The following is a 72,089-nucleotide window of genomic DNA, read 5'->3' on the forward strand; positions in this document are numbered from 1 at the left end:
GAGAGAGAGAGAGGGGAGCGGGAGAGGGATAATGAGAGAGAAAAAGAGAAAGGGAGGGTGTGTGTGTGTGTGCGTGCGTGCCTGCATGCGCGCGCGCGCGTGTGTGTGTGTGTGTGTGTGTGAGAGAGAGAGAGAGAGAGAGAGAGAGAGAGAGAGAGAGAGAAGAAGAAGAAGAAGAAGAAGATGATGATGAAGACGAGGACGAGGAGGAAAGAGAGAGAGAGAGAGAGAGAGAGAGAGAGAGAGAGAGAGAGAGATGAAGGAGGAGCACGTGTGGCTAGGTTGAGCTGGGTTGGGTTGGGTTGGGATGAGGAAGGAGGAGGGGAGGAGGAGGGGGAGGCTAGGTCGATATGTGTTGGGTTGGGTTGGGAGGAGGGAAGAGGAGGGAAGAAGAGAGAAGACAAGGGTGATAAAGGGTGTAGAGATATATTGGTTGTCAAAAAAAGCTCACTCCATGCCCATCCCTCAAAGTGCACAAGCAAAGAACTCCTCATCAAACCATGTATGTGCAAGGACATGCTGAATGACTTGAGACAACATTCATTGTTGCATAGGACTATACACTTGAGATTTTAATTCCCATTCGGAAATTATGCTCTTAATATCATCGTAAGTCTAAACACCATGTTGGATAAGATTGGATGCCCTCACATATGATGTGTTTTAAGTGATGCCAATAAAGTACCGCCTAGAGGATAAAGGTCACCCCCCATGTACCATGCAAAATCAATGTCATCAAGAAAGATGAGATCACTATAAATAAACATAAAGTTGAGAAGCTTTGTATACATGTATACTTTAGAATTAAATACGTTCATCTCAAATCATCCTCACTCAAAGGATAGTCCCAACTAGATCAAAACTATATAAATCAACCAAAAATGATAGTCTATCATGATGATGGTTTATCATGATGATAGTTTATCCAAATGTACGGATCCAACATCATATAGTATGTTGCTAGATAGCAAAAATCCTTGATATACAGTTAGTTATCCAACCCTTGTAAGCAAAGTTCAACCATTGATTCATGCAAGTTCAGATCTAAAAGTTTCGAACTATCCATGTGCGAAGGAAGAGGAAGGATGCAATAATCAATGTTTGAACCTTTGTAAGAAAAGGTTCTACCATTGATTCTTGCAATTGCAAATCTAAAAGTTTTGCACTATCACATGTGGAGGAAGAGGAAAGATTTTGAGAGTCTCAGTTTCTTAGCTTGGAGCTTGAAGATTATCATTGAGCTCTTAACCTCATCTTGAGATTATTTCAATGATTGTATGAGTAGGGATTGAGTCTCATCAAAAGAGTCTTCACGGAAAGAAGAGAGATCTCCAAGGCATCTTTGCTATAGAAAGCAACTCTACCTTCATGATGGCTAGAATTTCTTCATCCTTTAACTTATGAGAGATGTTTTACTCCATCACCTTAGAAGATGACTCTTGAAGGAGGCATCCACCTCTTTTTCCTTGATGGAGGCATCCAACTCCATCACCTTAAAAGATGACTCTTGAGAGCTGGGTGGATAGTGTATGAATTCTCCCCTCAAATGATGACATGATGCTAGGATACAATGCCACTAAAAATGTTGAGAAACTATCCCCTCTATCAAAGTCTACACATTGTTCATAGCCTCAAAACTTAAGAATACATATCCTTTAAATGTAACCATTCTACATATCTAAGCAAAAAAAGAAAATTATAATTAAGTTCTACACATTGTTCATAGCCTCAAAACTTAAGGATACATATCCTTTAAATGTAACCATTCTATATATCTAAGCAAAAAAAGAAAATTATAATTAAGTTCTTAACCGAACTTGAAAACATTTTAAAGAAAGAAACTTACTTTTTTGCATGCACTATAGCCATGACACAAGTCTGTGGTTTCCATCCCAAATAATAAAATTCTACCTCACAAGGTGGGCCCACTTATGTGTTTCTTTGAGCTTCTCATCAAACATGTTCATTTATTGCGACCAAAACCCATTTAGAGTTTGAATAAAAGATGCTCATCTATAGTTTGAATGGTTGGATTACCACAAAGCCTATTCAATGGTGTAGGTGGAAGTCTCTCTTCATCCACAAAGTCTCTCGTCAATGGTGCAGGTGCAAGTCTCTCTTTATCCACAAAGTGTGATAAGAACCAGTCATGCAACATCTCAGTTTGCACTAGCCTCCCAAAACTTTCAAGTAACGAGGGCAAGTTCTCATCCTCTTTGTCCACCATAGATTGGCTTATAACCCTTTTTCAAAAGTTATGTGGGGTAGAGGAGCTTGCTACAATAGTTTCTTGGACCACATTTGACACAATCTCTCTTGGCCCTATATTTTCAATGCTCTTAGACATTATGGGTTGAGAAATGTTAATGACCTCAGGTTGGTGATGAGATTTTTGAGATCGGATCGATGAATACAACATTACAAATGAGTTGAAGAGAGAGAGAGAGAGAGAGAGAGAGAGAGAGAGAGAGAGAGAGAGAGTTTCAAATGTAATGACCGCAAACTAGATTTTGGATACCTTTAAAAATAAATATATTGTCAACTTCCTTTTGAAAGTCAAGGGGAGAGGTGTCAATTTGTTTTCATATGTTTTTAGAGAGAGAGTGTTTACGTGAGTGTGTTTGTGTTTGTGTATGTGTATGTGTATGTGTTTATGTGTATATAGGAGAGATGTTTTGAAAAAATGCAAGCTCATGTAAGCTTGGAGAGCTGACATGAGTGGATAAATAGGAATAGAATGCAAGCAACTGTGTGTGGGTTGAGTAGAGAAAGCAAGTGAGTGCATGTGTGTATGGATTAAGGAGACCAAGCAAGCATGTGCATGTGTGCTAAGGAGAGAATGGAAACACACATGTGTGTGTGTGCTAAGGAGAGAATGGAAGCAAGTGTGTGTGTGTGTGTGTGTGTTTTCGTTTTAAACATAATACAATACCCTACAGCTGAATACCAAATTCAAAAGACACTCTAGATATGAATAGAAACACGATATATTTCATCATTTGTATAATACATCATGTTTTTGGAGCACTCAGTCTCAAGTAAAACTTCAAGATGAAATTTAGATCTAGTGAGAGAGAACCAAACTTTAACTTTAACTCATTCATATTAATTTAGATCTAGTGAGAGAGAACCAAACTTTAACTTTAACTCATTCATATTAAAAATATTTAGATCTAGTGAGAGAGAACCAAACTTTAACTTTAACTCATTCATATTTAAAAAAATATTTTTTTGTAATCTGTCCAAAAAAGAGAACCAAACTCTAAAAAATAAAGGCTGAGTGAGCTTACACCATGTGTAAGCGTGTAAACATTTTCTGCATACATATGAAGAACCAGCTCAACAGAGCCAAGTAAGTGCCATTATGCTCTACACCAAGCTAGTTTCAATATTATAAAAGATGAGCACTATGCTATTTTATTCTATTTACCATCTGGAACAGGAGCACTTGGCTAGAAAAGATGAGTTCCAATCCAAGTCAAAACCATTTGCAGAGAAACAGAATTCTCCAGTAAAATCAGCCAGCCAGCATAATCAAGTTACCATACTTAGGAGTCATACTAGCTACCCGCCCCCAAAAAAAGCAATGCCCAAAAAACAGCAAAAGTTAGAGGCAGTATTTACCCTATTCTAAAAGTACACAATCTGTAAGAAAAAATTGTTTGTAAGTATGAGCCTGCAAATCAGAAAAAGCCATGCTACAACTTCAAATCTGACCTTCATCAGCCATAGTAAGAAACTGCATTATTATTAGCATAGCATTATTTGGAGACATGTTCTAAACATGTTCTAAACCAAAGATAAAAAACCAACAAAAGATATTAATAGGCATAGGGCAAATGGTCTCCCAAATTTTGGGGAAACCCATAACCCACCTTAGTGAGTTATGCTAAAGATTATTCCCTAAAATTGAAATTGGGCCATCCAAATGAGTGTTTATAGCTGTTCAAATATAAACAGTTCAGACCAATGCCCATGTGAGCAGAAACATACCATCTACTTATGATTACTATCAAAAGGAAACATGTATTTAAACTATTTTGACCAGAAAACCCTGTGACACTCGAATTAACTAGCAACTGACACAGAACGTACCACCCCTTTGGGCATTTTTAAATTTATGGCGATTTTTCTGGGTTTTAGGTATTTTTTTCTCATTTTTTTAAGGGACTTAATTCTCTGTCAAAATATGCATAATCTGATGCCGAATGACGTGTGATTCATTTACTTATTTGAGTTCAGACTGAGGAATCGACAAGTCTATTTCATGTGTACCCACAACCATTTCCCTCCATGATTGGATAAGGATAACATTTAGTTATGTGTCAAGATTGTATCATGTGAAGGGGCTCTAAGAATCACTTGTGATTCTTATCAGAGCTAATGTGTCATTCCTCTATGGGGAACACATGATTCGACACTAGGAAAATGCAATTCGACTAGAGATTGGACTTGTTCCCTTAAATTTTTATTGATTTTTTGGTTTAGGTACAAAAAGGAAACATGGTTTATGTATTATGGTGCAACCGAGTTTTATATTAATAGCTTCAAAAAAATCATACCGATCAAGTATTATCTAGCATCCCTCTTAGTGCCAACATATGATTTGTCAAATCCTTTCATCAAGTTGCAAGTTATGATAATATTGTTAGAAAGGCTTGTGGTTTTGCATTAAGGATCAAGTACCTCGTGTCCTATGATCCTAATTACTTGTAGAAGTCATTCCATGTAAACAAATTCTAACTTCAAATGTTATCAATCATTGATGTCTCATTAAATGTATCTAAAGCAATCAGATCAATAGCAATGGGCAACTCAACAAGTAAAAATATGCTTGCTTCCGATAGTCTAAAAAATTTGATAGTGCAAAGATACTTAACCATGTATAGCACCATTCCTTTACTTAGAAATTATTATTAGCATCCTTAATAAGCATAGTGTGCAGACTCACCCTACATAGAAAAATTCCAACTTCAAATGTTATCAATCATTGATGTCTCATTAATTGTATCTAAAGCAATTGGAGTAGACTTGAATACTTGACAACCCATTGATATGTTGGGATAGAAACACATTTCTATGTAGCAATACGAAAGAGCTATTGGCAACAACTAAAGATGTGCTTGCTTTCAATAGTCTCAAAAATTTGATAGTGTAAATATACTTAACTAGCAGCTGGTGTCTAAAACTAGGAGTCAATGTCCTTTTCGCAAAGACTATTATTAGATTATGCCTTCATTGAACACGATCTTGAAATTATGTGACTACATAGTCCCAAAGTGCTAAAAGTGAAAGTGTCTCATCATGTATATCTCTTTGTAATTGAAAACTTGCAAATTATTTAATGGTAACATGATTAAGTTTGCATTCTGCTATTCTTCAACCCAATTCAACACCAATAAGATTCACCCCCCCTCTTTGCTGGAGAAGACGTCTTTGAGCTCCATTGCCTATGCATTCTTGTTATTTTTTTTCATGCAAATCTTGGAGAGAAAAAAGTTGTTGATGACTTCCATGCTAATGAATGAGGCTTAAGAGAAGAGCCACATTCTCACAATGGTGTGGATGTGTGAGAAAGTGGTTGGTGCCTAACAAGGGATGGGAGACAAAAACTATCGAGGAATTGCATGATCAACACTATAGCTTTCTCGTTGCCTAATATAAATAAAATAAACAAAGCAATAAATTTTTATAATATACCACCAATAACTGCAACTACCCTTTGATGCAATTTGTTATGTGAATTGCTAAACAAAAGTGATTAGAGATGTAAGAGTAGGGATATGATGACTGCTGGTGTCAGTTTGATGTAAAAAGCTTCTTTTTGCTGATTTATATATATATAATTACTAGTCCCCCCAAAAAAAAACTTCAACTATTGTAATGAAGCAACACCTTTAGTTTAGGTCTAGGACCTTGGTCATGGGCTCAAGTATATAAGGGGGACTGATGGACTATCATTGTACCCTTTATACCTTTTTACATCTTTTGATACCTTGGTCATGGACTCATGTATAAAAGGGGGACTCATGGACTATCATTGTACCCTTTATACCTTTTTACATCTTTTGATACCTTTTGACATTAGTCATCTCATGACTCTTGGAGCCTCATGGCTTTCAACCTAGGCCTGTGGAAGGCTGTTTCCATCCTCTTGGTGGGAGGTTAACTCACTTAGGCATCATGGCCATTGCATGAGATTACTCTTAATCTTGTATTAATCCATGATGATTTCTCCCTAATCTGAGCTTTATGATTCACTCCATTCCAATTGGTATGAGATGCCACTGACACATATGCACATGCTGATGATGTATGTGATAGTGATAGTGAGAGTGATGTGTGTGAGCTAGATCATATGAGCATGATCTTCATGGGAGGGATAGCAGACAGCGAGCATTTTGAGCATTGTGATTGTTGATACACCTATGTCTACCTACCTTCTAGTGGATCATAGTGATGCATTAAACTATCATGGGGATCAACTCTTGACCAGTGATGCATCCATTGCAGTATGTGAGATTTGGGATGATGATACTTCACATGTTGATGAGTACATGAGGAGCATATACCCGAGGTTCTAGTATTAGATGTCTTGGGCTATTCCTCTAGAGTTGTCACATGTGGAGAGATTTCGGATACGACCACTACTCCTAGTTTTCATAGCATTCTTGGTAGCATTCGTGTGGATCAAGTTGTTGTGATTGAGTAGTTAGGGATAGCGCATGAGAGTAGTGATGAGTTTGTGGAGGTGAGACATCGTAGGAGTATATATATTGATCATATTTTTAGCATATCCTATGACATTGACCTCAAGAGATTTACATTTGATCTAGGTATTTCCTTAGATCCAGTGTTATTGGAGATTGATTTATCATGGGATTTAGGTCATATAGGGGCACCAGTGATAGAGTTTGTCTATACCTTTGGGGATGACCTTAGTGGCCTTTGGAGATTCCATTGATGAGTCGGTTGATACCACTTATCTCTCTTGTGTAGACACTTTGTTAGTGCTTAGTGATGGAGATCTTTATGATGATCCAGCTTTTATCTTAGAGGGATACACACATATAGAGTGTCTTGCACATGGAAATATTGTGCATGGGTCGGATCATACTCATACATACATTGATATGGAGGATCATGCCTTCGACTTTTTGAGTGGTGCTACATGTGACAGTGGCATGAGTTCACATTTGACTCTACACGAGGCCAACCTTGAGATATGTTTTTTTGGCTCCTACGGATGTCGACACAATTCTATTTTTTTGGGGCTAGGGCATTTACTTTTGGATGCAGTATATGTCATTTGGGATTCATGGTATCTGATTATATGGTGCATTATGTGGATTTACATGCATCACATCTAGATTCTCACCTGAGTAGTTATTTGGACTATGGATTTGATGATATTTCTAGTGGTCATTTCACTTTGGACGAGGAGCTTGGATACTTCCTTTTTGATCCACGTGGTCACTTTTATTCCATGGTTAGATGGTCTACACTTTGGATATCCATTTGACCTAGGCGGTAGCAAGCTACGTTATCGACATGGGTGTCTATCCATTTGATCTAGGAGGATTAGTCGGCCACGACACCGACATTGGCTCTTTACAGTAGTGTCCATTCGATCTAGGTGGTTCGAGAGTCATTCCTTTGGAGCCTATATGGTTTGGATTTACATTCCATATATGTGGTCACACTTGTGTGGATTACCTCATCTTCAGGGCGATACTAGTATCTTTTCCATTTGATCCTAGAGGATACTCGACTAGCTTCATCAGTGACGACAGTGGTTCCTTATCCTTTCCACTTGCACCAGATTATCAAGGGACCATTGCCCTGGATTTTGTATGCCTCGGATTTCCTTTCCATCCAAGTGGTTGCATAGATAGCCTCATCATTGACGACGGGAGCTCTTCATCCTTTCCATTTGACCCTGGGTGTAAGATTCCTCCCCAGCCTCTCAAGATGACCAACATCTTTCCGTGTAATTAAATTCCTCTTCAGAAATATAAAAGATCTTGTTTCTAACCGTTTTAACTTAGAGAGAGAAAATATTCTAGAGAGAGAATATTCAGATTTTAACTATTTTTAGATAAAAAATTTTCTCATATTATTAAAATGAATTCCCCTGAAACAGAAATTCAAAAAGAACTTTCCAATGTGCAATTGGAATTTATTGGAAATGGGTATAAAGGACCTTAGCCTAAGGGTTTAGATTTTCAGAAATTTTTGGATTATGGTCCAATTAAGGTTCCTATGGGCCAATAGCATCAATCCATGTGTAGGGAGGAGATAAATCCAATTTTGTAAAAGAAGATACCCAAAAATGAGTAAATGCTCACATAAGGTGAAGAGTTGAATATGTACAAGGTTTATTAATAAGAAACTATGAGTAATTTTAATAATGTGAGATATTTTGGGTATAATGATTTCATTTCGACACATATGTAAGAAAGGGGAGTCCCTTCAATACTCACATAAGATGAAGAGTTGACTATGTACAAAGTTTATTAGTAAAAAACTAGGAGCAATGTTAAAAATATGAGATATTTTGGGTATCCAAAAATGAGTAAATGCTCACATAAGATGAAGAGTTGAAAATGTACAAGGTTTATTAGTAAAAATTATGAGCAATATTAAAAATATGAGATATTTTGGGTATCCAAAAATAAGTAAATGCTCACACAAGATGAAGAGTTGAAAATGTACAAGGTTTATTAGTAAAAAACTATGAGCAATATTAAAAATATGAGATATTTTGGGTATAATGATTCCATTTTGACACATATGTAAGGAAGGGGAGTTCTTTAAAGGAGGTGCATATTTCACATGCTTGAATGAGTTTTAAACTAAAAAATAATGTGATATTTTTATCTCTCCTCTCTCTTGAACCAAACTAAATCAAAATGGAACCAAACCAAATCAAAAAAGTAACCAAACTAGGTCCAAATCTAGTCCAAATTCAACCAAACTGAATTTAGAAAATTCTAGAATTCAGTTAGCCTTGGCTAGAGCTTCCCTCTCCTATAAATAGAACATGAGTCCTTTGAAAAAAATATAGAAGAATTTTACTATACTAGAGTTATGCTGAAATAATGCTAATTTCTACTATTCTCTAAAATTCTCTCCAAATTGAAGAAATTGGAGCTTCCCTCTTTCTTCAATCCCCATTGGTGGCTCCATCAACATACTTAACCAATTGATTGGTTGGGGGCCTCTACCGTGAACAAAGAATCAAGTAAATTGTAAGGTAAATGGTGAATTTTGATCTTTTCTATAATTTCTCAATGCTTCTCTCTTCTCAACCCCTCTCAAACTTGAGAAGCTTAATTAGAATGGTTTTTGAATGCTATTGAAGTTAATTGATGAATGGTAGTGAAGAGTTACATAATTTGATGAATACTATTGAAGTTAATTGATTAATGATAGTTAAGAATTACATAAATTTCCATTTATGCTTAATTCAAATGGTTTTTATGTAAATTCTCTCTCTCACTCAAGAAATGGTCATACTCATGATCCATTCTCAATCCAAATGAAGCTTTTCATAAAGCTTTTCCTTAATCCAAGATTAATCTATGCTTGAGGCCAAATTAATGGCTTTTTTCTATACTTTTAGTTTATGTATATTGATGATTCAACCCATTATGGATTAATGATCCAATTAGGGATCATTCTAATTATTTTCTTAATGATAAGCTTTATCCCTTAGAAAAATTGAGATTTATCAGTCATAGCAGCGAAGCTATGGTAACATTTTTATAAAAATTACGCATGAAATAAAGCATGAAAAGAGGACTTCCTACCATATTCTAGGAATTATCATCCTAGATTAATTGAAAGATATTCATTGTAATCCTAGAGAAATTGATTTTGATATTATCATAATTAGATTTCATGCATAGAGGTATGCATAAAAGATTATTATTTTAATGTAAAAGTGTTACTTTTATCATATTTGAATTTCATGCATAGAGATATGCATAAAAGATGATTATTTTATTATAAAAGTGTTACTTTTATCATAATTGAATTTCATGCATAGAGGTATGCATAAAAGATGATTATTTTATTATAAAAATGTTACTTTTATCATATTTGGATTTCATGCATAGAGGTATGCATAAAAGTTGATTATTTTATTATAAAAGTGTTACTTTTATCATAATTGAATTTCATGCATAGAGGTATGCATAAAAGCTGATTATTTTATTGTAAAAGTGTTACTTGTATCATATTGGATTTTATGCATAGAGGTATGCATAAAAGATATTCTTTTTATACTAAAAGTGTGATTTTTCATCATAAATGGATTTTATGCATAACTTAGATGCATAAGAGAAATTCTTTTATTCTAAAAGTGTAATTCCTACCAAATTGAATTTATGCATAAGAAGATGCATAAAGATTGATTTTTAATTCATAAGTATCATTCTCATCTAAATTGAATTTATGCATAGGAAAATGCATAAAAGATTGAAATTTAATTCAAAAGTGTCATTTTCATTTAAAATGAATTTATGCATAGGAAGATGCATAAAAGATTGATTTTTACTTCGAAAGTATTAATCTCCTTAAATAGAATTTATGCATAAATAAATGTGTAAAGAAATCTTATATCAAATATAAGAATTCTCTTGTATTCTATAAATAGATATGAGATGTGATAGGATGTGATAAGAGGTGTATAAGATGTGATAAGAGGTGATAAGATGCTTATGAAATAAGTTAGGAGCGCTAGGTCACCTGCGAAGGATCCTAGAGGGTGCTGACCATACGGTGCTCGGGTTCTGGGTCGCCCAGGATACCCACGCGTGCATCGAGGAAGATATTGGAACAAGGAGTAAGAGTTGTTTTGTGAAACCGGGCATGGATCTGGTTGATTGACCTTGCTGGTCTTCAATGGATGAGTCCATGGCTCTTTATATGGATCTGTTGGTTGATCTTGCTGATCTTCAACGAGAGTCCATCTTGATTTTTATAAGTGATTATACTGCCGAGTATTATGGGCTAGGAACTATTGAAAAGGCCCCTGTGTGGACAGATGGTGAGTGTTCTAGTTGCCAATGATGCCATAGATACTCTGATGAAGGAATGATGGGAAATTATGAATCAACCGGATTGGAAGATTGTGATCAGTGGTACTATGGTTTCATTAAAGGATTGTTGTAAAGTTAGCTGATGCTAAGAAAAAGGCAATTTCATATTGGGTGTGTAAGTGGTGTGGCTAGTTTTATGTTTGCATGAACTTCCGGCTAGGGGGCCTTGGAACTCTTTTCCTTGGTACCCGGGACAAAACCTAACCAAATTCCAAATTGGATCCCATCACTACAGTGGTTGGGCGGTTGGCTAACCCATGGGATCGGATGGGGTTAGGCTGGACTGATGGATTCATAAATCGAGACTCAATTTCTGTTACTACGATAGATAAAGTAAATCCCGGATAGTAATTGTTCTATGGATAGGAATCAACGGCTATGCCTCTTGATGGGGAAAAAAGCGTTGATCCCAATGATCCAAGTGCAAGTTTCTTCCTTGATCTGACCGAGTATCTTTATAGGTGCAGTCGGATCAGTTTGATCACTAATGGTCTTGACTACGTTAGAGTAAAAAGTTATCCTGGAGGAATCGCCCGTGCTTTCCGGATAAGGGAAGTTTTTCCGGGTTCGGTTTGGAAAAATCGACGGATTAGTCTTTTGTCCGGATATCCGTGGACGAGGCCCCGAGTGTGGGACCCTGCCTCGCGCATGAAGTGCTACTTCCGCTGCTAGTACCCCGAATCCGTTGCGCGGTGGGAACAGGGATCTCACACTGGGGGTCATATGATTCATGTATGGGTCTTCTGTTACATAGACATTCCACCATGGATGTGATTTTTGGCTTTTGTACATAGCCACTTGTATATGTCTTTTCTTTGGGCATGACCACCCTTTGATTTCGAGAGGACGAAATCATTATAGGAGGGGATGGTTTGTAATGAAGCAACACCTTTTGTTTAGGTCTAGGACCTTGGTCATGGGCTCAAGTATAAAAGGGGGCTCATGGACTATCATTGTACCCTTTATACCTTTTTACATCTTTTGATACCTTTTGACATTAGTTATCTCATCAACTTCTTTCTTTCTCTCTCTCTCTCTCTCTCTCTCTCTCACACACACACACACACACACACACACTTGGAGTCTCATGGCTTTCAACCTAGGCCTATGGAAGGATGTTTCCATCCTCTTGGTGGTGGGAGGTTAACTCACTTAGGCATCATGGCCATTGTATGAGATTAATCTTAATCTGAGCTTTATGATTCACTCCATTCCAACTACCCTTCATGGCCATTGTATGAGATTAATCTTAATCTGAGCTTTATGATTCACTCCATTCCAACTACCCTTTATGGCCTAACCTTTAGGTGGGAGTAATGAGAAGCCATCACACATCTTAACTGAGTCTGCATCTTTCTAGGTTTCCGTAGTTTCAGCCTATACATTCATAAAACGATACTATGCATGCTTTGGGACGTTCCCAAGATATGTTTTCAAATACCGCTATTCAGTTACAACCCATATTTGCTCAGTGGGTGCAAAATACTCATGCTTCTGCTCCCGGTTCAACCGCACCTAATGCAGTGGTAGATACTAGCTTAACCTGGTGGGGTAGCGACTTAGTAGTAGTAGGTGGCAAAGTTGCTTTACCACCAATCCCATTAGGTATTACAGATTTCTTGGTACACCATATTCATGCATTTACAATTCATGTTACTATATTAATATCACTGAAGGGTGTTCTGTTTGCACGCAGCTCCTACCTAATACCCGATAAAGCAAATCTTGGTTTTCGCTTTCCTTGCGAGACGGGCCCGGTAGAGGAGATACCTGCCAGGTATTTGCTTGGGCTCACGTTTTCTTAGGGTTGTTCTGGATGCACAATTCCATCTCAGTAGTTATATTTCACTTCAGTTGGAAGATGCAATCCGATGTACGGGGTAGTATAAGTGAACAGGGAGCAGTCCAAATCTATGACAAATAACCTTTGCAACTCAAAGGTTTTTTGTATAAAAAGCCCAAATCTATGACAAATAACCTTTGGAGCCCACAAGCGTGTAGACGAGTTGGTAGAACAGTTGGATCCCATTGCGAGGACCCAGGTTCGATGCCATCAGGCTGTGCGACGTGGGTATGGGTTGTGAGCCGATATATATTTTTATATCTTCCCCAAACACAAATAACCTTTGTGATTTAGATTTAAACCATTTGATCGTTGACCATAAATCAAAGAAACTGCAAGATTATATTGAATGGGATAAAAGATATTTACATTTTTTTTTTCAAGTTCGGTCATGTTCAGAAACCTACACAACGTTTACAGCGTCCTTCCCCAAGCTTTGAAAAGAGGAAAGCGGGCGGCTCGAGCAATCCCAAAAAATGGCCGTAGCTGCGGCTGGTGAGTGCATCGAATGCATACTCTCTGCTTTTGCTGATCCGAAGACTGTGTGTGTGTTGTTGGGAGAAGGGGGGGGGGGCGGCGATGGTGCAAACCCTTGTACAATACTCACATGTATAAAGTGAACAGTCTCAGATCTGCTCTTTTTGTATTTTCATTTCAGTTTCTGAGTGTAACCTAATGCACCAATGTGAGTCAAAATATATTCTCCTGCATCAAGGACTACACATATGCCCCTGAGACACATAATGACTTCACATTCTTGATGACTATGGCTGGGGTTAGAAGCGTCCAACGCGCAAGAGAGAGAGGTGTGCTTGAGACACATGCATTCTTGATGACTGCATGGCTGTGGTCAGATGAGTCTGACTCTTGTATGGTGATTGTGTGTGTGAGAGAGAGAGGTGCCATGTACCCGAAGCAAATATTGCAAACAGCTTCCTGCTTCATGAGGCTGGACCTGATTCAAAAGGGGTGGACATCTTCATGCTTGACAGGGATTGAAGTTTCGAACCCCTCCCATGGCCTGAGAGGCTGCAACCTGGTAGGTTCTTGGAGTGCTCTGCAGCAATTCTTCTTGCATGACAACAAAACGTGATCTGATTAATGCTAAGCAAACTTGAGATTAACGCTAATCAACTCGTGAAAACATACAATAGAGAAGACGAGAGAGATCTAGACTAGCGTATATTCCAAAACATTAATATCTATAATGAGTTCATTTTAGATCTTGTAACATCCTAACTATGGAGAAGCGTAAGCAATGATGATTAACGCTGAGCTACATAGATTAACACTAATCACATGCACAATGACGGCAAAGTAGTAGAGAGAAGTTGAAGAGAGATGGCCTTTACCTAATCTACTCCTATTGTAAATTACTAAAATGTGATGTATATACAATGATTGTTGGGATCTGAAATAGATATGGACACTTGAATGCTGTGCATTAATTTCTATGCTTGCCCATATACAACATGTAAACTTACTCTTTAGGTGGCTACATGGAATCATTGCGACTAGGTGGCACCAAATTAAAGTGTGCACGTGGCATCCCCTCTTGCTAAACTTGGAGTATTGGGGAAAACCATGCACTTTTGCTCTATTGGTCCATCCTTAGGCTCATCTCTCTTCTCGTTGGTCGTGCCTCTTGCCACTGTTGTCTCCACTAGAGCTATTGGTTCTTCTTTTGGCATCCTTTGCCAGTGGATGCTTTCAAGACATGGGAAACTCCACTATTGCATTGAGATCTTCTGTAGCTGTTGTCTCATCCTCCTCTGTACTGGATTCGGAGAAACATACTTGAAATGTAGGTGCTTCCACTGAAGACCGTTCTCGTAGAACACTCGTGTCTATGGGCTAGGGTTTGAACACACAACACACATGAGTCCTAAAACTAATGTTGTGTATTATGCACAAGATGAAAGTATTACAACTAAAATTCAAGTACAAGTAATGGCCGAGAATGAAGACATAAGTTCTCAGTCCACGCGTTGTTGTAAATCTCTTGGATGAACTTGTAGTGTGGAGAGATGCTTTGTAGGCTCTAATCGTTGTAATCAAGATGCAAGCGAAATTTGCCAACATCAAGACTCTCTATTGGAACTGGGTCGAACAGATTTTGCTAATATTGAAATTAGGAGGTTTCTCAGATAGATTTATTATCCCGAGAAGATTCAACTTGTACGCCAAAAGAGATTGCGAGCAACCTTAGAAAATCTTTCGAAAGACTTGCACACTGAGGAGTGATGGATTGTAAGACGTATATGGGGTATGTTCTGGTGGTATGGGACGCTAGAAGTAATCACATGTGCGGGTTTATAGGGTTCCATCGAGATAAATATTTTAGCTTCTGATGGGATAGTTATCCAGAACTCAGGATTGCTGTGGAGTGAGTGCACTAGCCTCTGATATGGCAGATGTCCACTTCATTAGCCACACCTTTGATGTGGCAGATGTACAGTTTATAGGTTATGCCTCTGACAAGGCAAATCGTGAATTTGTATTTCTACAAAATATGTGTGTATGACGTCAAGATTCATTAGAACTGTCTCTGCGAAGCAAAGAAGCTTCACCTCACATCTGGCAAGCATAACCGCCTTACCCAAAACATATAGACACAATCATAGTTGCAAATACCAAGCAACAACATAACACTCTCCGATCATCTGCAATCCACCGTCTCATTCTTCCTCCTTCCTGGAATTGATTTCTCAAATTAGTCCAGAAATCCACCAAATAGGAATATAGATATATTTGGAAACCATACATGTAGTGGATCCTAGTGTTCTTTTCCACGTGGATACACTCCATACAAGACTCCCTTTAGACATAAGAAAGAATGATTAATTCCTTCCTAATCTTGCCTTGTCACAACCAGACTCCTTTACATCTCAGTGTTATGAGGTTTACTCTATTTGTTGGGTGGGATGATAGAGTACCTTCCAGGCAATGCCAATCCAGTGGCCGATGCCTTGAGCAAGAAAGGAACCGTGTCCCACATCCAATCCACATGGATGTATCTCGCTTATACAGAACTCGATGAAATGACGCACAAGTACGCGAACGTTACTGCTGAAGATGTTGCTAGGTTGTTTATCAGGCATTAGTATCCTATAGGTGGCATACTTAGGACCGTTATGTCAGATCGAGATATCGAGTTTACTAGTCATTTTTGGAGGGCATTATTTGATAACTTTGGAACTAAGTTGAATTTTTGCAGTGCATTCCATCCACAGTCAGATGGCCAAACGGAGATTTACAATCAATTGGCGTTCGACGTGCTCATAGTTGTTACAAGGCGTGCCTCTAACAGTTCGAGGCGTTCGAGGCGTACGACTATCCGATCGAGGCGTCCACATATATATATATATATATTTTGGCTGGTGTGAGTCTTTAGACAGGGACTTTAAGGGCCCAAGGCAGCCCCTCTCACACACACACTCTCTCCCTCATTCTCTCCCTCCCTCCCTTAAGCCTTTCTCAAGACCCAAAGTTCAAAGTTCAAAGTTCAAACACACTAGGATGATGATGTTTTTTATACCCACTTTTGGAGCTCTCTCTATACTCTACTGGTTCATTTCATTTTACTTTGTATCCTTGAATCTTGATGATGTATCCAGATGACGAGGATGGACTATTTTGGTCTCATAGGTCATTTTGGCCTTTTGCAGACGTTTAATACAACTTTCTTTCTTTCACACACACACTCTCTCTCCCTCTCTCATACACACCCTCCCTCAAGGCTCATACATACACACTCTAGTCTCTCTCTCTCTCTCTTTTGCAGACGTTTAATACAACTTTCTTTCTTTCACACACTCTCTCTCTCTCTCTCTCTCTCTCTCTCTCTCAACTTTCACTATATATATTATATCTATCTATCACTATATATATACATACATACATACATACATACATACACACACACACACACACATATATATATATATATATGTGTGTGTGTGTGTGTGTGTGTGTGTGTATAACAGATGCCTCTAACACGCCTCTAACGTCTCCAAAAAATACGAGTCTTTCGAGGCGCGTACCATACCCGCCTCGTACCAAACGCCTCTGACGCCTCTAACAACCTTGGACGTGCTGGAGTGTTATGTTTACGACCAACAAGGTAAGTGGGAATAGTTTTTGCCGTTAGTTCAAGTTCTGTTGAATGACTTGTTTTCTCCAGCAATTGGCAGTACTCCATATGAGGAAGCATTCGGAAGACTGTTCCAGTCTTTTTTGACTAAGATGTCGTTCTCAGTGCTTGAAGCTAACAGTTTGACGAAGTCTTACCAGGAGATTTTGGAGCCTGTGAAAGACAGGTTGGCTAAAGTGCAGGCAGCCTACACTCGATAGGCCAACGAGGACAGAAGAGATGTTATCTTCTCAGAAGGATATTGGGTATATCTTAGGATTATGAAGTAAAGGTTAACACAGGTGGTAAGTGATGACCAAAGTTATCGTTTAGGAGCTTTGGACCCTTTCCCGTTCTAAAGAAGATCAGTGAGGTTTCTATGAAGCTAAAGCTACTTCCCAGTTGGACCATGCATGATGTGTTCCATGTCAGTTGGTTGAAGCCTTATATTGGGCCTTCTCTCGCCGATATCCATGATAAACAGGAACGACGAAGCTGAAGTTGTGGTTCTGGAACAGATTCTCTTGCATTGTTTCAAGCATGGCTCCATTTGAAAAGAAAGACAGTTCCTCATGGAGTTTCAAGACCGAGGGACACATGAAGCACTCTGGCTTGACAAGAATTTCTTCGAAGATTATCTGGCATTATTGACGGACTATTTGGAGGCTTTGCAACTTCCATCAAGTTAAGTAGAAGGGGATGTCACGTGCATCCCGCACTTGGATGTACAATAGGTGCAGGACCTAGAGTGGTTATAGGTCCCTTGTGAGTCTCAGTCTGGGATGAACCAGCCAGGGTTTCACTCTAAGCGTCCAAGGTCAAGTGTACATGTCCCGTACATGGTCTTGGTCAAGTGCAAGTCCTACACATGGAACAATGCCAATCCATACTATGAGTCACCTTGTAGAATGGTGACATGTGTTCCGAGCATTGATGGGCTTGTAGCCAGATACAAGGCACCTAAGCATATAGCTTCATGTAGAACTGCAGAGAGTGCAGGGCCATTGGTTTACCCATGCTGCATATAAACAGGTTGTGGGATTAATAAACAGGCTGACAGCCTCTTGTAACCCACCGAGCAGCATAAAAGAGAACTATAAAAGCGTAGGCTTGTCAAGGGTTCTCATCATCTCATAGTTCACAAAGTGCTGAAGGTATCCAAGGGCCAGGACAGCCACGGAAGAACCCAAGCAAGGTGAACTTGAAGGTCAAGACTTGGGACACTACAGGCTGCAGATTTACAGCCAAGGTGTACTGATAGAAAATCAGTCTTTTTCTCATCATTCAATAAAGCAAATACAATAGTCCTTGGCAAGGGGCCTTCAAAGGATACTTGGGACCCAATTGGGTGTACCTTGTCTTTGTTGTTCTTCTCTCTCTCTCTCTCTCTCTCTCTCTCTCTCTCTCTCTCTCTCAGACTCTTATCTTTGCTACATTGTGCACTCTTATCTCTGCTACATTGTGCAATCGTGAGGAACCAAGGTGCTCAATATTTATTATCAAAGTATAATCATGTCTATAAGCTTCTGCATGTTACATGATGATGTCTAGATTTGAATTGAGGGAGTGTTTGTTAGGTTATAAAGTGTAATAGTGATATGTAACGGAGGTACTCAATGTGTGAAGCCAATTTGAATAAGATCGGGTCAGTTTGTTGGGGTGCTATGGCAGCTTATGCAGTCCAATGGCATGGCAAGATGTTTTGTGGCTATGTATTCTGCTTATTTTATTTTCACAGGCACTTAAAGCTACTTATGGATATATGGATATTTGGGACACGGTTGGCTCTTGTGCATGTGTCTCGTTAATGTCAGAGTTGTTCGACTTAGCTTATGGATTTATGGATATTTAGGACACAGTTGGCTCTTATGCCTATGCCTGGTTATTATCAGAGTTCTTGACTCGGAATATAAATAAAGTTTCTTTCTTGATACGACATGCACTTTGTGTCGATACTCAGAACATACACTTTGGAGAAGAGGTGGGCTCAAGTTCACTCTATCACGTGTACTTCGTGTGTGATATGTAGCGGAACTCTTTGTATCGGATGATCCTGTCACACAAATGCTCACACCGTCTTCTGTATCCTGAGTTTCGTGAGTTTAGCAATCCATTTCAATACTTCAAACTTTAAAGAGATGAGAGAGAGAGATATGATAACTGTACACCAAATTGGGTCCCGAATTACCCACTGAAGGGCCCCCTATCCCGATAACGAGATAGTATTTGCTTTATTTCTTTAGAGAGAATGACTGTGGACTGTAGATAAGCCAAACACAAGATCTCGGAGGATCGGAGAGTGGCTGATCTGTACACTGCTGTAGAAACACCTCGATGACCTGATCTCGAGCCTATGCACTCTTCCCAAGTTCTACACTATGTTAGAATGCTGAAAACACTTATGAATGCTGTGTTACCTTCACTAGATGACTGCTGCAAGTATGGATGATGCACAGAAGGCTGGACACTGCTGGAAACTGTGGATTCAAGGCTGGAAACTGCTGTGGACAGAAACGCAGGCATGTAGGGAAGCTGCTGAACTGAAACGCAGAGGTTCTGAGGCTGCTGGACAGAAACGCAGAGGGTGCTGCTGCTGCTGGACAGAAACGCAGAGGGTGCTGCTGCTGCTGGACAGAATCTGCAGGGGTACTGATGCTGCTGGACAGAAATGCGGGGTACTGATGTACGGCTGGACAGAATCTGCAGCGGCCAGGTACTACGCAGGAAAACGCAGACTTGTATGCTGAATTAGAGACTGTAGTGGACTGAATCAAGGCTGATTTGAGGCTGATAGCAGGCGCCTAGGGCTGATTGAAGCAAGGGGTTCTCAAGGGGCTGGAGAAGCAAGCTTATGAGCTCCAAGGGCTGGATTAGTCTAGGGCTGAAAGCAATGATGCTCCTAGGGCTGAGGAGGAGAGCTCTTAGCACAATGAAGACTGAATGATAAACTAAGCTCTATGCAAGCCTATTTATACTAACTGGAGGTTGGTCATTTAATAAAGTTTATATTTATAAATGCCCAATAATGCAAATAATGCTAAATAAATACTATTAAATATGAAAAAAATACCAGATAAATCCTAGTAAATTTCCTAAGACTTCTGGGATGTTCTAAATGATGCACAGGCATATGCATGCATATTATGCAGGATGCAGAGTGCTTTCTGATGCAAACCCTAAGGCTTCTACTGACTCTACATGCATGAATGATTCTCTCCAAGTGGGTTAAGGGACTTGACTGACTGACTGACCCGCTAAGGCTGAGGAATGATCTACGTAGCTCGTGCCTGACTTGTCTTGGACTGAGGATGTACAATGGGGTCACGGCGTACGACAAATATCATTCTATTGGGTTCTAAAACTGTACAACTGTTGCACTTCTGATGATGAGCCATCTTGTCACCATGCACTGAGTGCAGAGTGCATGTGACATTCCCTCTTGATTAGCTTGGTGGCAGGTTCATGGCTTCCAAGTAGTCGGCCAATAACTGGGGGGTACTCCTGGAAGAACTCCTCGTCGAGCCATACGGCTTCGTGGGTGCCTCGATCTCGGAATTTCGTATAGAACTGACGAATCCGTCGATCGGAACCATGCTTCCATCGATGAAGAAGGATCTGCTCAGGCTCAATAACTTGTGCCTCGTCTACCACGTCTGGCTGCTATTCATCTGAAACATCAAATACTTTTGGACCAACATATGGTTTTAGCCAAGAAACATGGAAAACATCATGCATTGTCCAATTGGCAGGCAACTTTAACTTCATGGAGACATCACTTAACTTTTTGACTATTGGAAAAGGGCCAAAACTACGGAATGAAAGCTTGGGACAATGTTTGCCCACCTGTTTCAATCTTTGTTTCATGATGCACTGAGAGACCCAATCCCCTTCCTTGAAGTGGATATCTCGTCTAAACTTACATGCGTGTCTGTGAACTGAATGATGGCCAGGCTCAAAATTGAGGGCCAAACTGGGTTGAGTACCAAACTCTATGGAATCGACATACTGATCTTCTAAGTCTTTTCCAGAGATGTTGAGAATGGTAGACTCCTGACTGGTCGGGATGCTGGTCTTTCTACTAAGAATATCTGCTATTGGGTTATGTTGACCAGGGATGTGCTTGATCATTCCTCCAACCTGGTGGAAGAGTTGACCCTCTCTAGTGTGTTGAGCACTCCACTGGGCACTTGGCATCGTCGGGAGCCACTCAAGTGCTTGGTGGTCTGTGGTGACTGGGAAAATGTGTCCATAAGGAACATGTTTCAAATGTTTGAGAACTGACTGCTGTTCTAGCTTGTCCTTGAAAGTCTTGGAAATACAAGAGGGAAACTTGCTAGGAGGTTCTGCTAACTGTGGGATACTGGGTAGGAGATCATCCTTAAAAATGTCTGAATGAGAAAGGAGATCTGCTAACTGAGGGACTGAAGATGACGAGACAGCGGTTATTGATGAGATAGAAGCTGTCTGAGCATAAATTAATGCTTCTTCTGCTCCCTTGCATATAGCTCGTCGGGCCTGGAGATGAGAAATCATAGGAATGCCAAGAATGCTCCTATCCCCCCCAATCATGACAGGCTCAGGAAAACCTTTAGAGATAATAAAGGTGTCCTGTCCCCAATTGGGAATAGGTTCATACTGACGAAACCACTGGATTCCTAAGATCATGTCACATCCCAAAAGAGGAGAGACAATGAAATCTCGCTGGAATGAGGCCTTTTGAACTTGAAAAGAAAATTGTTGTGCCTTCTGAGAGATGTGGGTGCAGAGACCAGGTGTAAACCCGTCTACCTCCAAATGATAGGGCACTAAGGTACAGCTCATGTTGGTAGCCAACTGGGGAGAGATGGCGTCCTCTGAACTGCCCATGTCAAAAAGGATTATGAACTGTCGGCCCTTGGCAGAGCCATAAGCTCGGATCAGGCTTGTCTGTGTGGTTGTTGCCTCACCCTCCTGCTTAGCATCAAGTACCACGGATGGCATGGAATGCATAGAAGGTAAGATCTGAACCGCATTGGTGGTACCAGACAGGTCTGGAGGAGCGGGGGATACTGCGGCAACTGTGGCAGAAGGCTCTTTGGAGGCTTGTTCTGCTTGTCTTTTTGGACAATCCTTCTTACCATGCCCAATGGTATGACAGAAAAAACATCTGTTTTTTGACTGATACTGTCTTTGCTCCTCTGGAGGAAGATAACCTCCAGTAATGCCTGCTTTAGTCTTTTCCTCAGGGGTCTTCTTAGGCTTGGATTCCTTACCCCGTGAACTAGAGCTAGGACTATTTTGAGCGAGAGTCAGAGCCCGGTCATATGTACTTGGTTCAAAGTTATGAACTGTGAACCGAATGTTAGAGTCCAATCCACGAATGAATTGCTCCATCTTAGCCTGCTCAGATAACCCTAACTGATATGCTTAAGTAATAACCTTACCGGAAAACTGAAGCACTGGGGATCCGTTCTGTCTGAGTACATAGAACTCGTCTTTCAGACCGGTCATGTACTGGGGCGAGAGAAATCTGGTCTTCAGGTCATGGACAAAGATGTCCCAGTCAAAGGCTGTGACACCTGTGGCCTGGTCTGTATGTACTATGAATACTAGACCAATGTTGCCATCAAGTGACTGCCTCACCAGTGAGATGGGGAGCCGCTAAGTGGACTTTGTCTTGTGGGTCTATGATCCTAGCTAATGGAAAATGAGCATTAAACTGATGAACAAATTGATTAACTGATGAATGATCACACTTACCATCATACTTACTGAAGTTTGGTTGACTGCGAATGATGGTGGTTGATGCTGCCGCGGACTGCTGGCTGGTGACACCTATGACTGGGGAGACTGAGGAGAGCTGCTGATACCTCAAGTGTATGGCCTCCTTTTCCCGTTGGTGTTTGAGTAACATACGTTCTCGATCAAGCTCACGTTGGTGTTCCCGAGCGGCGAGTTCAGCCTGACGCCGGTCTTCGTCGATCCTGCGTTGGGCTTCCTCATAGTCCCGTCTTTCTTCTTTTTCTCTTTTCCTTCGGGCCTCGTCCTCTCTCCTTTGTTGTTCCATTTGAAAGAAGAGGGAGATGTAGTCGGGTGCTGCTGGAGGTGTAGAAGGACGTGCTGCTACTGCCTCCAAGAGTTGGAGACGCTCCATGAGAAGCTGGTTCTGAGCTCGAAGAAGAGCTATGGTGTCTGCTGTAGGCGGAAGAACGAGGTCTCCTTCGGGGGAGACGTCTTCCGGTTGATGAGTACTCTCTCCTGTAGACATGATGCTGAAGTCGGTGGTTGTGCCGGAACGCAATCTAACCATCCAAGGATGCCCCCACGCTAGGATACGGTGTGTGTGGACAATCTGAATCTGATACCAATGTGAGATGCAGCGGAAGTCTTTATATTGGATGATCCTGTCACACAAATGCTCACACTGAAACCGATCCCGTCAAGTGGGAAAGACTCAATTGGACACCTACACGTTTAATAGCACAACTTTAAAACCACAAATATGAAATGGACAACTTAAAACAACTTGAAAAATAAATGAACAGAAATGGAAAGATGGACACCAGCACTGGGGCCGGAACGGGCCGACCCCCCCCTCAATATATGATATATTTATTGGGAGTATTTAAAGAATACAATGCTCCATGGGTTCTGAGAACCAGATAATGTCCATGTACATATGAAAACAGTACTAAACAAATAGCTCGAATTTCGATGTAGAAAAACTCGGAGCAGAACGACCACTAGTGTGGTCCAATCACTACGGTCCTGTGCTTTCACTGGACTCCGCGGAGAGCACCACACTGGTGTTCCGAGACCACGCACAGACAGGCGCTCTCGTACTAACGCCTGGCTCTCCCGATCTCAGCACCTTTGGACCGAGGTTCGCCCATATAGCTTGGACAACCCGGCACCGAACGGGTGTAGGCCGAGCGGGACGAATCTTTTACCAGATTTTAAACATTAAATGCTTTACTCAAATCTGAAAATCACTTACTTGTAGTTGGTTGATAAAAGACCAAGACTTGTGGAATGATGAAGTCTTCCAGGTGATGAAGAAGCAGTTGCCTCGTGGTGAACCACCAAGGCAGGTACCTCCGTAAAAGAAAACCAACACTTGTGGTATGATGAAGCCACCAACAGTAAGTGCTGCAGCCGTCAGGTAATAGTGCACAACCGCCTGACTATTAAGGTTTAGTTGCTGTACAAGGGAAAATAGCCGCCTGTTGGAGAGGAAAGAAAGGGCAGTTTGCTGGTGAAAACACGCAGCCTGCAAGACCAGGGGATTCGCCTGTAGAGGGCTGCGTATGCTGTATGGAGATGGCCGCCTGCAGCAAAGCTTGTGTGTGAAGCGCACCACAAGTCAATGCTAGCCGCCTGTAGAAGTGGAGGCGCAGTCAACAGCATAGGAAAACAGAGATGCGCCTGAAGTGGGGCAGCCGCCTGTGAGGAAGGGCACCAGGCTGAAGTGTGTGCAGTCGCCTGTTGTTGCAGCCCTTGGGAAGAGTAGCCGCCTGGTTGCTGTAGAAGCAGCCGAGTAGGAGGTGGCTGTAGAGGAAGCAGCCGCCTCAAAGAGGCATGCGCAGCCTGTGTGTGTAGCACACCTGCAATTCTGTGCTGACCGCCTGTAGAGAGTTAGGCGCAGGCAGCAGCAGCATAAGCACCCCCAGCAGCAAGCGTAGCAAGACTCCCGTCGTCAGGAAGCTTACGAGGGGTGACGCCAGGAAGAAGCGATGGCCTTTTTCGCTTGATGGAGAGATTTCTTTTAATAAATTAAGGTGGAGTTAACTGTTGATAATACCCACGCATGCATGAGGGTGGGGGAGTTTGGGTAGGTGCCTTTGCCCACCCCCACACTCACTTAAATGGGGCTCCCCACCTTGGCCCCAAAGTGGGTGCCCAAAGTGGTGCCCACATTTAAGTGAATGTGAACACTTCACCTTATAAATCAAAGGGTTAGTATTTAAAACATTTAACAACATGTACCATATACTTACCACCTGTTCACATGCACTGAAACTTGTCAGAATACAGGGCACACTTCACGACTCACTGGCAGGCGTCCCCGCTCAGTAAGTAACACGTCAGGCAGGCAAACACACGAATACATGTCATGCGAAAACAGTTTCAAGCAAAATATGTGTGCATGTGCAAAAGTAACATGGACATATCTCCCGTTCATGGAACATGTACAAAATATCTGTCGGCACAAAACTGGCACGACATAAAAACATAAAATCCTGGTCTTCCTATGGAGTGACAGTCCCATAGGTAAGACACAGTTCCAGGCACGAGTTTCCCTAGGTGTGACAGTCCCATAGGTAAAACACGGCACGAATACTGGCCCTTCCATGGCGTGACAGTCCCATGGATCGAACACAGTCCAGGTCATACACGGGTGGCACTGATCTGGCTCCCGTCCATACGACACCATCCTGCTAACACACGGGTGGCACCAGTCTGGCTCCCGTCCATGTCAGCAAAATACGGGCCTCTTCACATGAGACACCGGCCTGGCCTCAAGTGAACGAGACACAAAAATGTGGGAATGGACCAAATGGTCGGCCAATTGGTGACATCCCCCCGGGCTTCTAAAGAGTTGACCTCAACTTAAAAGCCTCAAGATATGCCTGCAACAATTGCGGATAATCTGCAAAATAATCCTCATTTACCCACTTGGCATCAATAGGCAAATAATTCTTAAACTTCACAAGGTATCTCCTGGAAAGCTTTCCTGCAGGTAGCTTTCTCTCCTTGTGAAAAACAATCTGTTCTGGCTGGAGGATCTCCTCAAGCTCTTCAATCTCTGGCGGATCTTCTGTGACAGGCTCATCAGGATCTGGCCCCACATATTTCCGAAATAGACTCACATGAAAAGCATTGTGAATCTTCCAATGACTAGGTAAAGCAAGCCTGTAGGACACTTCATTGATCTTGTGAATCACCTTGAAGGGTCCATAATAGCGAGGAGAAAGCTTAGGATATGATCCTTCTCGTCCTGGCCTCTTCCGAAGCCTAGCCTTCTCAAATTTCAGCAATACCCAATCACCTTCTTTGACTTCCATGTCCCTTCTATGCTTGTCAGCAGCCATTTTATGCTTATCCTGAGATCTTGCAATGGCTGTCCGCACTTGACCAAAGGCAACATCCAAGTCACGAACATATTCATCAGCTGCAAATATCTCATCCTTAGTACGAAGGATGGGTGGCAAGACCACTCTGCCATAAATAATCTCAAACGGAGCCTTTCCTGTGGAAGCATGGATCGTATTGTTGTAGGCAAACTCAACAAGTGGAAGATACTTCTCCCATGCACTCTTTTGATCTGCCACATAACACTTCAATAAATCCAACACGGCTGAATTTGCAGCTTCACTTTGGCCATCCGTTTGGGGATGATAAGCTGATGAAAACTCAAGCTTAGTACCCATATTATCAAACAAAGCCCTCCAAAATAGGCTTGTAGTCCTGGGATCTCTATCCCCAACAATGGATTTAGGCATACCATGATGCTTGAAAATATTAGCAAGAAAAAGCTTTACCATATGATCAGCTTTAATGGTTTTCTTGACGGGCAAGAAGTGAGCTTGCTTGCTAAACCTGTCCACAATAGTCCAAATAGCATCATTCCCATGCTGGGATCTAGGCAAATCCATAATAAAATCCATCGTAATACTTTCCCAAGGTTGCGAGGGAATAGGCAATGGCTGAAGCAAACCTGGAGGCTTTTGCCTATCAAATTTCACCTTTTGGCAAGTGATACATGCACGCACATAAGCCTCAATGTCTTTACGCATGCTTGGCCAAAAGAAATACCTCTGGATCATGCGAGTAGTAGGCATAATACCTCTATGACCAGCATAAGGTGGAGCATGACATTCGTCCATAACCTTTGGACGCAAATCCTTCACCACACATAGGCAATTATCCTTCCAAGTAGAGATGGGATCCTTGGTGATCTTTTCGGTGATCCACCAATGGGCAGCAGTGCCTTTCAGAAACATACTAGCATGGCGCACCTTCGACTTTTCTGTAAAGTCTTCATCGCTAAAAGCAATGTCGAACTGTGCCACAAACGCTAGCACCTTAGAAGCATCATGTTCACCATGAAAGACATCAAATTTGACAGACTTATCACCTGCTTTGAACTCCTTGAGCTTCCTAGCATGAGGCTCATGGTCCTCTCTTTTTCTTTTCCCCTTATCCAACGGGGTAGCCCTGTCTGCATGGGCTCCATGGGCCGTCATAGAAGCTTCATGGGGCACGGTGGCATGTGCTCCACGAACTCGAAGCTCAGATGCATGTGACTTACCTGCATATGGCATGGTCTCTCCATGAGACAACTCAGAAGGCAAAATTTTTCTGGAAGCAGACCTGTCACCATGAGATACATATCTTGCATGCATGTGACTTTCGTGCCCTCCATGAGCACTGGCATACATAAATCTGTCAGGCTTAGTGCCTTGGGGAGAGGATGCATGTCGGGAGGTGACAGTCACCTCTTCCTTTTGCATATAAGATTTCAGCCTCTGGGATGCAGGATCTCCATGCTTTAAACGAGGTGGATTTCTGAATTTTAGTTCTCCGTCATCCCCCTCTTTGATATCACCTTTGCGAAGGAGATAGGCAAGTGCCAACTCCCTTGGTTTCTTGCCCACTTCACGAGCCATAGATTCAAAGGTTACATCAACCATAGCATCTGCCTTCCTGGCTTCAATAGCACTTTGCAGATGAGGATCTTCATGCAAAAACTTCAATTCTTGCTCTTGAGCCTGCAAAAGTTTTCTCATATGTTCCATTTCAGCCCTCATAGCATCAGGGTCTTGTTCAAGCATAACTGTCTTTCCTGGAGACAGTTGACCTTTGGATTCACTATCCAGAACCCTTTCAAGAGGCTTGTGTCTACCTCGCAGGGCATCAGACCCACGAGAAGCACTAGAGGGACCCCTCGAATTTGGTACTTCCAAAGGGTTGCCTTGGCTGTCCATTGTGTTCAAAGTTTGCTAAAAGCGGGGATGTCCAATACACAGGTTCGTTTCCCCACTAGGAAGAGGGAAACAACCGTGCTCTGATACCAATGAAACCGATCCCGTCAAGTGGGAAAGACTCAATTGGACACCTACACGTTTAATAGCACAACTTTAAAACCACAAATATGAAATGGACAACTTAAAACAACTTGAAAAATAAATGAACAGAAATGGAAAGATGGACACCAGCACTGGGGCCGGAACGGGCCGACCCCCCCCTCAATATATGATATATTTATTGGGAGTATTTAAAGAATACAATGCTCCATGGGTTCTGAGAACCAGATAATGTCCATGTACATATGAAAACAGTACTAAACAAATAGCTCGAATTTCGATGTAGAAAAACTCGGAGCAGAACGACCACTAGTGTGGTCCAATCACTACGGTCCTGTGCTTTCACTGGACTCCGCGGAGAGCACCACACTGGTGTTCCGAGACCACGCACAGACAGGCGCTCTCGTACTAACGCCTGGCTCTCCCGATCTCAGCACCTTTGGACCGAGGTTCGCCCATATAGCTTGGACAACCCGGCACCGAACGGGTGTAGGCCGAGCGGGACGAATCTTTTACCAGATTTTAAACATTAAATGCTTTACTCAAATCTGAAAATCACTTCCTTGTAGTTGGTTGATAAAAGACCAAGACTTGTGGAATGATGAAGTCTTCCAGGTGATGAAGAAGCAATTGCCTCGTGGTGAACCACCAAGGCAGGTACCTCCGTAAAAGAAAACCAACACTTGTGGTATGATGAAGCCACCAACAGTAAGTGCTGCAGCCGTCAGGTAATAGTGCACAACCGCCTGACTATTAAGGTTTAGTTGCTGTACGAGGGAAAATAGCCGCCTGTTGGAGAGGAAAGAAAGGGCAGTTTGCTGGTGAAAACACGCAGCCTGCAAGACCAGGGGATTCGCCTGTAGAGGGCTGCGTATGCTGTATGGAGATGGCCGCCTGCAGCAAAGCTTATGTGTGAAGCGCACCACAAGTCAATGCTAGCCGCCTGTAGAAGTGGAGGCGCAGTCAACAGCATAGGAAAACAGAGATGCGCCTGAAGTGGGGCAGCCGCCTGTGAGGAAGGGCACCAGGCTGAAGTGTGTGCAGTCGCCTGTTGTTGCAGCCCTTGGGAAGAGTAGCCGCCTGGTTGCTGTAGAAGCAGCCGAGTAGGAGGTGGCTGTAGAGGAAGCAGCCGCCTCAAAGAGGCATGCGCAGCCTGTGTGTGTAGCACACCTGCAATTCTGTGCTGACCGCCTGTAGAGAGTTAGGCGCAGGCAGCAGCAGCATAAGCACCCCCAGCAGCAAGCGTAGCAAGACTCCCGTCGTCAGGAAGCTTACGAGGGGTGACGCCAGGAAGAAGCGATGGCCTTTTTCGCTTGATGGAGAGATTTCTTTTAATAAATTAAGGTGGAGTTAACTGTTGATAATACCCACGCATGCATGAGGGTGGGGGAGTTTGGGTAGGTGCCTTTGCCCACCCCCACACTCACTTAAATGGGGCTCCCCACCTTGGCCCCAAAGTGGGTGCCCAAAGTGGTGCCCACATTTAAGTGAATGTGAACACTTCACCTTATAAATCAAAGGGTTAGTATTTAAAACATTTAACAACATGTACCATATACTTACCACCTGTTCACATGCACTGAAACTTGTCAGAATACAGGGCACACTTCACGACTCACTGGCAGGCGTCCCCGCTCAGTAAGTAACACGTCAGGCAGGCAAACACACGAATACATGTCATGCGAAAACAGTTTCAAGCATGCAAAATATGTGTGCATGTGCAAAAGTAACATGGACATATCTCCCGTTCATGGAACATGTACAAAATATCTGTCGGCACAAAACTGGCACGACATAAAAACATAAAATCCTGGTCTTCCTATGGAGTGACAGTCCCATAGGTAAGACACAGTTCCAGGCACGAGTTTCCCTAGGTGTGACAGTCCCATAGGTAAAACACGGCACGAATACTGGCCCTTCCATGGCGTGACAGTCCCATGGATCGAACACAGTCCAGGTCATACACGGGTGGCACTGATCTGGCTCCCGTCCATACGACACCATCCTGCTAACACACGGGTGGCACCAGTCTGGCTCCCGTCCATGTCAGCAAAATACGGGCCTCTTCACATGAGACACCGGCCTGGCCTCAAGTGAACGAGACACAAAAATGTGGGAATGGACCAAATGGTCGGCCAATTGGTGACACACACCGTCTTCTGTATCCTGAGTTTCGTGAGTTTAGCAATCCATTTCAATACTTCAAACTTTAAAGAGATGAGAGAGAGAGATATGATAACTGTACACCAGATTGGGTCGCGAATTACCCACTGAAGGGCCCCCTATCCCGATAACGAGATAGTATTTGCTTTATTTCTTTAGAGAGAATGACTGTGGACTGTAGATAAGCCAAACACAAGATCTCGGAGGATCGGAGAGTGGCTGATCTGTACATTGCTGTAGAAACACCTCGATGACCTGATCTCGAGCCTATGCACTCTTCCCAAGGGCATGAGGAAGGGCTGCATACCTGAGGTTGAGAGAAGAAGAAGGTGGACTGTTCTACACTAGTTAGAATGCTGAAAACACTTATGAATGCTGTGTTACCTTCACCAGATGACTGCTGCAAGTATGGATGATGCACAGAAGGCTGGACACTGCTGCAAACTGTGGATTCAAGGCTGGAAACTGCTGTGGACAGAAACACAGAGGTTCTGAGGCTGCTGGACAGAAACGCAGAGGGTATTGCTACTGTTGGACAGAATCTGCAGGGGTACTGATGCTGCTGGACAGAAACGCAGAGTACTTCTGTACGGCTGGACAGAATCTGCAGGCGGCCAGGTACTATGCAGGAAAACGCAGACTTGTATGCTGAATTAGAGATTGTAGTGGACTGAATCAAGGCTGATTTGAGGCTGATAGCAGGCGCCTAGGGCTGACTGAAGCAAGGGGTTCTCAAGGGGCTGGAGAAGCAAGCTTATGAGCTCCAAGGGCTGGATTAGTCTAGGGCTGAAAGCAATGATGCTCCTAGGGCTGAGGAGGAGAGCTCTTAGCACAATGAAGACTGAATGATAAACTAAGCTCTATGCAAGCCTATTTATACTAACTGGAGGTTGGTCATTTAATAAAGTTTATATTTATAAATGCCCAATAATGCAAATAATGCTAAATAAATACTATTAAATATGAAAAAAATACCAGATAAATCCTAGTAAATTTCCTAAGACTTCTGGGATGTTCTAAATGATGCACAGGCATATGCATGCATATTATGCAGGATGCAGAGTGCTTTCTGATGCAAACCCTAAGGCTTCTACTGACTCTACATGCATGAATGATTCTCTCCAAGTGGGTTAAGGGACTTGACTGACTGACGGACCCGCTAAGGCTGAGGAATGACCTACGTAGCTCGTGCCTGACTTGTCTTGGACTGAGGATGTACAATGGGGTCACGGCGTACGACAAATATCATCCTATTGGGTTCTAAAACTGTACAACTGTTGCACTTCTGATGATGAGCCATCTAGTCACCATGCACTGAGTGCAGAGTGTATGTGACACCGTGTTGGTACTTTGATCACACACCTTGGAGGAGTGGTGGGCTCAAGTTCACTCTACCACATGCACTCCGTGGTGGTATTCTGATCACAGACCTGGAAGGAGAGGTGGGCTCAAGTGTAGAACATAAGATGAGAATGAGTCATAGGCATAAATATCTTGGTTCTCCATAAACATGTTTGCGACAAATAGTTTTACAAGCATTTCGACCTATAAAAGAAATCCATGAGGAAAATCCTCGATCCATGAGATATCCATAAATTCCAAAAATCCACTGCATCCCATAGAACAAGAAGCCAAAAACATACTTTATCTCAGTAAAGGAAGCCAAAGAGCTGTATATAAAGCCCAAGAATGACCGAGCCAAAGATAACCATATAGATGCGCCAAACCATCGTATATGTATAAATCCTCGAGCAAAGATATGCCAAAAACTTTGTCCATAGTCCTTGGACATATCCGTAAGAAAAACCATATAACCAGGCTTTTCAATCATAATGTTTACCTGAAACATTTCAAGGCAAACAAACAACACACAATTCTCCTTGTACAGACATACAAGGGTTAAGTGTCCAAAACACTTACAATAAATTGGCAAAAATTATCAACTTTATAAAACTCAAAGTATACTTAACTTGTTTTCCTTTGCCAGCTTCGTCATGAAGCCAAAAGAAATATCTCATCAACATACGCATAAGATATCTTGAGAGAGAGCTCCATATAGCTTGCTTGTTAGCTTGATGTATAATCCACAATAATCCTGAATAAAAGGGAGCCAAGAACATAGTCCAGCCCGATAAACATGGAACGAGAAACTTGATTGACACGAATAGAATTGTCAGATATACGCATAGTGACAAAAAGCATCATTAAAATCTAGTAAATCCTCATTGCTAATAGAAAAATGATTTCGTATCATATAGAATACCAAAACCATAAACTAGTTTAGTGGCTTTGCGGCCAAAAGAGAGAGATATCTGAATTGCTCAAAGTATCTATCCTGCAACAGATAACAATAGATAGAGGATTTTTCTTGCACAAACATGCAAGAGTTAAAGTGAAACTCGCGGCGGGTGCGCAGGGGACTAGGGCCTTTGACACACTTGTTGATACCATCAATGCATATTAAAACACTGAAACATGGCCACAGCCTTAACACATATCCATCATCACTTTGCATAAAACATAAAAGCCGGACAAAACATCCACAAATGTTGAAAATGGAGCTTGCACACGTGACACCGCATAGAGGCCGGAATGGGCCGACTCCCCCCTTGGAGTATTTTATTACCCAAGGAGAATAATATCATGTACAAGCTTTGAGGGCCTTACTCTCCCCACGGGAGATGCCGGATTATCCATATACAAATGCCATAACACAGTCCAACACGAGGCAACCAAGCCGGAACATAGGCTGTAGAAATGCCGAGCCAACAATATAATCCATATACCTCCGTGTGGGTACTGATTCTTCCCCAAAAACCACGGGTCTTCATGCAATAGAAAGGTTATGAATCAAGTAAAACTCTCCATTCAGCCGGTACAGTAGGTACAATGGCTGGTATAGTCGGTACATTGGCTGGTACAGCAGGTACAGTGGTTGGTACAGTCGGTACGGTGGCTAGTACAGCAGGTACAGCAAGTACAGATGTTGGTACAGCCGATACAATGGGTGGTACAGCAAGTACAGAAGTTGGTACAGCCAGTACAAGGGTTGGTACGGCAAGTATAGCAAGTACAAATGCTAGTACAACAAGTACAATGGCTAGAAATCATAATAAATGATTAAATACCCTTGCCTTCAGTATTTCTTCGCGATGGAAGCCTCCAAAAGAGTCCCCAACAGCCGGTATTCTTCATGGGCAGCCTTCAAGAGAGAGAAAGAGAGTAGCCATCATTAGGGCAACCTGTAACGGTGGTAGAGGCTAGTGTGCAGCAAGAGAGCCTCCATTAATGAAGAGAGAGGGCTCCAATTTATAGATTTGGACCTCCCATGAGCTAAAATGGCAAGAGAAGGCTACAATGACAAGTGGAGAGCCACACAATAGCTGAAGTGACAAGTGTGAGGCCACTTGTCTCACTTTGATCCACTTTCTAACAAGTGTCAGGCCACTTGTCTCACTTTGGTCCACTTTCTTGCCACATGTCCCAATCTAAGAGATGGGTCCTTCCATAATCTTTACCTCTAAAAATATCCCAACTTGTAGACATTCTGTCATAGGCACTTTGCCAACTCTTGGTATCTGCTCAATTCCAGATGTAATGACGCGAACAGAATTTCCATCGGAGTCGGGCCAAAAATAGCAACTCTCCTAAATTTTAGGAGTGTGGTCCTTTGTATTCTAGGATAATCCCCCATTCCCAAAGCTTGTACTTTCCAAATATTTAAACATCTTGGAGTCCACCAGACCCCTTTCAGACTCGGAAATGTCCAGGCTGGTGACATCCTCCCCAGCTTCTTAAAAGTTGTCCGCAACTTTAAGCTTCAAGCCATATATTCAAGATATAATCATGTCCCATCGATTGGGCGAGACGAGACAGTCTCAAAAATCCAATATAAGTGAAGAATCCATGTCCCAAAGAAATGGGCGAGACTAAATAAGTCTCCATAATACCAATATCAAAATCATGTCCCAAGATAAATGGGCGAGACAAAAACAGTCCCATAAGTCCAGATATAATAATCATGTCCCAAGATAAATGGGCGAGACAAATCAGTCCCATAAGTCGAGATATCATAATCCATGTCCCAAGTAAATGGGCGAGACAAAACAGTCCCATAAGTCCAGATATCATAATCCATGTCCCAAGTAAATGGGCGAGACAAAATAAGTCTCCTGCCAACAAGACATCGGTCCACATGACCCTTGGCATAGACATAAGTCCCGTCATGTCCACTTTACCACTTGCACTCCGTGTTGGTACTCTGACCACACACCTTGGATGAGAGGTGGGCTCAAGTAACAAGATAAAACAATCACTCGCAGGCATAGATAACCTGGAGTTCCATAAGCATTTCTGCTACTTGAAAATACTCCGCCTGCCATCATATAACACACCATGTGTGCATGGCCGGAATCCACACGGGCACCGTCCGAAAGTCCACAAATGTCCTGCCATGTCCTTGGACTCATATGCATCCACTCATATGATCCATACACATGCCCAGATATAATACATACATGCATCCGCATGTTTCTAGGCCTGACATGCATCCGCATGTCCCTAGAATATAGGGGTTTGTGACATCCCCCCCGGCTTCTAATCAGTTGACCGCAACTGAAAAGCCTCTAGATAGGCCTCATCCACTCTGTGCTAACCACACACCTTGGAGTAGAGGTGGACTTTATCCATAAAAGCATCATATCCATGAGATATCCAAAGATTTCTTCTCTATAAACTCTGACAGATTCGTCCATAGAAATTGCCTGTTAAGCCCAATATTTATATAAATCTCGTCCAAGAAAGAAATCTCCATAGATATAATCCATCCCAATAAAGAGAGCCATAAACAATGTTTCCCTGAAACCATCTCAAGGCAAACAGCACCAGCTTTCTCCTTGCATGGCTATACAAGGGTTAGTGAACATCAAAAACAATTCATAGCAAAAGCACTAACTTTGCAAACTCAAAGTATACTTAGCTTTTCTTTGCCAGGTTGGTCATGAAGCCAAAAGAAATATCTCCTCACCTTATCCTTAAGATATCCTGAGATATATCTCCATATAGCTTGCCTGTAAGCTTGATAATATAATCCACAATATCCGTATGGGAAGAGTGCTAAACGTGTGCACATAAAGCCAACTCCATACTTCCAAGATAAATTTTGTGAATTCATAAATCCTTAGACCAAGCTGTCTATTGCTCATGCTCTTGCCTCATAGGCTCTGAAGTGGTTGGCCATGCTTAATAGCAATGATGGTAAGTGTGGTCCCCACTTGAGATCTTTTCTCTTTCTTATTGATAGAAAGAAGCCTCTGCTTCCAAGAAAGCCTATGCTCTGATACCAATGTAACTCATGCACTCGCGGCCGCGAGTGCTCGGGGGACTAGGGCCTTTGACACACTTGTTGATACCATCAATGCATATTAAAACACTTAAACATGGCCACAGCCTTAACACATATCCATCATCACTTTGCATAAAACATAAAAGCTGGACAAAACATCCACAAATGCTGAAAATGGAGCTTGCACACGTGACACCGCATAGAGGCCGGAATGGGCCGACCCCCCCCTTGGAGTATTTTATTACCCAAGGAGAATAATATCATGTACAAGCTTTGAGGGCCTTACTCTCCCCACGGGAGATGCCGGATTATCCATATACAAATGCCATAACACAGCCCAACACGAGGCAACCAAGCCGGAACATAGGCTGTAGAAATGCCGAGCCAACAATATAATCCATATACCTCCGTGTGGGTACTGATTCTTCCCTAAAAACCACGGGTCTTCATGCAATAGAAAGGTTATGAATCAAGTAAAACTCTCCATTCAGCCGGTACAATAGGTACAATGGCTGGTATAGTCGGTACACTGGTTGGTACAGCAGGTACAGTGGTTGGTACAGCCGGTACGGTGGTTGGTACAGTAGGTACGGCAAGTACAGAAGCTGGTACAACCGATACAATGGGTGGTACAGCAAGTATAGAAGCTGGTACAGCTAGTACAAGGGTTGGTACGGCAAGTATAGCAAGTACAAATGCTAGTACAACAAGTACAATGGCTAGAAATCATAATAAATGATTAAATACCCTTGCCTTCAGTATTTCTTCGCGATGGAAGCCTCCAAAAGAGTCCCCAACAGCCGGTATTCTTCATGGGCAGCCTTCAAGAGAGAGAAAGAGAGTAGCCATCATTAGGGCAACCTGTAATGGTGGTAGAGGCTAGTGTGCAGCAAGAGAGCCTCCATTAATGAAGAGAGAGGGCTCCAATTTATAGATTTGGGCCTCCCATGAGCTAAAATGGCAAGAGAAGGCTACAATGACAAGTGGAGAGCCACACAATAGCTGAAGTGACAAGTGTGAGGCCACTTGTCTCACTTTGATCCACTTTCTAACAAGTGTCAGGCCACTTGTCTCACTTTGGTCCACTTTCTTGCCACATGTCCCAATCTAAGAGATGGGTCCTTCCATAATCTTTACCTCTAAAAATATCCCAACTGGTAGACATTCTGTCATAGGCACTTTGCCAACTCTTGGTATCTGCTCAATTCCAGATGTAATGACGCGAACAGAATTTCCATCGGAGTCGGGCCAAAAATAGCAACTCTCCTAAATTTTAGGAGTGTGGTCCTTTGTATTCTAGGATAATCCCCCATTCCCAAAGCTTGTACTTTCCAAATATTTAAACATCCTGGAGTCCACCAGACCCCTTTCAGACTGGGAAATGTCCAGGCTGGTGACAGAAAGTATATATATTCAACCAAAATTGAACATATAGTTATTTCTTGCATGTACAAAGCCAAAAATACGTAGTTGATAAAAAGGATATTGGCAAAAATACACCGCTGAAGTGTAAGAGAAACTAGCATCCTTGTATTAAAATTTTACACCTTGATGTGAGGTTGAGATTTGCTAATCTAAAATTCAAATGAAGCTTCAGCATTGTCATAATGCGTGATCTTTGGTTAGAGATAGAAGATTGTCATGTTACCTTCGGCTCTGCAATCAGTACATGTAGGCTGCCGTTTCACAGTAGCTCGGGGTTTCGTTCGACGTGCCCATCCTTCCTCATACTCAAGAGGTGCTGGGTGAGGATCTTCAGGCTTCTGCGTCTCCTCAGGAGACGTCACAGCAGGCAAGCGAGGTCTCTTCTTGTAGAGGCCAGAGGGTGTAGAGAAGAGTGTGTCGGTGAGAATGTGTGAGGGTTCGAGCAGGTTTGAACACCACACAGAGAAGAGAAGAAGAAGTCGACTCCCTGCAGATTTCAACGTGAGTATATCTCTAACTTACTCACTACTTTAGTTTTATTAAAACTTAGGGTACGCATGTGTCCGGGCGTCCCCGGTCGGACACGGGCCAATTTGGCCATGTAAAATAATGTGTGTGTGTGTTTATATGTACACACTTTACATATGTGACAAGGGGCTCAGCAAGAGCTTTACCCCCAACAACCTCCCACTTAAAGATCTTGTTGAGCGATCTTGTAGAAGTGTGTGTGTGTGAATCATCTGACTCCCACCAAATCAAGGCAATGCTCATGCGATGACTTGGCGAGGCTCTTTGTCAATACATCTGAGGGATTTTCTTGCGTTTTGATCTTAGTCAATGTGACTAGACCATCGTCTATCACTTGTCTGATAAAGTGATAGCGCACATCAATGTGCTTTGTACGCGCATGGAACATGGCATTCTTAGCCAGATGAATGGCACTCTGGCTATCACAATAGATGACTGGCATGTGCTGCTGCAATCCCAACTCAGTGACTAGTCTGCCAAGCCAAATGGCCTCTTTCGAGGCCTCTGTGGCTGAAATATATTCAACCTCAGTAGTGGATAGTGCAACTATCCTTTGGAGCCTGGAACACCATGAAATTGCACCACCAGCCAATGTAAACACATACCCGCTAGTGGACTTGCGAGTATCAATATCACCTGCCATGTCTGCATCACAATACCCCTCTAGATGCATGGACCCTTCACCAAAGCATAAGCATTTATCCACGCTACCCTTCAAGTAGCGTAAGATGTATTTCACTGCTTCCCAATGTGACTTGCCTGGATTTGCCATGTATCTGCTTACAACTCCCACTGCATAAGCAATGTCCATACGAGTCGTGATCATAGCATACATCAATGAACCACAAGCTGAAGCATACGGTACATCCCGCATAGCATTAATGCTTGCATCATCTTTTGGGCTGTCTCTCTTGCTAAGCTTAAACATGAGGAGGCAATGGCACTCCATATGGCTTAGCATTAGACATATTGAACCTGTCAAGTACCTTTTTAATGTACTTTTCTTGAGACAAGAAGAGAAGCTTTCTCTTTCTATCCCTTTTGATACGCATGCCCAAGATGTGCTCAGCATTGCCTGAGTCTTTCATAGAAAAGAATGAATTCAGCTGTGTCTTTAGTTGTTTCAGAGCTTCAATGCCCTTTGCGCGGCAAGTAACATATCATCCACATAAAGTACCAAGATAATGAGACTGTCATCATCAGCCCTCTTGGTATACAAGCAGTGATCACTATCACTTCGTTGAAAACCTTGTGAGAGCATAAAGGCATCAAACTTTTTGTACCATTGTCTGGGTGCTTGTTTCAAGCCATAGAGACTCCTTTTAAGTTTGCATACAAGATGTTCTTTCCCAGACTGTACAAAGCCTTTTGGCTGTTTCATATACAGCTCTTCCTCTATATCACCATGCAAGAAAGCAGTTTTGATGTCCATTTGATCTAGCTCAAGATCCAATGAAGCCACCAAGGCAAGTAAGACTCTTATAGTAGTCATTTTCACAACAGGAGAGAACACTTCCTGGAAGTCAATGCCCTCTTCCTGCTTGTACCCTTTTGCTACAAGTCTTGCCTTGTGCTTGGGTTTTCCATCAACACACTTGACTTTATAAACCCATTTGTTTGGAATTGCCTTCTTACCCTTAGGCAAGCAAAGCAAATCCCAAGTGTCATTTTGTAACAATGACTTCATTTCCTCTTGCATGGCAAGCTCCCACTGTTTCTGTTTATCACATGATTGGGCTTCCTTATACGAAAAAGGCTCACCCTCATCTGACAGCATAATGTAATCAAGAGAAGGCGTAAACCTTTGAGGAGCCCTTCTAACACGTGTGGACCGCCTCACCCAATGATCTACATTGACAGGCATAGGATCCACATCAGGTGGAATGTTTTCCAAAGCATCATGGGGCTGATTTTCCCCATTTTCAGCCGGCTGTCCATCATTTGCAGGTAGATTTTCAGCCCCCTGCCTGTTGCCATACATGTCTATTGGCTGTCCATTATCTTCTGGCTCAAAGACAACAGGCTCTTCATCAGCCATTTGCTGATTTTCAGTCACTACTGGTGGCAAAATGGACTCAAACTTAACTCTTTTCTTGTCCTCATTGCGTGAAACAGAGTTATTTAACAGTTCGGTCTCATTGAATATTACATCTCGGCTGCGAATAATCTTTCGAGATAGAGGATCCCACACTCTATAGCCCATTTCTCCTTCATTTCAGCTTGGACCTCTTCTGTACTGGAATAAGCACAACACTTTCAAATGGTCATATGAGGCCGGTTTGCCAGACCAAACCTCCTCAGGGATGCCATTCTCTAACGCATGATTAGGAGACCTGTTGCATATATGAACCGCGGTTTTCAATGCTTCTCCCCAGAACTGCTGAGGGAGATTAGCAGTGGACAGCATGCAACGGACTCGCTCACATAACGTATGATTTACCCTCTCGGCCACCCCATTCGAAGGGGGATTATAAGGAGCTGTGAGATCCCTCTTAATTCCCTGCTTCTCACAAAACTCGTTAAACGCTTTAGATACATACTCTGTCCCATTGTCAGTTCTCAAGCACTTTAGTTTCTTACCTGTTTGAGTACTCACATAGGCATAGTACCTTTTAAATGCATCTAAGGCCTCATCCTTATGTTTCAAGGGATATGCCCACAACTTTCGAGATGCATCATCAACAAAAGTGATAAAATATTTCATACCACCATATGTTTTCACACGCATAGAACACACATCAGAATGAACCAAATCAAGTGTTTGAGACTTTCTTCGCACACCAGAGTAGTAAGAACGTTTTACTTGCTTTCCAAAAATACAGTCAAGACAAAAATCAAGATGAGATTTCTTTACATCAACTCTCTTAACAGAAGAGAGTACCTGTAAGCCCTTGTGGCTCATATGACCAAGCCTCTTGTGCCAAAGTTCCATGTGAGACTTCACATCCGCAATAGCAAGACACTTTCCAGAGATAACCTTTGAATGCAAGTAGTATAGTGTGCCTCTTTTGCTGCCTTTGGCTACAAGCATAACACCCTTGTGCATCTTCCACATGCCACTGCCAAATGTGGTAGAGAAACCACATGCATCCAGCTGACCCACTGATAGCAAACTCTTTTTGATGCCAGGAACATATCTGACATCATGGAGTTGCAGCTCCTGCCCATTCTCAAGGACCAACTGTATAGTCCCTTTGCCCTCTATATTGCATGCATGATTGTCCCCAAGGAACACTTTACCGCATGGGCCTGGAGTATACGAGGCAAATGCATCCGCATTTGGAGTTACATGGAACGAAGCCCCTGAATCAACAATCCATGATTGAGGCATCTCATCATGGGTGGTCAGCAAAGCATCTATGACATCCTTTTTGTCAATGTGCAAGTCACATTTGACATCACTAGCACATGACTCAACAGAATCTGATGCAACAAGTATGTCCTCTGTGTCTGACAACTCAGTGATAACGACACTAGAGGCAACATTGGCTTTTTCAGCCTCAGAGGATGGTTTTTCTTTCGCATCCTTCTTCTCATCTTTCTTGTTCTTGCCCTGCCAGTCCTTTTTCCTCTCTTGCTCCTTCTTAAAGAACCTGCAGTCGGGCTTTTTATGCCCTTTTCTGCCACATTGATAACAAGTAACCTCAAAGTCTTTCTTTTCCTTCCCCTTGCTCTTACTCCTTGCCCTGTTAGAGGAACCTTCAGCATTCTTGCTTCTTCCTCTAACTTGGTAGGCACCACCTGACTCACCACTTGTTTTCCTTCTTATTTCTTCATTGAGAATAGAGCCCCTGACTCCATAGCTCAACGAAGAGGAGTTACTTAATGAGACAACTAGTGTCTCCCACGAGTCGAGTAGTGTCATCAACAAGAAGATAGCTTTCAGCTTATCATCAAATGGAGGAAGACCTGTGTCTTGAAGCTAGCTCAGGATACCTGTAAACACACTCAGATGCTCGGATGCTGACTTAGATTCATCCAGTTGCATATTCACCAGCTTCCTCATCAAGTGAACCTGATTAACTGGCGTGGCATTCTCATAAGTAGCCTTGAGCTTCTTCCAAATGTCAGAAGCTTTATCAAGACCCTTGAGTTCTGTCAGAATATCATCTGACAGAGCCATCTTTATATACGTAACAGCTTTCTTATTCAGCCTATTCCAATCTGCATCTGACATTGTGTCCGGTTTTGTACCCTCAATTGGCGTATCACACTCTTTCAGAAAGAGTACGCCTACAATGCGCTCCTTCCACAAGTCAAAGACCTGCCCATCAAATTTTCGAATCTCAAAGAGATTCTTGAGCTCAGATGATGAAGCCATGTTGCTGAAATTTACTGTTTTTCAGCTTATAACACCTGTTACCTGTCACCTGCTACCTGTCACCTGCTTTTCCCTATAAAACGCTTTCAAATGTTTGCTGAAATTTCCTGTTTTCAGCTTGAAAAACACTTGAAATAGCGTCTAGAATGCTTCCCCAAAGGTCAGCAATGAGCTGCAAGAAGAATGCCCAAAACTGAAATTTCTCGCCAGGGAAAAATTTTGCGAAAAATCTCACCGAAATCTCTTACACAGCAGCGGAAAAGTTGCTTACACTTATCGTAAGCTCCAATGTCGATTCAGGAAAAAAAATTGCAAAATTATAGTGAAAAAACAGCAAAAACGAATTTGCCTGTTCCTGTTCCTGGAGCTCGCGAGCGACGAGCGGAGATGGCTCTGATACCAGTTTGTAGAGGCCAGAGGGTGTAGAGAAGAGTGTGTCGGTAAGAATGTGTGAGGGTTCGAGCTGGTTTGAGCACCACACAGAGAAGAGAAGAAGAAGTCGACTCCCTGCAGATTTCAACGTGAGTATATCTCTAACTTACTCACTACTTTAGTTTTATTAAAACTTAGGGTACACATGTTGTTGGGTTTTATGCTGTGTATGCACCCAGAGGAGTGCTAGTGATCATCAGTAGGTTACTGGGGCACTTTTTACTTCAGTTAGTGGAGGTTTTTTTCCCCAGTTTAGTTCATTTTCACTTATATGTAGTTTATAAGTGTTTTGGTCCACCCGGCACATTTATGGCCAGACATGTGAACACTTATCCTTTAGGGGTCACTATTATGTGGCTTGTACTTTACTTTTCTATTCATTGAGATATACAGCAGTCGTGTTCACTCCCTCTCCTTGGTTTCCACGCCTGTTTGCTTTCTGTAAACCCTAACCCTAACCCTGTTTTGTCTTCAATTGGTATCAGAGCCATTGAAGCTCTGCTCAACACTACCCGTACATTTGTTGCTGCTGCCCGTACAGTATACGCACATTCAGTCAAGCGCCGGCTTCAGCATATGCTGCCCGTACACCAAGCCTGCGCCGCCTTGAGCTATACGTGTGCGCCACCTGCCCGTGCCTAGTCGCCTCCAGTTCGCCTTCAGCCTGTACACCTGTGCGCCGTCAGATAGACTCTACGCCTGCTGCCCGTAATCGGTTGCCTTCAGACGGGTACTATAGTACGCCGCCTACAGCTACTACACGTGTCCTTCAGTCGGGTACAGCGCGCCGCCTTCAACGCACGTGTACCAGCCACCGTACAGTCCTGCGCAGTCATACGCCGACTGTCACCTGCGCTTCAATACAGTACCAGCTGAGTACAGCGCCGCCTTCGACTAGCTTCTGTACAGTCAGCGTTTTTTTTTTTTTGGTCACCTGCACAGAGAAACGTGCACTGTGTACTTTCAGTGCAGCATTCAGTGCTGTGTATTTGAAGACTGTACCTGCAGAAATAACACAACCTACACAGTCATTCGGTGGTAAGCATTAAAATTCAATTTTTGGGCATTTTTATTTTCTCTGTGAAAATATACAGGCACAACAGGCAGTTTTTCTAGCAAGAAAATATACAGGTTTTTTGCACAGTTTGGGTGCAGCAAATTTGGGCATTTTTGGGGCATTTTGGCATTGTGTACGCCATTTGCTGCTCTACTCAATCATTGGTGCATTAAGCTGCACATTCAGAGGATTGAGAGTGCAGGCAGATTTGGGTGAACTGTATTCAGTGGAGTACAGTTGTTATCAGGGTTTTTGCTATTGGGTTTTTTGGTAAACAGGTACAACATTGTGCGTAAAGCATAATGGCAAATCAACAGCAAAGTGATGTATTCACATATTTGTCTAAGGAAGACAAATTGGATGGCACGAACCAAGGTTGGATCAAAACGTACGTACGGATGCATTCCGTACCGTACATCCGTACAGTACGGAGATCCGTACGTACGGATCGATCCGTACGTGTGGAATTTTTTTTTTGGGTGGGGTTTTCGTTGATCGCCTGGCACCTGCGATAGGCTTTTTGTTTGGGGTTTCGCATTCTTTTTGGGTTTCGCCGATCCGTACTGCCGCCAGCCGACGACAGCACCTGGACTCGTCGCTTCGTACAGTCGCCAGCGCTCGAGCCTCGCACACCTTCCGGTACAGTCTCTCTCTCTCTCTCTCTCTCTCTCTCTCTCTCTCTCTCCCCGTCCGAGTCTCCAGGCCTTCCGTTTGCTTCACCTTCCGGTACAGTCTCTCTCTCTCTCCCCAGGCCTTCCCATTTGCTTCTGTGTTCTTCTGCTCTCACCCCCCTTTGTTGCCACCGCCCTCCCAAGTCCCTTTGTTGCTCAGCCATGTTCTGTGGTGCTGTATCCACCGTGTTCTTCTGCGAATCTGCTGTCGGCGTCCTTTTCCCACCCACCCTCCCAAGTCCCTTTGTTGCTCAGCCATGTTCTGTGGTGCTGTATCCACCGTGTTCTTCTGCGAATCTGCTGTCGGCGCCCTTCTGTGGTGCTGTATCCACCGTGTTCTTCTGCGAATCTGCTGTCGGCGCCCTTTTCCCACCCACCCTTGCTCAGGCCCCCAAGGCAGCAACATAACTCTCTCTCTCTCTCAGAACCTCAGGCCACCATCTGTGGACCATGCACTTAGCTCTCAATCTCTCTCTCCCTCTCCCTCTCACTCTCACTCTCACTCTTACCTGAGCTGCCCACTAAATATTATGCATTGCACGATTGCTGAATCCTGATTGAAATTGTATGGCATTGTGCATTGAATTTGTCAGAGCAATCATGCCGAAGCGAGAGAACCCATACTGGAAGGAGCACACAAACGTCATTCGCATTGTGACTACTCCAGGGCAGGCAGGTAGTGGCACTCGACAATGGCAGTGCAAGTACTGCAATTTCACCCTCACGAGTACAATTACTCGTGTCATCAAGCACCTCACAGGCATTGGCACCACCAACAATTGTGCAGGGTGCAAGAGAGTGCCACAAGCATTGAGAGATCAGTTGATTGCTGAAAATTTCCCTGCAATGGGGGCAGCTGGAAGAGGAAGAGGCACACAAGAGACACAGGATGCACTTCATGATGCTCTTCTTGGGGACTTGGCTGGTCCATCCACGCAGGTTGATGAATCTCAGCCTGCCTCTTCTGAGCAGGCATCGTGTGCGAGAAAGAGGCCTTCGGTCATGCAAGATGAGAATGAGGGTGATACATATACGGAAAGGCAAACCACCTTGCCTTCTCGTGTGCATGCACAGTCTTGGGTCAAAGAAAGGCAAAAGGTGGCTGAGATGGAGATTGCTCGCACTCTCATAGAGTGCAATATCTCCTTCAATGTTTTGAGGACTGACCAATGGAAGAGGATGGTCAGAGCTATAGCCCAGGTTGGACACACGGAGTCATGGTCAGGGCTTGAGTACAAAAAGATGCGCACCACGATGCTTGATGAGCAAAAGGCCTTGATAGACAAGGCATTGGTGCCAGTGAAAGCAGGTTGGCAACAATTTGGTTGCACTATCATTTCAGATGGCTGGAGTGACACACGGCGACGACACATCATCAATATTCTTGTCTCTTCATGTCTTGGTACGTATTTCTTACGCGCTGTGGATGCTGGGAAGGCAGGCGAACGCATCACTGCTGAGAGTATCTATCAGCACATTCGCCAGGCAATTGTTGAAGTTGGTCCAGAGAATGTGGTGCAGGTTGTAACAGACAATGCTGCTAATTGCAAGGCAATGGGAGACATGGTGGAGGCGGAGTTTCCTCGCATTGTGTGGACTCCCTGTGCAGCCCATTGCCTTGATTTGCTTATGGAGGACATAGGCAAGCTGAGTTGGGTGCAACCCACAGTTTCTGATGCCACGAAGATCACTACATTCTTCAGAAAGAAGCAGCAGGCATTGGCTATCTTTAGGAGCCACAGCAACATAGATATGGTGCGGCCATCCAAGACAAGATTTGCCTATATGTATTTGGTGCTACACAGGCTTTTCAAATTGAGAGATCCACTATTACAGACAGTTGTGGATCCAAAGTGGAGAGATATGTATCATTCACAGACAGAGCCCACCAAATACATACAGAGACGGATACTGGATGAGACCCTCTGGACGGATGTGCAAACTCTCTTGGTGGGTTTGCAGCCAGTATTTGTACTTCTGCGAGTCACAGACATGGAGGGCTCCACTTTGGGCTTAGTGTACCACCTCTTCATGCAGATGAAGAGTCATATTGCAGCCTGTACGTCCCTGACACAGAATTGGTAAGTAAAATCTTGATTCTTGATGGCCGATTACAGAATCTTGATTCTTGATTCTTGAGTCTTGAGTCTTGACTTACTAATTGCTCTACTTCTCTGTTTATTTTACTCTTGCAGCCGAGATGATATATTGGCTATTGTGGATTATCGATGGGGGTATATGAGTCGCCCCATTCATGGGATGGCTGCATTCCTCCATCCTTTCTACAAGACGCCACTTCTCTTTCATGATAGGGAGCTGCTCACCTTACGAGATAGATACATTAATAGTATGTATGATGTGGAGCAGCAATTGGAGATTGATGCGGAGCTCTGCAGTTGGGTCAACAACTTGGGACCCTCATTTGCCAGAGTTGTTGCTCTTAGACCAGAGGCCACCAAGCTTCCTCTTACTTGGTGGCAAAACTATGGAAGACAGGGTCTTCCACAGCTTACAGATATAGCTCTGCGAGTGCTATCTCAGGTATGTATATCATGTATGTACTATGGACTATGAACTAGTCTTGTGAAGCTTATTGGGAATTGCTGAGCTCACATGAATGAAGCACTTTTTTTGAATTGGAGTGCAGGATTGTTCAGCAGGTGCTTGTGAGCGCAACTGGAGCGCTTACTCGCTCATACATACAAAGATACGCAATCGTTTGAGCACCTCTCAACTAGAGAGACTGGTCTATTGTAGGGCCAACATGAAGCTCGTACGAGCTTATCATGCTTTGGGCACCCCAAAACAGGTGAGTTTATCCTATTCATTCGCTTGTGGGGATTGGCCTCCCATTTACATAGCTTTTATACTATAGTATACAAAAAGTTGAGTCGTTGACACTCCGCATTCTCTTTGGTTTTACGTTGAATAGGTGGATCCAACACGTGTCAAGCTGGTCCCAGATCCTACAACCATTGATGAGGCAGAGCAACGGTTGAGAGATGAGCAGGCCGAGATTCTTTGCCTCCTGCATAGAGAGCTGGAGAGTGTAGACAGGCGGGTGACGAGATCGAGAGCCCGAGCTTATAAAATTCAGCTACATGAGGGACCTGCAGATGCAGAGAGTTCTGGCTGGAGAGGCGCCCGGAGAGGGAAGCTGCCTATTCAGACTCCTCGAGCACGTGCGAATGAGGCCGTTCGCCTCATTCACACTACCCAGCAGGATGATGCAGAGACAGGGACAGGGACATCTGAGGCAGCCCACCCACCTGTGCCCATGATGACAGGGCCTGAGTATGATGACGAGGGCAATGTCATCACGGAGGGTTATATGCTTGATTCTCCAGGGTCATCATCCTCATCGGATGATGAGTTTTGATTTGGATTACCATAGTTTTGATTTGGTGTTGTATGGACATGGTACATTTTGTCATTATTCATAGACTCATTTTCAAATTTCATCATTTCTTGATGTGAATTGTGAGTTGTCACGACTCACTTGTGACAATGTGACTTGTCTTAAGTAATAAGTATTAAGTATTAAGTACGATTAACTTATTAAGTATGATTGACGACTTCGTGATTCTAATTTCTCACTTTTGAATTAGTAGGTTTTTGACCTTGTTGTGTCTCTATTTCAAAAGTTTTATATGTCAATGTGGACATGGACTGAAATTTAATGTAAGTGGCTGAAATTTTTGACATTTTATGTATTTTTACCAATAGTACGTATTTTTACGTACCTTAAAATTTTTTTCCGTACCAAACAACGTACAGTACGTACGGATCCGTACAGTACATAACGTTTGGAACCACCTTGGCACGAACTACTCCTTGTGGAGTTTTATGCTGAAAAATGTGCTTGTGGCAAAAGGTCTTTGGGATTTTGTTAGTGGTGATGAACCACGTCCAGGTCCATTGGCTCCAGAGACTCCTCCTCAAGGGGGTGCTCGTGGACGAGGACAACAGGTACAGGCTCCAGGACAGCCATTGCCTGTTCAGAGAACAAATGCTCAAAAGACATGGGATGCCAGGGATGCACAAGCTTTGTCACTCATTGCATTGTCAGTTCAGAGGTCCATTATACCTCATATTCGTTCAGCTGGCACTTCACAGAATGCATGGGTGACTTTGGAGCAAATGTATGCTGCTCGTAATGAGGCTAGGATCTCATTTTTGAAAAGAGAGCTGGAAAATCAGAAAATGAATGAAGGAGATGATATGTCTAGCCACTTAAACAAGCTGCAGGATTTGAGAGAGCAACTCATCAATGTGGATGAGATTATTCCTGAGACACAGCTTGTGTCCACCATCTTGCACTCTTTACCAAGATCTTACTTGGCTTTCCATACCTCTTTGAACCTCAGCATGAGGAATGCTGTTGAACCCCTCAAGTATCAGGAACTTGTTGCTCTCTTACTACAAGAGGAGCAAATGAGGAAGAATATGAATATGAACACAAATGCTGAACAAGCATTTACTACAGGTCAAAAGGGGAAAGGGAAATCTCAGCCAAAGAGTGCAAATCAAAATTCAGGTGATGGTGGTTCTTCACAGGATACCAAGAAAGGTGATGGACAGCCCAAGAAGAAGGGCAAATGTCATTACTGTAAGAAGCCAGGTCACTACATCACGGAATGTAGGAAGAGGATTGCCAAAGAGAAGGCAAAGGAAGCTGGGATGTCTGTTAATGATGCTCCTAAAGCTCCTCCAGAGACTGCTTCTTTTGTTGAGGACAGGGATTACTGTTTTTTTACATGCAGCTATGATGCCTCTTGGTCTTCACAGGCACTCAGTTTGACAGAGCATGCATGTACTTGGTATTTTGATAGTGGTGCCTCAAAGCATATCACATCTCGCAGGGATTTGTTTAGTCATGTTGGCCCTGCCCCTGTTGGCAAAACTGTTCAGTGTGCCAACAATGCTTCATATCCAGTGTGTGGCATTGGGGAGATTCAGCTTACAGCCATTGATGGCTCCATTCTCCGCCTTACAGATGCCTTATATGTACCAGGGATAAAGAAGAATTTGTTGTCCATTTCTTCTTTAGCACATTGTGGAATGCAAGTCCACTTTGATGATGATAAATGCATGGTCAGAGACAAAGCAAATGCCTTGACCTTGATGCTTACTGGTACATTATGTCATGGACTTTATGAGTTGGATGCATTTCAGCCAGTGGATCAGTCTGCTTATCATGCATTCACTCTTACTCCAGCTATGGTTGATGCGGAGTTATGGCATGCTCGCATGGGGCATGTAAATTTTGGTAGTCTTATGCTTATGCAGCGACATAATATGTTTACAGATCTACCTCTCATGGAGAAGCCTCCAGATCACATTTGTGAAGGATGTATTTTGGGAAAAATGCACAGGTTTTCCTTCCCACGTGATCAGGCTCTAAGAGCAACTGCAAAGTTGCAACTTATACACAGTGATCTTTGTGGTCCCATGCAGACAAAGTCATTAGGTGGTTGCTTTTATTTTGCAACATTTATTGATGACTTCTCTCGTATATGCTGGGTCTATCCTTTGACACAGAAATCACAGGTATATGATGCATTTTTGGCCTTTGTAGCACTTGCTAAGACAGAGTCAGGATGCAAGGTGAAGACTCTCCGTTCTGACCGAGGGGGGGAATATACGTCACATGTGCTGAATTCCTTTCTTAAGAGTAGAGGTATAAAACATCAGTATACTACTCCTTACACTCCACAGCAGAATGGGGTTGCAGAAAGGAAAAATCGGTCACTCATGGAGATGGCCAGATGTATGCTAAAGGCAAAAAGACTACCACATATCTTTTGGGTGGAAGCAGTAATGTGTGCTTGTCATATTTTAAATCGATGTCCCACAAAGGCATTGGTTTCTATCACTCCTTTTGAGGCTTGGCATGGCCGCAAGCCTTCTGTATCGCATTTTCGTATCTTTGGGTGTCTCGCATATGCACACATACCCAAAGAGTTGAGGAGGAAGCTTGATGATAAAGCCACAAAATGCATTTTTGTTGGGTACAGCCGTGAGAGCAAGGGCTACAGGTTATATGACCCACTATCCAGGAAGATATTCATCAGTCGGGATGTGATTTTTGATGAAAAATCAGAATTATCCATGGCTGGTTATGAGGCAAATCAGGCTGAAAATGATGTGTTTGAAGGTCTACTACCCATGGAGTTTCATTCCACAGTTGGTGATCCAACTCATGAGGGTACTGGACAGCCAGCAAATGATGTAGGTGGTGCAGAAATTCAGCAGCCAAATCAGCCAGAAGTTGAACCAAATATGGGACAGCAGGCACCACAGGTCAGACATATACCTAGATGGTATTTGAGGACATTACAGGACAGCCATTTAGAGGGTCCTCTTGCTGGTCGTACTCGTAGGGAGACAAGGACCAATGAGCATGCACACATCATGGATTTGAATCTGGTTATGGCAGCCAGTTTACAGGATGATGATGAGCCTGATTCATTTGTGGATGCACGAGATAATGTGCATTGGAACAAAGCCATGCAGGATGAGATTGATTCTATTAAAAAGAATCAAACATGGGATTTGGTTGATCTGCCCAAAGGCAAGAAAGCCATTGGTAATAAATGGGTCTATAAGTTGAAAAGACATGCAGATGGATCCATTGACAGGTACAAAGCCCGTCTAGTTGCAAAGGGCTATGCACAGAAAAAGGGCATTGATTATGAGGAGACATTTGCTCCTACATCCCGTATGTCGACACTTAGGTGTGTCATTGCATTGGCTGCACATCGTGGTTGGGTTGTTCACCAGTTGGACATAAAGACTGCATTCCTACATGGGGACCTCGAGGAGGAAGTTTATGTATTTCAGCCCATGGGATTTGCAGAACATGGTCATGAGGGGAAAGTATGCAGGCTGAAAAAGGCCTTGTATGGTTTGAAACAAGCTCCACGAGCTTGGTATGCAAAAATAGATGCTTTTCTACTCACTCAGGGATTTGTGAACAGTCCATCAGAGACCACTTTGTATGTGAAGAAAGAAGAGACAGATCTGCTGGTCATCAGTCTTTATGTGGATGATCTCTTGCTCATGGGATCAAATGATGACAAAATTGCAGCATTTAAAGAGATACTGCAACAGACATTTGACATGTCTGACTTGGGCCTTGTACATTACTATTTGGGCATACAGTTTGTGCAGGATAACAGAGGCATTGGGTTGTTGCAATCACGTTATGTTGCTAAACTTCTGGAGAAGTTTAAATTTCAGGATTGCAAGCCTATTAGTACTCCTATGGAGCCTGGGATGAAACTGTCACTACAAGATGACAGTGTTTCCTTTGATGCCACTACATATGCTCAGGCTGTTGGGTGCCTCATTTACTTGTGTAATACAAGGCCAGATATTCAGTATGCAGTCTCTCAGTTGAGCAGATTCATGCACAGCCCACGGTTGTCACATTGGCAAGCTGTGAAGCGTGTATTCCGTTATTTGCAGGGTACCTTGTCTCTTGGGTTGCTTTATCCTGAGGGGGGTGACATGCAGTTACATGCTTACAGTGATTCAGATTGGGCTGGTGATTTTGATACCAGACATTCCACTAGTGGGAATTGTTTCTTCCTTGGCGCTTCATGCATTTCTTGGCTAAGCAAGAAACAGACCACAGTGGCCACTTCATCTTGTGAGGCAGAATACAGAGCAGCCTACACTACTACTGTTGAGTGTGTTTGGCTGCGTCGTCTTATGACTGATATGGATATTTCAGTGGAGGAGCCTACACCTATCTATACTGATAGTCAGAGTGCCATTGCTGTGGCCAGGAATCCTGTGTTTCATGCTCGCACGAAACACATTGAGATTCACTATCATTTTGTTCGGGAGAGACTCCAGGCAGGAGATATCAGTCTGATCTACTGTCCTACAGATCAGAATGTGGCAGACATCTTCACCAAGGCATTACCACGTCCGAAATTTGAAGCATTCCGCAATGCTTTGAATTTGTTTCCTTTTGGTGGATGATGTACAGTGATCACATATCACTCCAGGGGGGTTTGTTGGGTTTTATGCTGTGTATGCACCCAGAGGAGTGCTAGTGATCATCAGTAGGTTACTGGGGCACTTTTTACTTCAGTTAGTGGAGGTTTTTTCCCCCAGTTTAGTTCATTTTCACTTATATGTAGTTTATAAGTGTTTTGGTCCACCCGGCACATTTATGGCCGGACATGTGAACACTTATCCTTTAGGGGTCACTATTATGTGGCTTGTACTTTACTTTTCTATTCATTGAGATATACAGCAGTCGTGTTCACTCCCTCTCCTTGGTTTCCACGCCTGTTTGCTTTCTGTAAACCCTAACCCTAACCCTGTTTTGTCTTCACATGTGTCCGGGTGTCCCCGGCCGGACACGGGCCAAATTTGCCATGTAAAATAATGTGTGTGTGTTTATATGTACACACTTTACATATGTGACAAGGGGCTCAGCGAGAGCTTTACCCCCAACACTTCTTCGCATAGCATGACTACTCATCCAAATCCTCCGGTGTGCGTTTTCGGTATTGCTCAGGAGGTTTTTGTAACGCGCGGAAGCTCTGGGTAGTCTTCTTTCAGCCCTAAACACTCTTGGAAACCTTCTGATGCAAAAACGCACCATCTGATGCAAAAACGCAGGTAGAGAGAGAGTAGAGAGAGAGAGAGTAAGAAGTGCTGGAAATTCAGTATATACTATGATACAAAAAGGTACATATCTTTACAGCCATGGGCTGCCTTCATAAAAAGGTTGTTAACCCTAAAATCTGTCCCCTATGGGACCTCCTATGATCCAATCCCCTAGTGGGAGAGAATGACTAAGACATTGAGCACTTGGTGCCTTTTATAGTGTTCTTGGACAATGTGTAAGCTGGCCGACTGTTGGTCGGCCAGTTCTAAAAGCATTTAATGCTTTTCCTTTTAACGCAGCCGCCTGGTCTTCTTGTTCATGATGCGCAGCCTGCTGCCTTTGTCCCCTGGTTCAGCCGACACCTCCTACAGCCAGCCGACTGCACTCCTCTGGATCAAGGTTTGCTCCAAGTCCTGCTCCATGTCCATCCTCTACTGGTTCATGTTCTTTATCTGCTTGCCCCTTCTGGATTTAGTCGGGAGAAAGTCCATGGCATTGCTGATGCACATGACAGTTTTAGGACGAGAAGATCACCATTTGGCTGTAGTTGAATGTCACCGTTCTCCTAGAGATATCTGAAAGCCAAGTTTGCAAGATCTTCGACATACATTTGGGCTAGATCCCAGAAAATATCCATAACCGGCGGATCTTGAGCTACCTTTCCAGACAATAGTGTCTCTACGTATGGATAGCGTTGATATTTTCTTAGCAAGGACTCTCGTGTGGCCAACTGTCCAAGGAGCTTGTCTAGCTGCTCTAAATAGAACACCTTTTGGGCATCCAGAGTCGTCTGGAACTCTGCAGCCATGTTCTCGAACAATGTTTTGATGTCGTATCCCAATAGTGCTGGCCTGTCCATAGTATCGAAGCGAAGAGAAAAATCTTCCGAGTCTCTTCCAAAATCTTTGCTCTTTTCAAAACAGTCTAGTCTGGAAAAGCCTATGCTCTGATACCGCTGTCATAAGAAGCGGAGACCCGGAACAGAAAAGACAAAACTCTTAAAGTATTCAGACAGAGAACACAGCAGGAAACCACAAGAACTAGCAATAAACACCGCACTGATTTGGAACGGCTTGCCCCCCGTAGGTACTTCTTTATTGAGATAGAAGCTTTTTACAAAATAACCAAGGTGCGGGTGTGAATAACACTGGATCTGGATTTTTCCACAGTTTCAGCAAAACCAATCAGCTTCAAAGAGCTGTCGAACAGTCCCCAAAACAGCCCACGAACAGGCTCAGCCCGATGATCAGCCAGATCTAGGAGAGAGAAAAGGTGTTGATTTGAAGCCTCACGTGTGGACTTGTACGGCTGTACTTCTGCTGTATGACTGCTGAAAAATCGAGTTCAGAAGCTCTGTACGGCCAACATAGAAAGAGAGCGCTGTATGGCTGTTGTACTCCTGTATGGCCAGCGTAGAGAGAGAGGGAGTGCTGTACGGCCTGCTGTACCACTGTACGGCATGACAGAGAGAGAGAGAGAGAGAGAGAGAGAGAGTTGAACAGCCAATTTTCTATTGGCGGCTGCTATACGGACAGATCTACGCAAGAGCGAGAGAGAGAGAGCTTGCCTTGGCTGAGGATGGAAGTGCCCCCCTTAAAGAGAAACCCCCGCCCCTTTTTAATGAACTCAGCCAGTTATATTTGCAGTGCTTTTCCCTTTTATCCCATAATAGTTGAACTTTACCCAAAAATATCAACTTTGTGCTTTTTTTCTCAGGCTTGTAGCCCAAGTTTCAAGAAGGTGCCTCCTTTTGTCCTCTTGTCCATGCCCGAAATAATAATATGTCGAGCTAGATTTTAATAATGTGTGAACACACTAACCTTATAAAACCACTTGGATGAATAAAATACATGCTGCTTTTTACTCGGAAACCATCTTTCAAGCCAAACTTTGTTGGTGAAAGCTCCAGATTTCGTCTGTGGAAAAATCCCTGTTCACTCCTTGGTTCCGCATAGTGTGTAAAACACTGGTCAAGACTGGTGAAGGGGCCAAATGGTGACACCATTCCTCTTTTTCTAGGTGTGTTTGGCACCAGATTTTTCTTATGGTAAGCATTCAAAAACAAAGGTTTTGTGCCCTCACCTTCTATTGTGTATTGCAACCATAGAGCATGAAGCTGCTTTAGTTTTTCCGTGTTGAGCTCTCTATCACACTTTGGCCTTTGTCTGCTGTATGACTATGGTATATATTAGGTGGTTCTGGGAACTGCATTGAATAGTTTTTTATGTGGTCAGGGGTAGCCATGTCTTTGATGTGTTTTTTATGTGTCTTTGATGTGTGGGAACTGCATGATTGTTTGGTTCATGCAGCAAGAAGCCAGATGACAAGTGCCGGAAACTCGATGCTGTATTCCTTTCTACTTTTCATCATCACTCTCTCACTTCAACAAATGTACAAAGAGAAGCTGGCATCTTCAGAGCTTTACACCATACTAGGAGGCTTCATAAGCTCTCTTCTGTTTCTCCTCGCTTTGACAGTAAGATCTATTCCTTGCAAGGATTTTTTTAAATTTTTGTCATAGGACTATCCAAATTTTATCATGTATTTAAAGTCAGTTATCAGGTGTGTTTCTGCCATGCATATGTGCTCGTCTGATAGTATTTTGTGAGCCTGTGCATCCATTTTCTCAGTATGCATCTGATAGTATACTGTGAGCTTGTGCACCCATTTTCTCAGTCCAGCCATTTTCTCGAGCCTGTGTATGTGATGGTGCACGAGTTCACAGTACATATGAGCCTTGTACTCTGCTGGCTTGGCCAAGCTATATTTCATCCTGGGGTGCTGTGCTGGCTGTTGGGATCCTGTACGTTTGCCATGCTTGTGTGATCTCTGCATGCATGTTTGCACGTACGTGTGTGCTGGGTTTGTTGGGCATTTAGATCAGGCCTCTCCCAGGTGATTGAACTCTCTCCAGCTGGGGACTAAGCCTCGGTTGTGGGTAGGCAGCCAACCCTCTCCCAGCTGGTTGAACTCTCTCCAGCTGGGAGGACTAAGCCTCGGTTGTGGGTAGGAGTGTCAAGACAGGTCCCTTGCTAGTTTATGCCAGCTTAGAGCCCTCCAATAATGCATCTATAGCACAGTCAAAAGTCAACAAGCTTCCACCAATTGCATGGGTTCTCTCTAGGTCCTTAAATTGTAGAAAGACAATTTAGAGCTTAGGGGCAAGTTATCAAGAGCTCCAGAATTATATACAAGCGGTGGAAGCCCACAAGGAGAGAGTAGGGAAGCTAAGGTAGTGTAGTCAATGCATTGTCAACCTCAAGAATTAAGTCCGTTGGGCTGACTCTTGTGGCATTTTATCTAGCTGTGGTCTTCTATGAGCTCACGTGTGTGCTTTCCTTGTCTTGTACTTTCCTTTCTTATCTTCAGTCTTGACCAATGATGCATACAGGACACAAGGTACAAGAATAGGTGAAGTGAGCATCAACATATTTCATAGAAAACAACCATTGTATGTTGTGCATGTGATATTGGTGCAGTTCACGTGTATCAGGATTCTTTTAATGTAGCTTGCATAATATCAAGGTTAATTCACGGGATGGGATGATACGATATACCATGTATATATAAGGCTCAATATGGCTCGTATGGATCCAACTCAAGATCTGCCCACATCCAATAAAAAGGCTCAATACTATGTTTCTTTCAAATAAATTTACTGAGCCCTGACCAATGATGCACACTATTTGCAGTTCATAGGCAATTGGCAGGAGTCTCTTAATAGCAGGACTGGTTGGGGAGCTGGTAAGCCTTTTTTCTCCTATTTCTTTTATGGGCATAAGCTGCTCACATGAATGGCATGGTAGCAGATTCAATGCACGTTTCTTGCAGTATTTATTGCAGAAATCATCGCAGCAGTGGCAGCAATCGCCGTCCATAGAGTATGTGTGACTACATGGTGAGTCACTTTCTTGTGGAAAGTACTTTTCATTATCCCATTGTTTATCTGCATTGGGAACACTTTCAGTTTACAAGTTGGCTTCATCTACTTCAGCATTTCTATAGCAGATGCATGCACCCTCCCACAACTTATGTTTTTACATACATAAGAAAATACATACATACTTACGTACATACATGCTAGCACAAAACATTTAAATACATACGTGTTAGGGGTGCGTTTTTACATACATAAGAAAATACATACATACTTACGTACATACATGCTAACACAACATTTAAATACATACGTGTTAGGGGTGCGTGCACATGTGTGTTGTATGTACACCACATATATAAATTTAATGTTACTTTGAAATTTATCTTTTTTTGATTCCTCCTATGCTTCATCCACCTCAGCATCCGCACCAAATGCACGCATCCTTGGCACAAGTTATGTTTCTACATACATATTTACATACTTTTTTGTGCATACATGCATGTATGCATATGTGTTACGTGTGTACATGTTTTCAAATAAAATGCTGCTTTGAAATCTTCATACAAATTCCGCTTATGGTGCACCTCGGGTTGCCATTTATCACATGTTACACTGGAAAGTGAATTTCAATCTACAGATCTGCATTGCAATTTGTATTGAAAGTGCTTTTCAAGGACCCAGACTGGTCTTTCTTTAGCATGCACTCTTAAATGTAAGTTTTCTTAAATGTTAACAATTCCATGCAACCAGGAAGCTCTAACAAGAGCTGTCTTGACTGTGCAGCCTCATCTTTTCGGTGGGCCTTCTTTATGAAGTAAACAAGCTCTCAGGCATGATGCATCAAAAGGCAGAAGTAAAAAAGAAGGCATTCTAGGTCTTGGTATTGCTAAGGCATCTTCTTAACAACATCAGTTGACCAAATAAGAAGGCAGTTAGTTTCTTTGATAATGAGGGCTACTCTCAAGGATCCTTTTCTATGCAATTTATATGGAGGTGGATATAACACTTGAATTTTCTGCCATTGCTGGCGTACGATTTTGTAATTTTGAAAGGACCCTGCTACTTTAAAGTCTTCATAGTGTACCAAGAGCTTTGCTTTCTCCTATGGTTTTTAAGTGAACCTCAAAAGAGTTGTAGTTGGACATGCTTCAAGGCTGCAGCTGAGAAATACGCAATATCAATGGATTTCAAGTATACAGTTTTCTTAATCTTTTGAAGGGCTTTTGCATCACAATTGCACAGTTAGTGTCCATAGATAATGCATTTTATTTCAGAGTAGATTGCAACCATTTTGGAGCCAAAAAGAAGGATATTAGGTTTCTTGATAATGAGGACTACTCTCAAGAATTCCTTTTATGCCATGTATATGTTTTGCTAGGCACTTTTCTTATGCTTTGGTAGGGATTTTGCATCACAATTGCACTATTAGTGTCTATATCATAAGGGTACATGTTGTGTTAGATTGCCGTCTTTTTGGAGCTAAAAAAGAAGCCTTCTAGGTTTCTTTATAATGATGGCTACTCTCCAGGATTTCTTTTTATGCCAAACCTTTTGATAGACTTCAAGGTTGCAGTTGAGAAATAAGCGTTAATTTGCCAGGCACTTTTCCTTATGCTTTAGTTGGGCACTTGCATCACAATTGCACAATTGGTGACCATAGTTATTGAACTTATGTAGAGTTGGTCTCTGTCTCTGCCTCTCTCTCTCTCTCTCTCTCTCTCACACACACACACACACACACACACACACACGCACACACACAAATGTAGTGGTCTTGATTTTTTCATTATAAAGAATATGTATGAGTTTTGGCATGATTTTACTCAACACTTGCATTCCCCTTACCCATTCCTCCATTGATTGATCTTCTTCCACGATTGAATAGAAAAGAATCCAATTAGACTCCCCTATGGTAGCTTTAACCATTTTTGAATCAATGAATGTTAATTGAACCTTTAAGGAGAATTTGGCATTTGTTTTGGTGATTTTTACTATGGGATTGCTAAGTCAAACACCATAAAATATATATATTTTAGTGCAAATCAAAAGGAGGATTTTAAATTGAGAAGATTTTCTTGTATAGGTAGGGTTTCCTTATTAAAATCAATAGTTAAACTCAAATGATTCAAGTTTGGTCTCATAAATAATTGCACCTTCCCACAACTTATGTTTCTACATACATACATACATAGGTAGGTAAATATATGCTTACATAATACATTTACATACATACATACATGTCTTAGTGTGCATGCGCATGTTTGTTGTAACACCATACATAATTTAATGTTACTTTGAAATTTATCTTTTCTTATTCCTCCTATGCTTCATGTGCATACATGGATGCATGCATATGTGTTATGTATGTACATGTATTCAAATAAAATGCTAATTTGAAATATTCTTCATACATGTTTCGCTTATGTTGCACATCAGGTTGCCGTTGATCACATGTTACAATGTTAGGTGAGTATGATAATTTCAATCTACAAATTTGTATTGCAATTTGTTCTAAAAGTGCTTTGCAAGGACCCATAGAGATGGGTCTTTCTTTAGCATGCACTCTTAAATTTACATTATTCTCAATACATCCTTACTTCTTTGAGAGGCTTTAACAAGAAGTGTCATTTTTGTGGGCCTTCTTTATGAAGTGAACAAGATCTCAGGCATGATCCAGCAAAAGGCAGAAGTAAAAAAGAAGGCATTCTAGGTCTCCTTTCCATGGGGGATTCCTATTGCTAAGGCATCTTCTTAACATCATCAATTGACCAAATATTAGTGAGCATGAAAGGAGATGAGTTGACCGATATAAGTGCTACTTTTAAGCATGAAAGGAGATAGGTTAACCAAATATTAGTGCTACTTTTAAGCATGAAAGGAGATATCTTACCCCTAGCATTTTTATCTGGTGATATATACATGTATTTCAAGCCAAAAAAGAAGGATATTAGGTTTTTTGATCATGAGGGCTACTTTTAAGGATCATTTTAATGCCATGTGTATACTTGCGTTTCAAGTATACACCATGAAGTGTTAGCCCATTTTCTTTTGAAGGGATTTGCATCACAATTGCATTATTAGTATAAATAGATAATGAATTTTATTTTGGAGTAGGTTTGATGATACAAGGCTATTAGGAGTTCTTGATAATGAGGGCTACTCTCAAGAATCCTTTTTATGCCATGTATTTGGTTTGCTAGGCATTGTTCTTATGAAAGGCTTACACATTCGGTGTGAGAGAGGAGCTAAGGGTTAAAGGCATGCCCATTAGATTGACCCACTCTAACAACGTTGGCAATGGAATCATAGGAGGTTAGCTTTTTAGGAGGGTTGCATTAGTTCCAAACTCAGACATTCCACATTAGCAATACACTCAAGATACCTTTTCTAATGGACACTGTGCATTTTGTGGGCCTTTTTCCAAGGATAGGTCGCTAGATGCCATCTAGGTTTAGGGTCAAGGAGTGCTTGAAAAAAATAAAATTTTCAACCTTTAAAATCAAATGCTGGGATTTATAACTAAAATGTGTAAATTTCAACCCTTAAATTAAAGGCAACGTTGAATTTTAACCGAGATTTCTAAATTTCAGCCCGAAAAATACACTACGAGCTGGGTTATGTGAGTACTGGGATCAAGTTGATGTATCGTGTACATGCTACGTCTTCATAGGGTCAGGTGTGTGGACAATAGTAATCATAGTAGTTTAAGTCTTAGTTGTCAACATGTGTGAAGACCTCAATTGAAAGATGACAAGAAATGATGAAAAAAAAGGGAAAAAGAGTCTTAAGACTTTAGGTAGGGGTCATGAATCTTGGACTTGGGAGACCCATGGGAGCCCAACACGTGGGTGTTGAAATTACAGCAATGTGATGAGCTATGGTGGATCAAATACTAGAATCAACATCATTAATAAGTGATTAGCAAATAATTAAGACGTGATTAGTAAGTAATTAACAAATAGCTTAATGTAGGTATGGATAATCAAAAACCAGCAAACTCTCATTAGGCCAATGCCTCAATTTATAGAGTTTACATCCAAGCATCTAATCCCACTGATTTCTCCTTGATTCACTCCACCTCTTTTGCTTGATTCTCTCTACCTCTTCACTTTTCCCAGAATATCTCCCAGAATATCTCCACACTTCCTAAATCTTCTCATGCTACCCTTTATTCTTTCCTAGTAGATTCTTCTCACCTTTTCCACAGGTTCTCTCACATTTACAGATTCTCTTTTACAACCTCTAACCAAGGGCTTGTTCCCGCACACACCCTATTCACTTGTATATTTCAACACCTGCCCTCAAGTGAATACTCCTAGAACACCTAGACCCTATACCAAGTTTTCCTCTTATTTGATAGTCCGCGACCAGTGTCTACCACACCTCCCCTCAAGTTAACTTAGCACACCTGGACCCTATACCAAGTTTCTCTCTTACTTGATAGTCCGCGAACAGTGCCTCAAGTCCCTAAACTCATAGTCCTTGACACTATCTCTCTCTATGTGTCCAAGGCTACTGCAAGTGCCCGCGACCTTGACTAAAGTGCTCACACATATATCTACCACGTGGCCTACATCATCGGTGGCTCAGAGGTGGTTTTACTTTGTTGGGGCAGGTTAAATTGGGTTGTGGGGTCTCTCTCTATCTCTCTCTCTCAGAGATTTTCACATGGCTCCTCACTCTTTGGAGCCTCACATCTTCTCTTGTCTTCAGTCTTCTTGTCGTGGCAGCTTCTCCTCACGTGTCCGTCTCTTCTTTCAGTCTTCTTGTGGCAGCTTCTTTCCTCAAGTCCATGTCTTTCTTCAATGCTTCCTCTAGATCTTCTTGGTGTGGATCTTCTTCTTGGAAGGAGATGTTCTTCTTCTTTCATGGCTGGGACCATGAGCTTGTCCATCAGGTCTTCTTGCTCCATGTGAGCAACATGTTTAAATATTTTGCTGACAGCTCTTTTGGGCTTTTGATGTTTATCTTGTGTCATTATGCAATGCAAACCCAAATCTATGTGGGAGGTCTTACCTCTTGCCTTATTCTGGACAAGGGCAGTGTCTGATCCCATTTTTACACTGATGTAATGTGCCCAATACATAATGCATATAGCATTCATTCTTATGCACATTCCCAAATGCAACTCTCGCTATGAATAATCTTGAATTTGAGTGAGATTTACAGGCATTAACCAAGGGTTAAATGCAAAATGATGATTATCACAAATTTATCAGTACAATTTTACCAGAAATTACATTAAATCAAGGGTAACCAATTTGTACGGAATGATTGGAGTATCAAACCAACTCCGAATTGCAATCTGAAGTTATAGGGATCTGTATCAGATACCTAATGGTTAATTTGAACCTTCAATTGCACCAAAATATAGTTATTAGTACTCATTAATCATTCATTAGTAAATTAATTCTTTGTTTTGTGTGCAAAAAACAGAGTATGCGGGGAGTCCAGATCTGGGGCCTTAGACTTCAAATGAGCTCAAATGCTTTCAAGGCCATCAATAGCAATGAGTCTAGTAGAGGATTAAGCCAATAAACACAAGATTTGACCAAATATTGAATGCTTAATCTTTGTTTTACCAAAGTCACCTGCATATTTGATGAAGAGCTTGGATCTCCTTGTAGACTTGATCAAATTCAATTCTGACTTCACCAGCTTGTTGAGCATGATTGAAAACACTTGGGGCTAAGAGGAATTAGACCCATTTGATTTGCGGAAGTAAAGATCTCAAATTTTCTCCTAGAAATAGGCGCCTGCAAAAAACGCGATTTCTCCTTCTCCGGCAGCGGTTTGCTGCGTTGTTTCGATTGGCTGGAGCACAAGGGTAATGGCTATGTTGGGTTAGAAGCAATAGGCCTAATTTTGAGTGTGCAAGGAGCTAGAGCTCCTCCACCAGCTGGGGGTACAGAGGTGAGTTGAAAAATAACTAAAAATTTGATTAATTTCTAATTATCTACTAATCTTGATTAATTAGATAATGAGCTCATAAACGTGATGGATTCTAGGCATGGCTCTGATACCATGTTGAAATTACAGCAATGTGATGAGCTATGGTGGATCAAATATTAGAATCAATATTATGAACAAGTGATTAGCAAATAATTAAGATGTGATTAGTGAGTAATTAACAAATAGCTTAATGTAGGCATGGATAATCAAAAACCAACAAACTCTCATTAGGCCAATGCCTCAATTTATAGAGTTTACATCGAAGCATCTAATCCCACTGATTTCTCCTTGATTCACTCCACCTCTTTTGCTTGATTCTCTCCACCTCTTCACTTTTCCCAGAATATCTCCCGAAATATCTCCACTTCCTAAATCTTCTCATGCTACCCTTTATTCTTTCCTAGTAGATTCTTCTCACCTTTTCACAGGTTCTCTCACATTTACAGATTCTCTTTTACAGCCTCTAACCAAGGGCTTGTTCCTGCACACACCCTATTCACTTGTATATTTCAACAGTGGGCACTAAGGAGCCATGGGATGGTCATGATTTTAGGCAACCTACATAGACAATTCATGTGGAAGCAAATGAAAAGGCAGTAATGCGTTGAGTCCTTTGACTTAGAAGTCTGACCATCTATGGGTGTGTCATTACCTATGTCATGTTGTATCATAAGTGCAAAAGACCCAAAAAAAAAAAAACTTTCTTCCAAAAGAATAGGGGAAAGCTCACAAGAATCCAAAGGGTAAAGTAGTGAAAGACTCAAGAACCCATGGACAAAATCTTGAAGGGTTCTGGAAAATTTTTGAGCCAGTGGATGAAAATTTAGATGAAGGGTTATGGTTTGATGTCAACTTTTGATCAAAACCACCTTTGTCAAACCAAAGAGGGTATCCATTTGTATGGATTAAATCAATAAGTCAAGAGGAGTAATACCCTAATTTCAGAATTGAGAAACATGGAGCATGTATAGAATCTATAATGGAGGGCTGTTAAATTTCCTTTCCCCTTCTTCATCAGAAGCCTAAGTTGGTGGTTTCTTTTCATGAAGAACAAAGAAAAATAAAATAAAATTTACTTTCCTTAATTTAATTTTTCTCTCTCTACATGCTTTTTCTTCTCCTCCTTCCTCTCCACACCTCTAGGCGACCACGGCGGCAAGAGTTTCTTTGTTTTCTCCTTTTCCTCTCTTTTCCTTCGAGTCGCGTCGCTTTTTCTTTTTCTTTTTTAAATGCTTAAACATTAAGCCTGGATTTTTCGCCATTGGCATTATCTATTATTTCATTTATTTTTATTCAAAACAAAAACAAAAGAGAAGAAAATAGAGCTTTAGTTTAAAGCTTATGAAAAGCTTTAGGTAAAGCTTAAAAGACCTTTAAATTTTAAATCCTTTTTTTTAAAAAGAAGGGGGTTTCATACTTTCCCATGCTTGCGTAATTAGCCGAGGACGAGCTTTGTAAAAAAAAAAAAAACTTTCACAAAACCGTAGATTAAAGCTTGGTCAAAGCTTTTTTTAAGAGCTTTAAAAATTATTAAGTTATTTTTATAAAAAAAAAAGAGGCAAGCCTTGTCTTTTGTTTATTGGCCGCCTCCAGGCTTTATCTTTTCTTTATTTTTGTCATCTTTGGGTGTTTTCAACCTCCTTAAAGAACCAAATTAGTTAAGGTTTAAGCATAGCTACTCCCAGCTATTAAATCTATACTCTAGAGTTATTAATTTTTAAAGACTTGTTTATTTAAACCGTAACAGTTACCTACAATGCTAGTGGCCCATTATGTGTTGGTTTACCTAGAGTGCGAGTGGATCATCATGTGCTTGTTTATGTGCTCTTTTTGATGCACTTTTTGGATTAGGTAGATGTGGTTATTCCTTAATCACTTTTAATTACTTGTGTACCAAGCCTATAAATAGGTTAGCATCATCTGATGGATATTTAATATGTCCTTCTCCACCCTCTACTTTGCTATTATGTTGAGATCTTGCATCATCATGTGTACTTAAACCCTAATCACTTCACTTCTTCAATCACCATGATTAACCCTTTTAATTAGCAACTTGTTTAAGCCACCAAGGATTCTAACAAGAATACCACACACCTAGTTCTGGGACAAATCTAGAGTCCCTACTTTTAGACCTCATTGGGAGGCTTATGGGATCACCCTCAACATTCAGAGAGCTTTTTGGTGGTGTGGCACTTGTAAAGGGAAACAAAGATTTAACGTGGAGGCAAGGTACTTTTTTGAAGGACCATATTGGACACGATGTAAATGAAAAACACTTTTAGAACCCCTTTTTCTAATCTCCCATTTTGCATAGATGTGAGAAATCAAAGGATAATTGGGAATGCTAGGTTCCCCATTGAATGGGATATGCGAGATGGGATCGTAAAAAGAAGCTTCTCCCAATTTGAAACTGGCCTAAACTAATTTTATACCAAATATCATGTGAGAGGAGTGTGAGAGGAGTCTGAGGATTTGGGGGCATTTTGTTACTCTTATTGTGCTCCTATAGACCCGTTGAACCGCCCACTATGAACACAAAAGAAGAATATTTTACCATGGGGAGAGAGCCTCAAATTCTCCCAGTTCCTGCTTCAAGTACCTCTATCCCTAAAAATCCTGCCATGGATCCTCTCATGGGACACCACCGTTGAGAAAGACTAGAGCATTAATTTGGGAACATCAAGTAGTAGTAGGTGAGGAGGGAGGAGTGGTGAGTATTTCTTCCTAAAACCTGAAAATGATGTTTTTTGATACCCTATTTGTAAGCTATGGAGGGACTCTTCTATGCACCCCTATGAAGGCCTCTAATGCCCAATACCTTGCCCATACTATGGACCTTCAAGGAGAGGCTTAAGACCACATTAGGAAGTTTGAGAAAATCCCCATACTTTAAGAATTCCAAATGGTGACCCTTTTGAATCTACTTACTAGAGTATCTTGAGCACACCAACTCCAGTAAAACTCAAAAATATCTAAGGGTCTATAACCATGGGGTAATAAAGCACCTACCCAAGGGTCTTCCAAACCCCATTCTCAATCCATTGGAGGCAATGGCTCTAAGCCCAAGGAGGTCAACCTCACATGAGGTGTAGCAGAATCACTTTAAGGTGTGTTGAATTCACTGGATCAAAAGAGAGAAATGGAAGAGATATAGAGGGGAGAAAATTACACAACATTTGGTCCCAATTACCCACATTAAATGTTCTTGATCTATTATAGTGTAATGCTACAAGTGAGAATGAGTACACTGAATGGGCTAACTTTCCCTATACAATGACTAACCTGAAATTGAGTTATTCCCATAGAGAAGCACCATCCTTCCTTCCTTATGGTTACACAAGATTGTGTGGCATAGCCCTTTGATGTAGGCAACAACCTCTTGAGATCCTTGTGCTTTTCTCCAGGCAAATTAGCTACCATTCTCTTATTGTGCATCTCCTTTAGCAATGCAAATCTATTGTGACCAAATCGCTCATGCCAAAGGCTGCTCGTGCTCTTATCTACAAGGTCACTAAGGGAACTTAGCTTGTACAGATTGTTGTGTCGTACGCCTTTGCCAACTACCTTACTAATAACATCTAGAATTTCTACTTCAGCTTTCTTGAAGCATAATTCAAGTCCATGATCTGTCATCGCTTGCAGCATTGATGGTGGCAGATTCCTCTTGATTTGAGTTACATAGAGCATACTTGATAGCTTCTTCTCTTCACTTGTAGAGTCTTTGTAGAGTTGCCACAAAAGAGATGGTTTTGGAACCTTCGATTTGACATTTAGCATTATCCCCAACAACATTGATGGGTTCTTGTGTAGAGGCTTCCAAGAAATACCAGCCCTTTTTACTAGTCATGTGTCGGGATGCTGCACTATCCAAAATCCATCAATCATTAACAACTAGCGCCTAAGTAGATGAGCATACCTCTTCATTGGCGACCCAAAGTTCAAGCTCAATTTCAGCATTGTTAATTGACTCCTTCCCTTCCATGAAGACTTCAGGCACGTGACCCTTCTTGTCACAGTAATAACAATTCCCTTGAAACTTCTTCTTCTTGTCTCAGAAGATGCCGCACCTTTACCTTTAGCATTGGCCAAAAATGCAGCATCACTGTCATCATAGGTCTTCAACCGTATTTTCTCCTCAAGAAACATAGCACTAAATTCTTCAAATGATAGAGGTAGAACTCTAACGTGAGTGTTTAATGCTGTAATCAAGCCATCATACTGTTGTGGGAGAATTCAGATGCACCTCCGAGCTAGTTCTTCATCTTTGTAATCCCCGTAGAGCAGCCATTTGATCTCATTAGCAGAGACTTTGTGACAAAGGAGGTGCAAGAAGCACAGAAGGGAAGTTAAAAGAAAACCCCTCAGATCGGACAAGGTCTAGGGGGAATAGAGAAAAGCTCGAAGGAGGTAGAGGAAGAAAAGTTGTGAGACGAGTCAAATGAATGAGTGATGTGAGAAGTTAATCCTTGCAAGATGGCGGAAGAAGGAAAGCTATGAGACGATAAGCCTCGCAAGGTACAAGGGTCATCTGTGATGAAGTGAAGGGACAAGAGAAGCCCAGGAAGTCAGCATAAGAAAGTGTGCTCAAGAAGTAGGTACAACCTACTAAAAAGCGACAGGAAATTGTGTGGATAGAAAAATCCATGAAAAGAGTTGAATAAGCACAAGAAGTAGCAATGAGGCAGAGTACTCAAGCTCGACGGAAAAGAGACAGTAGCAAAAGACAAAAGAAATTCCTCAATGGAACATCAAGCCACAAGAGAAGGTGGAAAAATACGACATATGGGAGGATATGAAAGGTTTGAAATTGGACATATCAAATGATTAACTCTTGTCCTTAGTGCCCAATTATAGGAGTAAGTTACGGAGCAAACTGCTAGGTCCCCAAGGAATAGGACAACAACTCGTGTGATTCCTCCAACAGGATAACAGCTCGTCTGATTCCTCCAACAGTGAGGACTGTAAGTCAGTAGAGATAATAGAAATACCAGTTTGATCTTGATTGACCCTAGATAATAGTGATGATAAAGGGGAAGAAGATCCAAGCAGCAATACTGGATGGTGGCTCAAGTGTCAATATATTGTCAAAATCTACAACAATAGAACTAGGCCTCATGAAATATTACCCATCCTTGTTTGCTATGAAGATGGCGGATCAACATATAGTCCTAGTAGCCGTAGGATTGGTCTGAGGGGACCACATTCCGATCGGTGGCCTATGAATTCCCAATTATATTTCTAGTTTTCTGAATGGAGAACAAGGGATCATATATCTGATGTTTCTAGGAAGAACAACACAGTGAGGATGAGAGGGTGCAAGGTAGTGCCGATAACACCGAAGAATATTGCCAAAGCTTTCAACCTTCCTGCTCCAAAGGCATCACCAACGCTGACTCTTATGATGCTGACATCGAAGAGGATCTCTCCAAAGTTGGTAAAAGGAATACTCTATCTCTACCTGATCTGAACCTGATCTGATGCAAACAAGCAAAGACAATTCAAATTTTATTTGGACATGATATCTCTGCTTGCCAAAAACACCAATATCAACAAAACCAACTATAGGCTATTTGGCAATAGCAAAAAACAAACGGTACGGAAGGTGAATTGGGAAGTGGTGGCAATCACAAGAACATGTAGTAGAAAGCTCAAAAGCTTACACTATCACGAGGTCACACAAAGATGGCGGGTCACTTAAGAGCTTTGGCATAGCTAGGTGATTTGGAGAATGATGACTCAAGTGAGGAACATGAGAGATTGGAAAAGTAGCAGGAAGAGGAAGCAGCCAAGAAGAGACAAGAAAGGAGTCAAAGGAGAAGGAACTAGAGGAGGAAAACAAGTGCAAATCAGAAGTAGTAAAGAAGCAAGGAAAAAATAGGGGCTAATCTTCGCCAATTGGCTATTTTTTTGGGGTTTCTCCCCAAAAACATTTGCTCGACATCTTAAAACATTCGCCCAAGTTTTGGTTGTTTTGAAGTGTTTTAGAAAATATTCACCCAATTTAGGATATTTAGGGATTTTTTTGAAAAAATGCACCCCATTTTCTATAATTTTAGAATAATACAGGAGGAATAATTGCCAACCCACCTACACTTATATATTAATGGAGGCATCTTATTTTTTACCTTGCAAAGAAGCCTCAGGAAGCAGCCTCTAGCAAAATAGATCCTCTCAAAAGAAAGTTTGATTGGTGTTAGCATATCATCACTCTCAAAGTAAAAAAGTAGGAGGCCCAAGAAAACAAAGAACAGAAGGAGCAACAAATCGAAGACATAGGAAAAAAGTTGATCCTCATAAGAGGATTACCCCCTATTAGAGAAGAACCAATAGAAGAGACAACATAGGAGAAAATCCAACAATCACCACCCACCACCATAAAATTGAGTGACAAGCTAAACAAAATGCTACAAAGAAAAACATAGCAAATTGTGTGATGGACAAGTTGGAGAATGAAGACAAAATGGCAAGGGTAGATCAAATAGAAGAACAAGTCCATCAAGCTGTCAGCTTAGGTCTAGCAACACCATCAATAAGTTGCTGCACGTGACTTGCTAAGGTAGGTAGTAGGAAACCATTGGTAGACTACAAGAGGAAGTAGAAAGACCTGAAGAGAAAATGAGACAAATTGGAAATGGTGGTCTCTGAGCTCAGAGCAACAAACAATGAGATCCAAAGCAAGCTTCATTAGGTAAAATAGGCAGCTCAGTAGTAGGTGCTCGCATTATGGACCATGCCACCCAGATGATCTGCAATGTGGAGCTGGTAGCAGAAAAAGACCTCAAGGAATTACTCCTTGTGAAGAGCAAGCTGTGTGGATAGAGGAGGCCATAGAAGTTGATGAAGAACTCCCTGTGGTCCAAATGCCAATGGAAATGATGTGGACAGTGGGAAGAGGAAGTGACAACCACACTCAGAAAGCATGTTAGGAGGATAATTTACAAGTTGTTGAAAGAATACATGGTACTGCTAACTCCCACATACCATCTATCTCTCCCACCAATCCAACCCCGTAAAACAAAGGTGGAGTTGGAGGGTCAACGTCCACATAGCTGCAACAAAGCTCAATTGTAGCAACCACCACCACCTCAACAATTCATTCACTAGCACTGGAGACAATGCATAGACATGTCAGTAGAGGTGAGGGAGGTGCATAGAAAAATATAAAAGTTGACAGAGTAGCTGAATGAGAAGGAGTTGGAATACTATAGAAACAACTATCAGCCAAAGGCACTACAGGGGAAGGATCAATAGATTAGTCAGCTTCCATTGGACCAAAAAAAGCAGATATCCACACTTAAAAGCCAGCTGGAAAATGAGCAGCAACAAACAAAGGGAAAGAATCAGTACAGTAAAAGTAGGAAGCAGATAGGAGTAAGGGAATAGATAGAGTAGAATTGTTCAAGTTTGAAAAGCACAGTAATACAAAGTGTTTAAATATTATTCATTGTGTATTGTCTAAGTGAGAAAGTGAGAGACTGAGCATCTATGTTTTTTGTAGGTTATTTGATCAGTTTGTGAAAGTGTGAGTTTCAAACCCTTCGGCTTAGGCATTGATAGATCCATTTTTTAATCAGTAAAAGTGACTATCTTGTTCGTCGGATTGACCACCGACAAAGTCCCCTGCCAGATGCCATTCAACACTATACTTCCCGTACCCTTCTACATTGGGTTTTTCACCTTAGGATTGCTGATCAATGATAGCAGAATTTTAAGAATATAGCACAAAAAAAAGATAGATAGAAAAATGAAGAGCAATGGACAATGTAATAGATAGAGAATTTTAAAAATTCTCACACAACTACAATGTGATGGTGCTGTCCACCCGTGCGCTCTTAAGTAGAGCTTAGATGGTGATCTAAATATACTCTGGATGGAAGACGTACTAAGTGCGGAGGGTGTGGATACTCATAAGTATTGGATACCTTACAATCTGATAACTATGTCTATATATAATGCTATAAGGGGTGTAGTAGATGCATATACAACGTAGATGGTTACATGGTATAGACGACACGATCACCTCCCGGGTATCAAGAACGCGGCCAACCATCTCCCACTAATAATGAGCTTAGGTATCCACAAAAATATTCCAAGAATATTATCCATACTGTAGAAAACCTAGGATCTAGCTAACGCTTGCACTCTAACCATCTCCTAACAATCAATGGTCATAATAACAACCCCATCGGTGTCTAAGCTGGGTTTCCCACCAAAGATATGTGCACCAATGGGTTCTCCTCATAATGGGGGCCTTTACAAATGTGCACCAAACATAAATGTGAGATACATTGATGAGAGGCAGGCATTGAGTGTATTCTAACACCCCCCTCAATGTTTGTCCGAAGACATATTATTTTCTTAGTCGAATGCCAAGTCGATGAAGATGCCTAGTGAGCTGATCCTTCCCAAGAGCCTTGGTAAAGATGTCGGTGCAATTCCAATCCATAGAATAGTACTCCAGTTTCACTTCTAATCCTTAATTAGCTCTTGCACATAATGATGCTGAATCTCAATGTGTTTTGCTCAAGCATGAAATACATGAAACAGATGATGATGTTGAATCTCAATATGTTTTGTTTGAGCATGAAACACACAATTCTTGGCAATAGCCATGAAAATCTAGTTGTCCCATTACAAAGCTGTAGCCCCAGTAATCTAAACTCCCAAGTCCACTAAAATCCTCCTTAGCCGTACTGCTTCACAAGTAGAAAAATAAGCTGCCTTGTACTCAACTTCTATAGAAGAAGGTGCCATTGTAGGTTGCTTCTTGGTGGTCCAAGAGAAAACACCGGAACCAAGAAAAAATAGTATCTAGAAACTGAATTCTTGGAATCACAATTTCCTGCCGTGAATCAAAGTAATCCATAAGAGTGTCACTTGCACCGTAAGTAATGCCATACTCAAGAGTACCTCTGATGTACCTAAGTACTCACATCCCTTGCTTCCAATGACTCTCTCATGGCTTGTTAGAAAACCTGCTCAAAACACTAGCAACTATGAAGTTGATTTCAAGTCTAGTGTTAGTGAGAAAAATTAACCTGTCCAACCAGCTTCATGTACTTCTTGATGTCTACTAATGGTGAAGAATCTTATGTAGAAAGCTTCACATTCACCTCCAAAGGTGTTGACACATGTTTGTAGTCAAACATCCCAAATGCTATAAGAATCTCCCAAGCATTCACCTCCATAGGTGTTGACACATGTTTGTAGTCAAACATCCCAAATGCTATAAGAATCTCCCAAGCATTCTTCTGCTACTACGATATGAAGATCTTACCTGACTCCTGCTACCTTTGTATTTTTCAAGAGAGCCGTCAGCCTTATACTTAGCTTTCTAAACCTATTTGGTACCAAATACCTTTCTATTTGGTGGTCGGCAAACTAACTCCCAAGTGTTGTTCTTTATGATGCTATCATACTCAGACTACATCACAACTTTCCACTTTGGATGTGCTAATGCTTCGTCCAAGGTGGCTGACTCCTTCACTATTTCCATTATCACAGCTATTAGGCCATGTTGACAATAAGATCAGATGCTCTT

General features: G+C 42.0%; 2 protein-coding genes across 2 annotated transcripts; both read left to right on the forward strand.

The window, feature by feature from the left end:
* Nucleotides 1–13,285: 13,285 nt before the first annotated feature.
* On the forward strand, nt 13,286–57,790 carry LOC147639966 (keratinocyte-associated-like protein). The gene is made up of 5 exons (XM_086775714.1): nt 13,286–13,443; nt 55,026–55,192; nt 56,409–56,460; nt 56,548–56,614; nt 57,380–57,790. Exons 1-5 carry the CDS (start codon nt 13,425–13,427, stop codon nt 57,468–57,470), a joined length of 396 nt encoding a protein of 131 aa, XP_086631840.1. The 5' UTR covers nt 13,286–13,424; the 3' UTR covers nt 57,471–57,790.
* LOC147639967 (uncharacterized) lies at nt 44,353–47,548 on the forward strand. The gene is made up of 4 exons (XM_086775701.1): nt 44,353–46,168; nt 46,283–46,628; nt 46,735–46,896; nt 47,020–47,548. The coding sequence occupies exons 1-4, from the start codon at nt 44,655–44,657 to the stop codon at nt 47,464–47,466; spliced, it is 2,469 nt and encodes an 822-aa protein (XP_086631827.1). The 5' UTR covers nt 44,353–44,654; the 3' UTR covers nt 47,467–47,548.
* Nucleotides 57,791–72,089: the final 14,299 nt, after the last annotated feature.

Source organism: Cibotium barometz, chromosome 3 (genome assembly GCF_041138505.1).
Source record: "Cibotium barometz isolate CiBa-2024 chromosome 3, ASM4113850v1, whole genome shotgun sequence".
In the NCBI taxonomy this organism is placed as follows: Eukaryota; Viridiplantae; Streptophyta; class Polypodiopsida; order Cyatheales; family Cibotiaceae; genus Cibotium; species Cibotium barometz.

Bases quoted from the DNA above. Each gene is read 5' to 3' on its own strand.
- LOC147639966 (XM_086775714.1), top strand. The intron at 56,461-56,547 runs GTAAGCCTTTTT...CGTTTCTTGCAG, and splicing joins CAGGACTGGTTGGGGAGCTG to TATTTATTGCAGAAATCATC. The intron at 56,615-57,379 runs GTGAGTCACTTT...TTGACTGTGCAG, and splicing joins AGAGTATGTGTGACTACATG to CCTCATCTTTTCGGTGGGCC.
- LOC147639967 (XM_086775701.1), top strand. From the start codon at position 44,655: ATGGCATTGTGCATTGAATTTGTCAGAGCAATCATGCCGAAGCGAGAG. The intron at 46,629-46,734 runs GTATGTATATCA...ATTGGAGTGCAG, and splicing joins CTCTGCGAGTGCTATCTCAG to GATTGTTCAGCAGGTGCTTG. The intron at 46,897-47,019 runs GTGAGTTTATCC...TACGTTGAATAG, and splicing joins CTTTGGGCACCCCAAAACAG to GTGGATCCAACACGTGTCAA.